Source organism: Hyperolius riggenbachi, chromosome 3 (assembly GCF_040937935.1).
Source record: "Hyperolius riggenbachi isolate aHypRig1 chromosome 3, aHypRig1.pri, whole genome shotgun sequence".
In the NCBI taxonomy this organism is placed as follows: domain Eukaryota; kingdom Metazoa; phylum Chordata; class Amphibia; order Anura; family Hyperoliidae; genus Hyperolius; species Hyperolius riggenbachi.
Window position 1 is genome coordinate 85448449 of NC_090648.1, and position 52729 is coordinate 85501177.

Below are 52729 nucleotides of genomic sequence, written 5' to 3' on the forward strand. Positions count from 1 at the left end.
TTTCTGATGGGGAGTTCAGCTCCATAGAAAAGACTGTGTAGAGTATGGCTCTTATACTACAGGAAGGGTGGTAAGATTGGTCTGTGATCTTTCATTTTCCAAAGACTATGGTCTGATGTCTGTATGTGGCCTTAAACCTCTGTGTTTAACCCTTCCAATGCTGGTCTAGTAAAAAAAAAAAATGCTTTTTGCATATAATATGCTGTAAATAATATTTTAGAGCAAAGTTGAAATGCAGGGTTATATTCCGCTTTAAGAAGTGAGTTTTGAGTGCTTTTTTGAAGGTGGGAGCGAGCCTGATGGGCAGTGGAAGCAGGGCCGGCCCTAGACTTTTTGCCGCCTGAGGCAAATTTTGAAAAAAATTATTGCTGCCGTCCCCGCCCCTCCCCCCTCCCCATGGGTGTGGAGGGCCGCCACCGCCGAGCTGGAGGGGTAGCGGGCAGGACGGGGGTATTGGGCCTAGCGGAGGGGAGGGGGGTCGGACCCCCCCCCCTCCCTCGCCTGGGTCCCCCGTCCTCCGCTCCCCTCCTGCTTTAAAGAGTTACGTCGCTGGCTGCATTGTAAGAGGCAACGGGCGGGATCACTCACCTCTTCCTCGTTAAGCGTGCGCTCCACTGACGACACTTCCTGCGGCGTAGCAGGAAGTGACGTCAGTGGAGCGCACGCTGGAACGAGGAAGAGGTGAGTGATCCCGCCCACTCGGGCGGCACCCCCACACCCACGGGGCGGGTGCCGCCCCGCCAGAAGTGCCGCCTGAGGCAAAGGTTTCACCCCGCCTCATGGGCAGGCCGGCCCTGAGTGGAAGAGAGTTCCACAGGATGGGGGCAGCTCTAGTGAAGTCCTGCAGTCGCCCGAGCAGGATCAATCAGGCAGCCTTTGTACACAGACTCACTTGTTGGCTTAAATTACGTTATCGACTGTTTCGACTCACAATTATTGCATGTGTTCATGTACCTCAAGCCTAAAGGTGGCCACACATGTTACAAAAGTTCTGTTCAATTTTACAGCAATTCACTGAAAACAATTGGTTGTACAGAAACATTTAAAGTTTTTTTTTCCATCTCTTGTTTTTCTCAATTTTCTTAAGATTGAACGAGTTGGAAAATTCAGACCAGCTTCACCAAGAATTGCATTGTGTGTGATAGATTGTCACTGTATGTAACTATTCAGTACATAACAAAATGTATTTATTGTTTGTATAAACAAAAAGAATGACATTATGAAAGAGTGTGTACATATGTATATTAAAAAAGATGGAAATTGTATGGTATGTAATGTGAAAATAATATACTGTATATTGAAAAGTGATTTTTAGGTATAATAAAATGTAGCTGTACTATATTGCACTTGATTTATTTTAATAAACAGAAATCAATAAGTTAGTGCCGGTAAAAAAAAAAGTGTGTTAACAAGTTGACTATTGTGTGAAATGTTTTTTAATCCAGCCTGCTTTTTCACCATAGATGCTATTTTTGAATCTGAAGTGAAAGTGGATCTGAGATAAACTTTTACTCATTGCATAATTGTGTTCCTTTCTTATAGTTTATGGGGCATTCCTCAAGCCAAATACTTTTTTTGTTTTAAAACTCTAATTCCCTATAAACTAAACAAGCCTTGCTCATAGCTTCTCCAGAGTGCTTTGGCACTCTGAACCTTAGTAGCAAGGGATTATGGGAGCTCAGTTTGGGCAGGAGGAGGAGGAGGTGTTACTATTCAGAGATTTCAGAGGCAGAGGGGAGGAGGAGAGGGGAGTGAAGTTTTCACAGGCTGAGGGGTGGAGATGCAGGCAAGCTTGCCTGTGTAATGTGACAAGCAGAGCATGGCTACTCTTATTGTATCACAGGAAGAAATAATCATATTCTGTTGAAGCTGTTTGCAGCTAGATTTGCTGTGTAAACTATCTAAACTTTAGATAAGCTATTTAGACAAGTTACTTGTTATAGTTAGTTTTTCATCTCGGATCCGCTAAAAAGAAAAACCAGATACTCACCTAAGGAGAGGGAAGGCTCTAGGTCCTGAACCTTCCAATTCTCCTGTCGGTCTCCTTGTTCCCCCGCAGGTTTCACCGTTTAAGGCCGGGAACACACTTAGCAGAAACGCCAGCGTTGCGTAAAATGCAGCGTTTATGCATGCAATGTTAGTCAATGGGCCACATCAAAAAACGCATATAAAAACAGATATGCATTTTGTATGCCTTTTATAATATGCGTTTTTAAAAACGCTGATTTTGTTGCATATTTTTCAAAAAGGCATCAAAAACACAAATAATGAAAGTCAACGGTGACGCAATGTAATGCGTTTTGTATGCGTTTTTCATGCGTTTTTATATGGGTTTTAAAAAAACAAACAACAAACACAATGTTTTCGGATGTATTTCCACTTCCTGTTGTCTTCCTAGTGATTGGCATAAAACGCAATGGAAATACCCGTGGTTAAATGCATAAAAAAAATGCAAAAAAGCATGAGCAGAAACCAAGACACAAACGCATGGAACACGCAATTCAAACGCATATGCATAAAAACGCTGCGTATCCTGCACTGCTAAGTGTGCACCCAGCCTACCTCCCACCACGGGGGACTTCGGCAATCTTTGAAAGCACTCGGGCTTCCTGAAAACCGGTGGCTCTGTACTGTGCACGCGAGAGAGCAGGGGCGTCTCACCCACCAGGCAAGTATAGGCGGTTGCCTGGGGCGCCATGAGGTGGTGAGGCGCCATGAGGTGGTGAGGCGCATTCCCCCACCGCTGCTACTGTGACCATGTTTTTTTTTTTTATATTATATTACCTCCCGACTCAGTCCCCGGTGCTCGGCACGCTAGCATGTGCTCAGCATTGCCTCCATCTCCACTTCTCCCCAGCCAATAGAGCAATCAATACTGCTCTTCTCTGCCAGGCTCCTTCTTTAAAGCCGTGCCCCTTCTTCTCAGTAGCCACACAGGTAAAGTGTTTATCCCATGTGGCCCAGCCTTTAACTCCGCCCCACGCCAGTCAAACCAGGAGCCAGCGGCCAGCCAGCTTATGCCCCCGACAGTCTGACCCCCCACCTGTGTCACTGGCTGCACACAGACACTGGAGTGAGACAGCCATGGGACAAATGCAGTCACAGAGAGAAGAATGTGATGTGTCCGTGTTGGAGCCCCGCACAAGACAGCAACACAGCCTGGGAGAAGGGAAGTTTCTGCTCCAGAGTAGTGATGGGAATTCCGGCTCTTTTCAGAGAATCGACTCTTCTGAATCGGCTCCCATTAAAGAGCCGGCTCTTACGGCTCTGAATCGGCTCTTCATTAAATATCACTAAACACCACTCAGAATCTGAGTAAAAGCCCCGCCCCCGTCTCCATGACAATTCCAGACTGCTTCTCTGACTGGGGCAATCCCTCCTGCTACTGCTCTGCTCCACCCCATACACTCCTACAAGCTGCAAGAGGAGGACTACATCTCCCAACATGCCTCAGCGCCCTTTATTGCAGAGCAAAGCAGAGCTCTGTGGGGCGGCTGAGGCATCGGCTCTTTCAAAACTGAGAACCGGCTCTTGCCGTTCGCAGCAAAGAGCCGGCTCTTAGAGCCGGCTCGTTCGCGAACGACCCATCACTACTCCAGAGATGATAAGCTGCATGCACAGGCAGAAGAGAAGGTATGCAGGCAGGCTGCTAAGAACACTTCCTGTCCTGAGTGCAGACTCCCAGGACTGTTATAACTGCTAGAATGTGCCCTGCTCTTTTGATACTAGAGTTTTCTTTGAAAGCTGGTTAGGCTGTAGGCTGGTAAAGCTGTAAACCTGTGCTTTAGTGCTGTGCTGTCTCTCCCTCTCCCCTCTCTGTTCCTCTGCCCCCTCTTCCATCTTATGCTGTCTCTACCCCTCTCTGTTCCTCTGCACTCTCTTCCATCTTATGCTGTCTCTCCCTCTCCCCTCTGTTTCTCTGCACCCTCTTCCATCTTATGCTGTCTATCCCTCCCCCTCTCTGTTCCTCTACCCCCCTCTTACATCTTATGCTGCCTCTCCCTCTCTTCTCTTTCCCTCTGCTCGGATTACGTGTATTTTCTGGTGAAACGCTTCCACATTACGATTATTTTCTGACAACGCTGCCCCATTACGATTATTTTCTGGTGAAACGCTGCTGCCCTATGATTAATTTCTGGTGAAATGCTGCTGCAATAAGTGTATTTTCTGGTGAAACGCTGCCACCTTACGAATATTTTCTGGTGAACTGCTGCTGCAATAGGTGTATTGTCTGCTGAAACACTGCCACATTACGATTATTTTCTGGTGAATTACGATTCTGAATTACGATAATTACTATTATTTTCTGATGAAACACTGCCGCATTATGATTATTTTCTGGTGAAACGATGCTGCATTACAATTATTTTCCTGGGGGGAGGGGCTTGGGGGGGGGCACAGGTTTTCTCGCCTGGAGTGACAAAATGACTAGAGGCACCCCTGCGAGAGAGGGCCCTAGCACATGCGCAGTATGGAGCGACCCGTCTTCTGAAGCCTGAGTGCTTCCAAAGCCTACTAAAGTCTACCCAATCCAGAAGAGAGCAGTCCACAACCAAATTGGTTTTGGCAGGGGCGTAGCAATAGGGGTTGCAGAGGTTGCGACCGCATCGGGGCCCTTGGGCCAGAGGGGCCCCGAAGGGCCCTCCCTCAACTGCATTATTAGCTCTCTTTTGGTGCTGTGCTCATAATAATGACTTCTATAGATACTTTGAATAGTGGTAATCATAAACCAACTGTTCCCCTTCCCCTTCTTGCAACTCTGACACTGTAGTTGCCATTGGCAGGTTTTGGTGCGCCGTATCAATTGTTATGTATAGAGTGCTTGGGGGGCCCCATTGTAAAACTTGCATCGGGGCCCACAGCTCCTTAGCTACGCCACTGGGTTTTGGGCTTCTAACAGGGAGCCTGCGGGGAACATGGACACCGGTAGAAGGACGGAAAGGCTCTACAGGACCCAGAGCCTTCCCTCTCCTTATGCGAGTATCTGTTATCTCTTTCAGATTTCACTTCCGACTCTCTTTAAAGAGACTCTGTAACAAAATGTTCAGCCTTATTTCTTCTATGTTCCTATACATGTTCTAATGTGGTCTGTCTTACTGCAGCCTTTCCTAGTTGCACAGTGGCTCTATTATCTCTGTTTTATAATCTAATCTTCTTTCTTCTGACGGCTGTGTCGGGCTCAGGCACTCAGGCAAGAATGTGCCGCTCTGCTCGTTATAGGCAGAAGCTATACACACCCTCTCCATGCCCCCTGCAGGCTCTGTATGAGTCACAGACTGAGCTCCTCTCAGCCTATCACATGCCATGTATTTTGTTTGTAAACACTGCCTAAAACTGGCAATTACAAGCCAGGATTGCAGCAGGGAGTGGCAGAAACAGCACAGAGGGGCCCAGGAGAACATAATGAATAGACTGGTATGCTTTTTATTGTACGAATTTTAGAGTACAGATTCTCTTTAACAAATTCACGGCAATCTTGAATATACGTGTGGTACGTCAAATAACTTCCTCAAAATTTTCAACCAACTGAAAAATTGGATCAGTTAAGTCAAACTGGAAAAAAATTGTAACGTGTGACCGCCTTGAAGCCTGGTACACACTTTCAATTATGATTGGACAATCACTGAGAAATGTTACCACCTCCATGTAGTATGAGGGTTTACCCACACAGTCTACTTATAGTATTCAATATCTGTTGACCTGGATACTATATGGAGGTGGTCAGCAATTGGCCAATCATAATTAAAAGTGAGTACTAGGCTTAAAGTAAACCAGAGACCTTGTAAAGTAAAGCTTTGATACTTACCCGGGGCTTCCTCCCGCCCCATAAACATGTCTGAGTCCCTCGACGTCCTCCCGCGGTCTGCCATTCAGCCCCAGTAACTGGTTCAGTCGGGTCAGTCTGGGTTTACTGCGCATGCGTGGGAGGTCCGCAGAAGATCCAGACTGAACCAGTTACCGGGGCTGATCGCGGCTGAACGGCAGACTGCAGGAGGACAGCGTGGGACTCACACGTTTATGGGACGAGAAGAAGCCCCGGGTAAGAATCAAATCTTTACCAGGTCTCTGGTACACTTTAAGGATGTGTGCACATATAATTATGATTGGCCAATTTTATGACTTCTATGTAGTATGAGGGCCAACAGATTTTGAATACCATGAACAGAATTGGTTGGTACAGTAAGCTCTCGTACTAAACAGAGGTGGTAAAATCGGCAAAACGATGGCCAATCAAAATTGGATATGTGTACACGCACTAAGCTATCAGTAGTTATTGGCTATCCTAAAGGTGGCCATACATCAGGCGACTTGGCAGCCGATTGACCATCCAATTCGATTATTACAATCAAATTCGATGAAAATCTGTGCCGCCAGGTGCATTCCCGACCTACAAAGCGACCAATTTCGGGACGAAAATTGGTGGCATTGTTGTTCGCACATGCTGCAAGATGTCAGGCTGAAGTTGTTTAGTCTGTGTGCAGCGGTATAGCGGCCAATTTCTGAACAAACGACGAATCGACGAAACTCCCACCCCTGTAATGTATAAATGTGCCCCCCCTTGTGTGTGCATTTATACATTACCTGTCCTGTAGCAGCCTCCGCGGGGTAATCGTCCATCTCTCCAAGTTCAAACAGCTGCATACACACTGGTGGCGCATAGCGTCTGACGTCAGATGGTATGCGCTGCAAGCATGTATGCAGCTGTTTGAACCCGAGAGATGGACGGACACCGTTGAAGGCTGCCACAGGACAGGTAGTGTATAAATGCACACACTGGAGTGGGCACATTTATACTTTGGGGGGCAGCGACAAGGCGGACATGGCGGGCTCTGCCGATTCCCTGAAAATTTCATGCTGAAATCAGATTCGATTCGAGATAAATTTGTCTCTTTGTCGAATCTGCTCATAATCTATCCAGTCCAGAATTAGATTCAAGATACCGTGTCTGACTTACAAATCTGTCCACAAAATCTGTCCAACCTAAATTTCTGATCTTACTCAGAGGTAAAAACCTAAGCGCTCACTCCGCTCTTCCAATGAACTTCGCCTGACCGTCCCCCGCATCACCCAGTCCCATGCACGCCTCCAAGACTTCTCAAGAGCTGCTCCAACATTATGGATCTTCCTACCTCCACCCATTAGGGCAGCCCCCTCCTTCAACATCTTCAAGAAGGCCCTCAAAATTTCCCTTTTCACTCTGGCCTACCACCCCTCACAAGTGCTCTAAACCCCCAGCTGAACTCTGATTCCTACCTTTCGCGTCCCTACCTCTCCCTCTTGATTGTAAGCCTTTGGGCTGGGTCCTCCTCCTTTTGTGTCCTATCTGATCATGCACCTGCATTACCGTGAACCCATGCTATGCATTTGAGTGAACTCAACTTGCCTAATCTCCATGCTCCCATCTAGTGAATAAGGCCTAGTGCACACCGAGCGGTTTTGGTAGCGTTTTTAGAACCACTTGCGGATGTGGAAACGCTTGGGTAATGTATTTCAATGGGCTGGTGCACACCAGAACGGTAGGCGGTTTGCAGAAACGCATACTCCCGGGCTGCAGCATTTTTTGGATTTCGGAGGTGTTTCTGCCTTCAATGTTAAGTATAGGAAAACCGCAAAACGCTTGATAAAACGCCAGATCAGAGCGGTTTTCCAGGCGTTTTTGTTACAGTAGCTGTTCAGTAACAGCTTTGCTGTAACAATCTCTGTAATCTGCTACACAAAAAAACGCTGCACAAAACCGCAAAACGCTTCATAAAAAGAAGAAAAAAATGGTTCAAAAACCGCTAGCGTTTTGCGGATCTGCTAGCGGTTTTTGGTGTGCACCAGGCCTGACTAAGCATTACTAAGCATACTGTGCTGTGTGATCTGGTCTTTCTTGTATTCCTGTATTGTCATATTGCTGTTTGTCACCCCTAAATATTGCCTGTAACCTAAATTAATGTCCAGCGCTGCGTAATATGTTGGCGCTGTATAAATACAATAAATAAATAATCTTCAGGTGTATGGCTACTTTAAGGGCTGGTTCACACAGACGGCAGGCGACTTTAAGTCGGCCGGAAGCCGCGTTGTCCTGTGAAGTCTCGTTCGGGGGCAGCGGTACGGCGATCGTCTGCTTACACGGCGGCTAAGCGACCCTAGAAGCCGCTAGGGCTGGCTGAAACAACGTGTTAAATCGGGATCGGAATGCCGCATTTGCGTAATCGCGCGATGCTAAACGCTCCCATTCACTTGAATGGGAGCATTTAGCCGAAGAGTCCGGAACGCTCGGCGGTAAATGCCGCCAAGCGTCCGTGTGAACCAGCCCGTACAGTTTGCAGATGTTCCGTATCTGTTGCTGTTTTGTTAAAGCGGTATCGTCACCATAAAAATCAAATTTCACCAGCAACTGGTCTGAGTGTATTAGAGGATACCCCAACTGAAATGTGACATAATAAGATAGACATGGGTATGTACAGTGCCTAGCACACAGATAACTATGCTGTGTTCCTTTTTTTCTTTCTCTGCCTGAAAGAGTTAAATATCAGGTATGTAAGTGGCTGACTCAGTCCTGACTCAGACAGGAAGTGACTACACTGTGACCCTCACTGATAAGAAATTCCCCTCTATCTCATCATGTCACATTTCAGTTGAGGTATCCTTTAAGTGATAAAGATGCTAAGCCTGCATTCAAAACTTTCAAAACGTTTTCTGCTGTTATGATTTGGAGTTATCATATACCTTAGGAGCACTGGCTCTTTAGTAGTTGGTGCCAAAGAATTGCATGCTGGGGGTTCTTTTTATCTATAATATATTCCTCCTCTTCCCTTTATTTCCCTGTCTGCTGCTTATTATCTGAACCTGATCCCCTACTCACTTGTGTTTACAAGCAAGGCTGAGGTGACTCAGTGATTGGAGGAGACAAGAAAAAAAGTAAAGGGCAGAAATGACATCACGAGTTAGCGTTTCCTGTGGGCAAAAGACATGGCCCCCACCACTAACAGAATTCTTGTCATTTACTATATAACATTCACTGAAATCAAAACGTGGACAGTACAATACATGTTTTATGTAAGTAGATCAAGTATTTATCTACTTATATATGTGGTTTTTTTTTCCTGGGATAGTATGGCTGATCCTACTACTTTAAAGGACAGCTCCTCCCAAAACATCCATTGTACCTAGTTGCTGGCATGCTGGACTCATCAATCATTCAGAATGTTATCTGTCTAGATATAGTCACATAAATTGCAATCCACCAGGACAATGCACCCTTCTGAGGATCAAGGTGCCCATACACTCGTCAGATTGGCAGAAGATAGATAAGAAATGCATCTGATGATCTATCTGATGCGTTTTTAGAACATTTTTTACCAGGATAGAATTCCAATAGATTTCAGTTTGAAATCTGTTGAAATTCGATCTGATGGCATTTTTTTGCCATCAGATTTCCATTAAGGCCAATGCAAACTGATAAGCAATCTCATCAGATCGACCTAAATTTTCCACCCTGCAAGTTCGATGGAAATCCATCGAAATCGATCGAAATCGGCCGTCGATCGGTCGATTGGCCAACCGATTTGCGATCGATCGATCGGTCGGCCAGAAAATCGGCTGAGTGTATGGGCTGCTTAAGGCAGGAACTCTGGACAGAGAAAACAACTCACCATTTATTTCTACATACCTGGAAAGGGAGGAGGCCAGTTATTGTCTTTCATCAACACACAATGCTTTTATTATCTACCTCCAGCCAGGAGATATAAAAGGTTTACTTATATCAGTTAACAACTTCACTACTGACAGTGCCCATACATAAGATGATGCCTGGACAGATCAACAAAGAGATAAATCTCTCTCTGATTGAGGCCGATTCTTGTTCAATTTCAGCATGAAATATTTTGTAAACCGGCATCATGATGCCGCCTTGTTGCCTTGCCGTCCCTCCTAATGTACATGTACCCTTGACCCCCCCCCCCCCCGGCCGGGTGCCCCGCGCAGTTAAACTTTACCAGCCACCGTCCGCCGCTGTCTCTGCTCTCCTTCCAGATTTGTCCCCCATGTGGTTACCGGCGCACTGAGTCACATACATGCCCTTTGTGCTATAACGCAATGCAACTGCAAACAGGAATCTGAAAGGATTGCGGAGATAGCGGAGGACAGTGGAAAGTAAGGTATAACTGCACAGGGCACATTTTACACTAGGGGGGGGCTAGCGAGCAGGGGTTTCTGCCGCGTTCATCGTTTGCGATAATTGCATGTTAACCTGACATCTTGTAGCGTATCCGATCAATACATGTGACCAATTTCAGCCTGAAATTGATCACATAATCGATCGGGAGTGATTTTGACAACACCAATTTTCATCCGAATCCTACCTAATAAAACCCCTGTGTCTTTGCGTCCCATATCCATGTGTGTGTGTCTGTGTGTTTGCACTACTGCGCATGTGCCGCAGAGACAGCCGTTGCTCTGAAGGGGCAGGACAGCCAGGGGCCGGGCGGGTGTGTGCGCACGCTGAGCAGGGCGTGTGACTGGTGGAGGTGGTGACAGACCTAGAGCCCGTTATTAAACGCACTAAGGTCCCTAGTTGATCATAATCATCTAATCAGATAGTGGATTGGCCGCCAAGGAGTCGGACCCGTTTCCACTAAGTGCGAAATTGCAATGTGATTATTCACATTGAAACTGAAACCAATGCATGTCAATGGAGTCCTTTCCACTGAATGCGAATTTCCAAATGTGATTCAGAAAAGTTATGGATTGCATGCAGCAGATTTCTGCGCCACGCATCCGTGTCCAATGTAATGATTGATAGCCGTATACAAAAAATAGCGATAACATTTGTGGAAAAATGCGGAAATCCGCATACAGAAGGGGGCTCTCTGCCCACTCCCCATCTACTCCCCGCCTCCCTCCAGCCCTCCTATCCTCATCCTCGATAAAGTACCTACTTTCAGTGTACTTTTTCCCCCCCAGGATCCAATGCTCCACGTATGTCATTTGGCCCTACAAGTTCACCATTGAGTTAGTTCAGCGTCCACTTATGGTTAATAGTTTTGGCAACAAAATGTACCCACCCATAATAGGCTACACATGCACCACAGGAAACCCCAGGTGGCACAAAAACTGTATTTGTCCCTTGAAAAATCTAGCTACACCTCTGCTACACTGGTGCTGTTGACTACAACTAGTGGTTAAGGGGCCATACACTGGTCGATTTTAGCCATCGATCGACAGCTGATTCGACCGGTCTGAACGAGCCGGCTAGAAATCAGTTCAGCAGAATGCACGATCGATCAAAAAATCTACCGATTTCCAGATGATTTTGATTGATTTGCTCGATCGGTCCGGATGGAAAATCTGGGTCGATCGGCTGCTGGCAGCAGATTGATGGCCCATAGAGTTGCATTGGATCTAATGGTGCAGTAATGCATTTAGATTGATTTTCAATAGATTTCATTCTGAACTCTATTGGAAATCTGTTCCTAATGTGTGGCACACATGAGATAGAGTCCTGTCAGATTCGACCTGACAGGCATCTGACAGAAATCTATCTGAAGGTCGAATCTGCTGCAAGATTCGACCATGGCAGTGTATGGCCAGCTTTAGTGTGAGCTCTCTCAGAATGTGAAATTGAAGTGACGATTGGATTGGTCTTCACCAGAGCATCCAATAAGGATCGCTGGGTCAGAGAGTTGGAGATGAGCCCAGTTCTGGAATGGTGGACGGTAGCGTAGTGGAAACATTGGCTGAGAACACAACTGATAGCAGACAGACGTAATCGTGACAGGCAGATGACAGGAGTAATTGAGAGCACAGGCTGAGGTCAGTCAAGAAGCAGACAGAATAGCAAGCCAAGGTCAGAACTGGCAATAGACAACATGGTCAGGGTCATAATTTGAGGTCAGTAACAAGGAGCACAGATCAGAGAGGAGTTGAGCAGTCCAGGGCATGCTGAAGATGGGAACTGTAACTGGCTGGCTGGTGCAATTTGCTCACCAAGCAGACATATTGTTCATTACTGGGGTAGGGGATACTTGATCTCTTGGTGCATACCTTGAAGCTGCACAGTCCTGGGGGTGTGAACTTGTTGGGGGTGGTGTCAGCCCCCCCCCAGGTTACCTTTGCCACAGGGCCCCATTGTGGCTAGGACTAGTCCTGCCTAGATAACTGCCAGGTTCTTGGTCGAGGGAGTCTTTATTGGCCGCCTCGGACAAGTTGAATCTAGCATGTGTAAGGAGCTTTTATTATTTAGTATTTATATAGCGCTAACATCTTCCTCAGCGCTGTACAGAGTATATTGTCCTGTCATTTAACTGTCCCTCAGAAGGGCTTACAATTAGTGATGGCAATGCTTAGGAGAACTCATGGAGAAGCATGTGATCAGTATGATCAGCTGATAGATTTGTAAGGCTCTGATTTGCTGGTCATGATCATGTGTTAAACCAGGAAGTCATCACAGCAAAATCATCAGTCTTCAGCTGATCAAACTGTTCACATGCTTCTCTGTGAGTTCTCCTAAGCAGTGCCATCTCTACTTACAATATTCCTATGTATGTGTTGTGTAATGTATGTATCATAGTCTAGGGCCAATTTAGGGGGAAGCAGTGGCATAGCTAAGGAGCTGTGGGCCCCGATGCATTCTACAATGGGGCCCCCCAAGCACTCCATACATAACAATTGATACGGCGCAACTAAATGGCAACTAAAGGGTCAGAGGTTCAAGAAGGGAATAGGGAGCAGTTTGTTAATGATTACCACTATTCATAGTATATACAGAAGTCATTATTATGAGCACAGGACCAATAGAGAGTTAATACTGTTGTTGAGGTAGGGCCCTTCGGGGCCCCTCTGGCCCAAGGGCCCCGATGCAGTCGCAACCTCTGCAACCCCTATTGCTACGCCCCTGGTGGGAAGCCAATTACATTATCTGTATGTTTTTGGTACGTGGGAGGAAAACGGAGTGCCTGGAGGAAACCCACAGACACAGGGAGAACATTCAAACTCCTTACAGATAGTGCCCTGGGCTGAGATTTGAACCAGGGACTCAGCGCTGCCAGGCTACACTGCACTATGCTTAATCATATGACATTTTTTGTTAGTACAAATAAAAAGCACCACCTTTTTCTGATGCTACAAGTGCTCAGACCTTTTATTTATCAGGAAACCTCTATAAACACTGGTGAGTGCTGCCAGCAAGTAGCTGCAAATTGTGCAAATGCAAACAAGCAAAGGTCTTTATAAATAGACCCCAGGCAGCGTATCTCTGCTTTACTTGTCACATCATTCCACCTGTAGCTGTGATACCTCCCCGGCCAGTCGTGAGCAGCTGGTGCCATGAATCAGTGAGAGGGACAGGATGGCGTCTCCGTCCCCTGCAAGCTGATAGGGGGCCAGTCTGACGTGTGCGCTGCTGCGGGTCGACTTAGCATAGCATTAGCAATAAGCCGATTCCAGTTACTTTATTACATGCAGTTTACACTTTCAACAAGATGTTATTTGGAAATGTTATCTTCATGTTTGAAATTTGTTACACTGCTCAATAGGATAACCTGCTCTGGTACTGAAATATTATTACTTTTGGAAGGCAATGGCAGAGCCCTCTGAATGGGCAGGAAATTTAAGATTATTATTATTATTATTATTATTATTATTGGAATCTTTAATTGCCTGAAAGCATAGCTCCCAATTGTCCCTCTTTTGGAGGGACAGTGCCTCTTTCGGAGCCATGTCCCTTGTCCCTCTTTTCTCCTCATTTGTCCCTCTTTCAGGACTTTGTCCCTCTTTCTATATAAATATATATATTCCTCTGTTAAAAATGGGTTTGATTGACTCTAAACGTTATTCCCATCCTTTAAATTGATATATTACTAATTTTAAAAATGTTAATATGAAGGTAAATAAAGGCTAGGCATCGAGAAGTAGGCATCGTGTGGGAGTAAGGTTAGGTTAGGCTACAGTAAAATATTGTTAAAGGTTACCAATATTCTACTATCAGAATTATTCATCTGATTCACAGTAGAATATAGGTAATTCATTGATATTCTACTAGTGTATCTCCAGTGCCCAAATTATCCCAGTGCCCTTTTTAAATGTACACATCTAGCGTATATACAGACCCTCCCCTATACTTGGACCAGAGATCAGGAAAGCCTGAGCCCTGGTCGATGCCATTGTTATCCCTTCTCACCCATCCCACTCCGTTGTGAGCCGCCCCTCCTCCCCATCTATAGCAACACAACACGCTAGCCCCTCTGCTAGTGTCTATCCAGTATGAGGCCACAAACTGTAACTGAATGTGTGTTTCTAGCTTTAGAAATGTACCCAAAGTCTCTGGATGCTGGTTAAATTTATTAAACACATTAAACTGGTTAAACACACATTTTAAACACATTTTTTATTTCTTCTTTGTTATACTTCCTAGCTTCTAATTAGTACTGCTGTCATGTGTATTTATGGCCACTTGTCACTAGGAGGCAGTGTGAGGACTTCTACTTTCAGTTTCTACTGTATTTCTAAAGCTAAGTACCCACGGGGGTACAATTGTAGCTGTCGCCGCACACGGGAGCGTGTGCGCGACAGTTCGGCGGCAGTTCGGCGACAGCTCGTCGCCAAATCCCTCTGCATCCACACGGCAGCAGAGGGATTAGCGATGCGGCGGAAGCTGTCGCCGAGTTTCCTCCCCCCCGCCGGAAGCTCCGTGTGGTGTGCGTGGGTAGCTGTCGCTAGCCCGCATACACATGCGGGGCTAGCGACAGTTCCGGCGAGGTTGCGGCGACGACTGTAGCCGGCGATTGAATATGTCAATCGCCTGGCGACAGCTCTGACGGGCGACGGTTCGGGGCGCGCGCATCATACACACGGGGGAACTGTCGCCGCAACACGCGCGTGCGGCGACGGCCGTCCCCCGTGAGTATGGGCCTTTAGTTCTCTACTTGGAGAGAAAGATCAAAGCAAGCCAAGAATTGCCAACGCCACACGTGGTTGCTGGCGTAATGTGGAAGAGGAGTCCAGCGGATGGTGGAGAGGTAAAGTATTAATGCAGGGCCACCGGGGAAAGGTAGGGGGGGGAGGGGAGGGAAGGGTACATGTATACTAGAGGCACAAAGGGTACATGTATACTAGGGGGCACAGCGGCCAGGGATTTCTATTGAGTTCATTGTTCATTATTGCATGCCGTTAACGTGGCACACCCGATAGAGCATGTCGGCCCAACATATTGCAGCATATTCAATTTCGGGCCAAAATTGTTTGCATTGTCAATCGAGCATGCTTTTGGTGGCACCGATTTGATAATAATTATCAAATCTGATGGTTGATTGCCCATGTAGCCATGGACTCTGAACAAGCATGCAAATCAGACTTTTGACTTAAAGGGAGCCTTAACTGAGAGTAACATGGATGTTTTCCTTTTAAACAATACCAGTTGCTTGGCAGTCCTGCTGATCTCTTTCGCATCAGTAGTGGCTGAATCACACACCTGAAACAAGCATGCAGCTAATCCAGTCTGACTTCAGTCAGAGCACCTGATCTGCATGCTTGTTCAAGGGCTGTGGCTAAATGTATTAGAGAGACAGGTCAGCAGGAGAGTCAGGCAACTGGTATTATTTTAAAAGGAAAAATCCACATCCTTCTCAGTTTAGGTTCCCTTTAAGTTTGACTGAATTTGCAGCATGCTTGTTTCAGGTGTGTGATTCAAGCACTACTGATGTATGAAAGATTCCATGGAAGGATTTCCGTTCCATGAAAGATTTCTGTCAGAGCCTGAGGGAAGGATCCATCTGAAAATGGCGCCTGCGAATAATGGTGCACGGTGTTGCGCCGCTAATCCTTTTGCCGCTTATCGCTATTTAACGATAAAGCCTTATTGTTATTTAACGTTAAAGCCTTATTGTTATTTAGCGTTAACACACAGAACCCTCTCTGTACCTATCCCTAACCCCTAAACCCCCCCTGGTGGTGCCTATGCCTAACCCTAACCACCCCCGTGGTGGTGCCTAACCCTATGACCCCCCTGGTGGTGCCTAACCCTAAGACCCCCTGGTGGTGTCTAACCCTAACCACCCCCCTGGTGGTGCCTAACCCTAACCACCCCCCCCCCCCCGGTGGTGCCTAACCCTAGCCACCCCCATGGTGGTGCCTAACCCTAACCACCCCCCTGGTGGTGCCTAACCCTAACCACCCCCCTGGTGGTGCCTGACCCTAACCACCCCCCTGGTGGTGCCTGACCCTAACCACCCCCCTGGTGGTGCCTGACCCTAACCACCCCCCTGGTGGTGCCTAACTCTAACCTTGACAGTGCTACATTAAATCCATTCACCGTTTTGCAGTTAAATAACGTCTGCAGTTTGGCTTATGTAGGGCGCTATTGATAAATAACGTTAGTGTGTGCCACTATTGATAAATAACGTTAGTGTGTGCCACTATTGATAAATAACGTTACTGTGTGCCATTTTTCTTCTTTTTTCCCTGTGCGCCATGATTATGCAGTACTAACGATAAATAGTGATAAGCGTATCTTTTTAATGCGGCGCCATTTTTATGCATAGGCGCTGTGCGCTATTATTCACTGATCCGTGAGGGGAAGCTTGAACTGCACCTGCAAAGGAGAGCAGATTGTAAATATTGTCGTGCACTGCAGCCCCTACTGCTCCTGTGTGCAACGCAACAAGCTTGTCGGCGAATTCTTGCGGCTGCCAGCTCTGAATCCCAGAGGCTGAAGATGACAGAAGAAGCCTCATTATAATCCAGCGGCGTCTCCCTTCCAAGGTAAGTACCCCCCGAGATTAAAGTCCCTCGCTGTCCTCCTTGGCCCCTACGTTCTGACGCTACCTGGCCCAGTAATCTGGCCAGTCGTGCCCCTTCAGCCTATGCACGGCACCGCCATGTGCGTGTTCCCGTCATGCTCCCGGGCCTGGGAACTTTCTGCGCCTGCTAACTAAATGCTGACAACACCGAGACTCTTTTCATCGCTTATAGGTCAGCGCTCGGCAGCAAAGCAGCTCCAGTCTCAGCAAGCACCACTGAGGATAGGGAGTTCAGACCTGAACAACTCAGACTTTGTGCACAGCCTGGGTGTACAGATTTAGGGGAATTAAGCTTCAGGAATCAAATCTCAGCTGTTGTGAAAACATTCCTGTTTTCACCTAAGGAACATTGCAAGGACTAAATAACTCATACCTCCAGCTGATCTTTTGACCCTAGTTCATGCCTTGATCACATCATGGTTGGACTACTGCAATGTTCTCTATACAGGTCTTCCAAAACAAAGACCTGTGCTGCCTGCAATTAGTGTTAACTGTAGTCGATAAATACATCTCCGTGGTGCTGCTGATATCTATTCTTTCCGCCTGCAATTAGTACAGAATGCCACTGCAAGACTGTTAACAAGCCAACCCCGCCATTGCCACATAACCCCAACCCTTTGTTCTCTCCACTGGCTACCAGTAAAATGGAGAATGCTGTTTAAAGGGGCCCATACACTTACCGATTTTCCCGCTGATACACAGTCTATTCGATCAATGTGATCGAATCGGCTGTGATATCGTCGCGCAAACGCTAACCGAACAATCGATTTCCATCCAAAATCGATCGTTCCCGTCGATTCCTGTCGTTCCTGTCCGTGCAGAAGATTTTGCTCGATCGCCGGCGGGTTGGGAGTGCGTCGATAGCGGCGTTCCAATGCCTGACGACCAGCGCAATACAGCGACAATACATTACCTGCTCCGGACGGCGCAAGTCCCCTGGTCACCGCTGCTCCGTCCCCGCGCTGGGCTCCGAGTCCGGCAGGCTTCACTTCTTCCTGTCCCAGCAGGAAGTTTAAACAGTAGAGCACAGCGGCTGCTCCACAGATGGTGAATCGATTTTATGCTGAAATAGATTCACAATCTGTTTGCAGTAAAGGCAGCCATACGATCCCTCTCTGATCAGATTGGATCAGAGAGGAATCTATCTGCTGGTCGATCTGATGGCAAATCGACCAGTGTATGGCTACCTTAAGATGGGCTTATTGACATTCAAATCCTTGCACAATCTGGGCCCTGGATACCTGAAGGATTTATTGCAACTGCATCACCCCCCCTTCCCCACAATCTTAGATCAAAATTATCTAATAACTTGAATAAATTGATCTTTATTCCTATCCTTTAAATTGATATATTTTTCTTCAAATGTTAATATGAAGGAAAATGAACCAGGATAGAAAGGTCCAGTGTGGTTTGCATTATAAAACAACACATTTTTTAGGAAATCTCTTTTATATTATACAGAATGCGTGACTAGAGGTGTGTCAGCTGTGTAGTTAGAGGTGTGGCTTCAGTGTCCCACTTTCTGATCTCAGAAAGTTAGGAGGTATGCCTATCTATTACAGCGCTGCTTAATATGTTAATGATTTATAAATAAAGTTTAATAACAATAAACACGGAACCTAAGAGCCACATAAACACATTTTCAACAGATAAATGCTTACATTTACAAAGATTTGTGCCAGGGCCGGATTTACCATAAGGCACTATAGGCATGTGCTTGCAGGAAAGGCGGCTTACTCCCTCCCCGATAGCCTTTCTCTCTTCTTCCCTACGCAGAGTCCACTGATGAGATCTCCCCTGAGTTGGTGGTACCTGTAGCTACTTAAAGGATACGCCCAGGGAAAATAAAAAACAAAAATCCACTTACCTGGGGCTTCTCCGCTGCAGAAGCCGACCTCGCCACGTCGGCTTCTGGGTCAGCTTCTTCTGCGCTCCACCGCTGACGTCATCAGGACTGTACTGCACAGGCGCAGTAGATGACGTCAGCGGCGTAGCAGTGGAGCGCAGGAAAAGCCGACCCGGAAGCCAACCTGGCGAGGTCGGCTTCTGCAGCGGAGAAGACCAGGAGCCACCGGAGCTGCGGCGAGGGCACAGGATGGCTGCCAGGGGCTGGAGGAAGCCCCAGCCCCCAGGTAAGTGGATTGTTTTTTATTTTCCCTAGACGTATACCTTTAACACTGAGTGTACCTCTGGCCATCTAATACTAAGGGACACCTGTAGTAACCTATGATGAGCAAGGGAAGTAAGGGAGAAGTGACAGCTGGTATAGCCACTTGCAGTGCAGTTCGGTGGAAGTTTTCAGGTTCATGGAGGGCGAAGTCTAGGGTGCCAGGACATCTATGCCTACAGGCTCCTGTGATGTAAATCCGGGCCTGATCTGTGCATTAAAGCAGACCTGAAGAGATTTAAATAAGAGTTTCACTTACCTGGGGCTTCTGCCAGCCCCCTGCAGCCGACCTGTGCCCGTGATGTTACCAAACGATTCTCTGTTCCCCCTCCGCGGCTCACCTTCACTTCGGGAAGTTGCCGTCCACTGTGCCTGGGCAGCCCTGGCTGCGCGCATCCTCGTTCAAGCTCACGTCGCCGGGAGAATTCCTCACAGGCGCAGTAGAGATTTTATCGTACTGCGTGTGAGCAGGATGCTCCTGGCTACGGGAACACATAAGAAGATGTGTGCGGCCAGGGCCGTGCAGGTGCAGTAGACGTCAACTTACAAGTCGGAGGATCGTTGGAGGAGACCGTGGGCACAGGACGGCTGCAGGGGGCTGGCAGGCATACATATAAAAATGGCGCCGATAGACTTGGACGCAGGATACAGCTGTTATATGGCTGATCCTGCTTCTGCACAAGTCCGAGCCATGTTAATTACTATTCCCACTACAGGCCGCCACGGATAGTGGGGAAACGATATAATTCGTCTTCCAGCGATTGCTCGAGGCCGAATTAAGGGGCCCATACACCTAACGATTTTCCCGCCGATATGCAGCCATTTCGATCACAGTGATCGAAACGGCTGTGAAATCGGTGCGCACACCGCTGACAGAATGATCGATTTCCGTCCGAAATCGATCGTTCCCGTCGACCCATCCGTGCGGATTTTTTTCGGTCGCCAGCGGGTCGGGAGTGCGTCGTTAGTGGCGTTCAAATGCCGGACGACCGACGCAATAGAGCGGTAATACATTACCTGCTCCAGGCGGCGCGAGTCCCCTGGTCTACTTCTCCGCTTCGGGCTCCAGAGCTACACAGAACTTCCTGTCCCGGCAGGAAGTTTAAACAGTAGAGTGCCCTCTACTGTTTAAACTTCCCCTGGAAAGGAAGTTCAGTAGCCGGAGCAGAGAAGGCAGCAGGGTCTCGCGGCGGCCGGATCAGGTAATGTTTGCGGCGGGGGGGGGGGGGGGGGGTCAGCAGCTCCACAGATTGTGATCGGTTTCAGGCTGAAATCGATTCACAATCTGTTTGCAGTAAAGGTGGCCATACGATCCCTCTCTGATCAGATTCGATCAGAGAGGGATCTATCTGTTGGTCGAATCTGATGTCAAATCGACAGTGTATGGCCACCTTTATTGTGTTTTTTAAGCAACTTGGCTCTGTCTTCTGACGGCGCCGACGTTACTCACTAAGCGCCGCTATACAGACTGATTCCCATTATAGTCTATGGCAGCGCTGGCTGCGCCCAAATCTTGTAGCACTGAAAAGCACTGCTCCGGCTGGCAGAAGCCCCTAGGTACGAAGCAAAGAGGAATAGAGCTCATTGCTTTTTTTTTTTTTAAAGAGGCACAGTTAAGAGCTCATTCCTCACAACTACAACAAATAAGAAGGCTAAGAAGGAAGAGGGTAGATTATTCTGACACCACAGATGCCAGCGCAGGTGAGGGCAAGCAACCCTCATCCAACATGGCAGCCAGCTAACAAGCACATCTGATGATGCTTTCCTTCTTCTGCTTCCTCATTCGTCAAAGTTTTCTCAACAATCTTTTGCTAACCAATAAGCTGCTAGAGGAGCGTCACACCCCCCCGGAAGTCAAACATTGGCGGAGAATGCTCTGAACGGATTGGTAGTGTTTCTCCTCTCTCTCCGATTGGGTGACGCTCGTTTCCCGAGGGCAGTGATTGGCGGGGATGAAGAGCCAGCTCACGCAGCTTCTGGAGTGCGGAAGAAAGATCTGGAAGGTTCTGGAGGTGGAGCTGCTCGCATAGAAGAGTCAGGCTGTTACTGGACTCCAGCAGTGTTGTCACACGGAGGCTGAACGCAGGTATGTATGCTGGGATCTGATCAGCTGTGTATACAGGGGGGCTTCTCATTGTCACAGGGGAGGTATGCCCACTGTATGTGGCACAGGAAGTCAGGGCAGACTGGGCTCTGATCAGGTGTGTATACAGGGGGGCTTCTTATTGTCACAGGGAGACATGCCCACTGTATGTGGCACAGGGAGTCAGGGCAGACTGGGCTCTGATCAGCTGGGTATACAGGGGGCTTCTCATTGTCACAGGGGAGGTATGCCCACTGTATGTGGCACAGGGAGTCAGGGCAGACTGGGCTCTGATCAGCTGTATGTATGGGGGGCTTCTCATTGTCACAGGTGAGGCATGCCCACTATATGTGGCACAGGGAGTCAGGGAAGACTGGGCTCTGATCAGCTGTGTATACAGGGGGCTTCTCATAGTCACAGGGGAGACATGCCCACTGTATGTGGCACAGGGAGTCAGGGCAGACTGGGCTCTGATCAGCTGTGTATACAGGGGGGCTTCTCATTGTCACAGGGGAGGCATGCCCACTGTATGGGGCGCAGGAAGTCAGGGCAGACTGGGCTCTGATCAGCTGTGTATACAGGGGGGCTTCTTATTGTCACAGGGGAGACATGCCCACTGTATGTGGCACAGGGAGTCAGGACAGACTGGGCTCCGAATCAGCTGTGTATACAGGGGGGCTTCTCATTGTCACAGGGGAGGCATGCCCACTGTATGTGGCGCAGGGAGTCAGGGCAGACTGGGCTCTGATCAGCTGGGTATACAGGGGGGCTTCTCATTGTCACAGGGGAGGCATGCCCACTGTATGTGGCGCAGGGAGTCAGGACAGACTGGGCTCCGATCAGCTGGGTATACAGGGGGGCTTCTCATTGTCACAGGGGAGGTATGCCCACTGTATGTGGCGCAGGGAGTCAGGGCAGACTGGGCTCTGATCAGCTGGGTATACAGGGGGGCTTCTCATTGTCACAGGGGAGACATGCCCACTGTATGTGGCACAGGGAGTCAGGACAGACTGGGCTCCGATCAGCTGTGTATACAGGGGGGCTTCTCATTGTCACAGGGGAGGTATGCCCACTGTATGTGGCGCAGGGAGTCAGGGCAGACTGGGCTCTGATCAGCTGGGTATACAGGGGGGCTTCTCATTGTCACAGGGGAGGTATGCCCACTGTATGTGGCGCAGGAAGTCAGGGCAGACTGGGCTCTGATCAGCTGTGTATACAGGGGGGCTTCTTATTGTCACAGGGGAGGCATGCCCACTGTATGTGGCACAGGGAGTCAGGACAGACTGGGCTCCGATCAGCTGTATATACAGGGGGCTTCTCATTGTCTCAGGGGAGGCTTTCTGCTGCTGTACATGTAGGCATGCCCCCCACTGTACCTTATGTGGCACAGGGGCTCTGGGGAGGCTGTGTATAGGGAATGGGGGTCTCTTCAGCACAGGCAGCAGCAGCACTGCTATTTAGGGACATACCTGCCAGTAACCTGTCACATTGCTGCTTAGTGAGGTAAAGCTTCAGCTGAGTAAAGCTAAGTATGTGTGTCTCTGCATCTGTCTTCTCACTTTCAATCAATGTTTTTCTATCTCTCTCTCACATTCTGTGTGTTTGTATACTGAAGTGAGAATGATATGGTGGCTGCCATATTTATCTCCTTTTAAACAATACCAGTTGCCTGGCAGCCCTGCTTATCTATTTGGCTATTATAGTGTCTGAATCGCACCAGAAACAAGCATGCAGCTATTTTTGTCAGATTTGACAATCATGTCAGAAACATCTGATCTGCTGCATGCTTGTTCAGGGTCTATGGCTAAAAGTATTAGAGGCAGAGGATCAGCAGGATAGCCAGGCAACTGGTATTGCATAAAAATAAATAAATATGGCAGCCTCCATATCCCTCTCACTTCGATTGCCCTTTAAAGAGAACCTGAGATGGGGTGAAAAAAATGTATGCATACCTGGGGGTTCCTCTGGTCTGATCGCTTACTCACCGCTGTCCTCCGCTGCTGGCAGTCTTTGCAAATTGCGAAGTCCTCCAGTTTGAGGCATACTGCGCATGCCTAGCTGTGCGTGCCCCTGACACGCTCCTGTCGCTGGGAGCTTTCTGTGTCTGCACAGTACACTCCTGTCCACGGGAGCGTGACAGGCGAGTGCGTACAGCCGTACTGTGCCGACTGTCCCCAACTGGATGAATTACTGGGGCCAGTTCTGAAGGCTGCAGGCAGCAGAGGATGGCGGCGAGGGAGCGATGAGGGGGATGGAGGAAGCCCCAGGTATATATAAAAAAAATTTATTTTGCCCCATCTCATGTACACTTTAAAGTTTTAATACCCTGAGACAGGTAGTTTGGTTGTACCTGGTTATTTTGGTGCCCCATAGACCATAATGTTAATATCGTAATCACCGGCGCCAGCGGTGTAATTATGATGCATGGTACTTAACCACTTCGTCCACAGGTCAGTAGATATACGTCCTCTGGGACTTCATCTAAGCCACAGGTCAGTAGATATACGTCTTGTAGCAGAAGCAGTGCTGTGCAGGATTGGGCTTGCTCCTGTGCACATTTCTGGCACTATCTGATGCAGCACTAATTGGTGAACGGGAATATAAGTTTCCTGAGCTAATGAGATTGATTTATACTATTAAAAATACTTGTATTTTCTCATTTCATAGTGAAAAATACACTCTGTAGCATTATTTCAGAATCAAATATCTTCACCATAAATTGTGACCGGAACATAATCTAAGTTTTGTGATAAGCAGTAAGAATAGCCAAACAAAATTTGTGTTTTTTATCTACAGTAGCACTTTTTATTTTTAAACTGGAATTGGTAAAACTGAAAAATACATGTTTTTTTCTATTTTTTTTTCTTTGTTTTCCCATTAAAATTCATAGAAAACAAAATAGTTTGAGGGAAAAAATGGCATACAATGAAAGGCTAGTTTGTCTTGAAAAAAACAATATATATTTCATTTCTGTTTCATAAGTAGGGATAAAGTTATTTCTGATTAAATAGGGACATAGCTAAACTGTCAAAACTGCTCTGGTCAATAAGTACAAAACAAGGTCTGGATGCGAAGTGGTTAATGGCTAGATTTATCAGTAGACTGAATTAGCGGTTTCAGTGATGATTAGGGGCGGAGCTTAGTGTTAGGCGTAGGTAGCGGAAAGATGATGTGATTTAGATTGCGATAGGTGATAGTAGAATATTGGTAACGTTGCTTATATTCTACTACATTCAGCAGATAAAATTACATTTTGGCTTTACCATGTGCCAGAGCTTTCAAGTGCTGTTTCTACATGTACAGTACATTCCACGTCTTTGCTCTGAAAGCCTTAATCCAAAATGTCATATGCTAGGTTCTGTTTTTGTGTATCTGATTTTTTTGGGGGGGGGATTTTGTGTTCAGTGCTGTCCCTTTATTACGTCTCTGTGAAATAAATAATACCTTTCCTCTCCTCTAGTATTCCCTTTTCTGCTTCTAGACAGGCAGCAAAGTGTAGACTAGGGTAGAAAGTGAGAATATTGAGGAATAGTATTGTAGGATTTTGCCACTGTTTACCCACTAGAAAAATCACATTACCTCTTCTACCCATCTCTCACCTAAAATACATATGAGGATGCACTCATGATGAGAATATCTGTTTCTTGTTATATCCCACAATCTCCGCTGATTGCATAACTGCTTTAGGCTGCTTCCTGTGGAATCTGGGCCTCCATGTAATTGGGCAGTGCCCAGGAGTCTAGCACAACCTAGAGAAGCTTCCTATGATTCACATTGGATCTGTAACTAATGTGCAGAATTGAGCAAGTTATATTTTGTTGTACTTTATCTCCAGGATTGGATTTAGCTGGGATAATAAGGTATTTCTAAATGATTTTTTTTTTTTCTATACTACAATAGTAGCTGGGTTTAGTTTTATGTTTACAAACCTACCTGAAAATGCGTATTGCTGTGCGATGGCATTGCAGAAGTGTGAACAGTCATATGGAGGACAATGAATGATATCCGTTCTTTACAGATCGTTCGATTTGTGGCTTGCTATAACATGCTGTACTTGCTGCACATAATGGGCTCTATTCACAATGCAATATAATAATCCAATTGCGGTACATTCCCGACTGAAATAAGACCATGTTGACATTCACAGAGTTTTCCGCATGCAGAAAAAGTTTACAAATGCCTTCAGAGCAGACTTGGGAATACTCAGTAGTATTCATGTTTTGTGATTGGTATAAAATTACCATGGTAATCTGATTTTTGGGGAGAAAAATTCTGCATTCTACAATTGGTCCAATGCTCACAAGTTCTATGATTGGGCTAAAAGTACCGAGTTGCTGTAATGTGGTATTTCTGCGGAAATCCGATTTTTCCGATTGGATTATAGCTTTCACTTTCTAGTGGTGTCACCAGAACACAATTGCTATATCATTCCTGCTGGTGCCTGGGCTGAACATCAAGGTGGTAGAGCAGAGAAACAACTAATAGGGAGATATCGTGCTGGGAATACACCATAAGTGTTTTTTTTTTTCAGATAGATTGTTCGATAGATAATTTCTGACATGTCCAATCTTATTTTCGATTGTTTTTCTGATCGATTTCTTATAGAAGTGAATGGAAATAGAGAACCGAGTGTTAATCGACAGGAAAATCTAACTGAAAATTGATCGGATGGGAAATAGACCAAAACAAACGCATGGTTTGTACCCAGCATCAGTCTTTCCCCTAGTCTAGGGTATAGGCAGGGCTCCTGCATGCCATCAGCTGAGTAATATCTGGGGGAAAGGTGATTGTGAAACCTTGGAACTTTCTCTTGCATACAATTGCTTCCTTCTGATAAGCTGGCATCAGTGGTTAATTGTGCACAACTACACTCTTTATCCACAGAATAGCAGTTAAAAGTTCTCAGAGTGGTCAGACCTTGCTTTCATTGTCTGATAGTGGATGTTTTGTTTTTATGCAGCTGTATATACTAGTCTGGCAGGCCTGGGGGCGGCGAGGCAGACGTTGGCGGCTCTACAATTTTCATTCTATTTCATACTGAAGTTGATTCAAAGTCTTTGTGTGGGCAGCAAATTGAATCTGATCAGAGAGGAATCTATCAGAGATCGATCTAACGGACAGTCCATCTGGTGGCCATCTATAAGTGTATGGCCACGTTTCGGTTCCACCCATATCTCCAATTCTCAGTGATATCTTAGTGGTGTTTGTAACGATTCACTACTAAGAAATGTAGTGCTTAAACCTTTTGGGGACTGCTGCATGTACATCCTACACCGCACTTGTGGCTGTCTAAGCCTGATGCGGCGTAGGATTTACGCCACCTGCCGTTTGCGCACCCGGTGCGATCGTGCGCACACTAGAGGGGAGATTAACCTGTCATATGGCTCAGTGGTCAGGCTTCTGATCACTACGATCGCCGGCGTATCGTAGTGATCACTGTAAGAGTTGTGGCAGTAGGGGGAAAAGAAGAGGATCCACTCACCTTGCTGACGTTCCCCTGGCGATCGTCTCTCCCCTCCACCCTGGCCAGCGTCCCCGCTCGCTCTGACGCAAGTGTCTGGTCCTGGCTTGATGACCCGGATCTTAATGTCAGTGCGAACAAGGATGCTGGCGAGACTCTGTCCATTGCACCTGTGCGGCCCTGGCTGTGTGCGTCCTTGTTTGCGCTCCCCTCGTCGGTAGCGTCCTGCACAGTATGAGGTTTTCTTGTATTGCTTCTGTGCAGGACGTTCCTGGCGAGGGTAGCGAGGATGCCGGCGACCAGGGCCAAACAGGTGCAGTGGCTGTTGACTTGGAAGTCAGTGGTAACGGACCTGTGCTGCGGCGAGAGAGTGGAGGATCGTTCAGAGACGGCGAGGACACAGGGAGGCTAGCAGAAGCCCCCTTTTTTGGGGGGACATTAAGCCCTTGTTAAAGTGGAGCTGAACTCTTGCACAGGACCGAAGCAGTGCTGTGGAGTCAGTACAAAAATCCTCTTACTCCAACTCCTCTGTTTATGAAACCTCCGACTCCAGGTACCCAAAATTACCTTGACTCTGGAAAGAAGGAAAACTGAGAGAAATGCACCCTGTATGTATTTAGAGAGTTTAGCCTGTCTGATTCTTTTTCATCTGTGGATAATCACAAGGTGTAATTTGATCCCTCAGCTGTGTCACCTGACTGCCACGGCATAGAGCCTAATTTACAACAATTGCGCTTATGGAATCAACACAATTATAATTTATCTATATGCGTAGTGCGTGCTTAATACCATCTGATGTAAGATAGTCACAGTCAAGTTCCCAAATACAGCAGCGCTCCAGACCTATCTAGCTTGGAGTTGGACCTGATTAATGTCCACAAAAAGGTACATAAGAGTCCTTATATATCCGCCTATGCCAGCTCCGCCCGAGGGTTACACTATTGGCTCTTGTCTTTTTCTTTTCTATATGACATGTTGGCCTTGTGTGGAGTTCTATGGAGAGGAGCCTGGGGATCTACTGTGGTGCATATAGAAGGACTCTTGTGTGCCTTTTTTTTTTTTTTTTTTTTTTTTTTTTTTTTTTTTTTGTACATTAAAGAGACTCCGTAACAAAAATTGCATCCTGTTTTTTATCATCCTACAAGTTCCAAAAGCTATTCTAATGTGTTCTGGCTTACTGCAGCACGTTCTACTATCACCATCTCTGTAATAAATCAACCTATCTCTCTCTTGTCAGACTTGTCAGCCTGTGTCTGGAAGGCTGCCAAGTTCTTCAGTGTTGTGGTTCTGTGATGCATCTCCCCCCTCCAGGCCCCTCTCTGCACACTGCCTGTGTGTTATTTAGATTAGGACAGCTTCTCTCTTCTCTCTTATCTTTTACAAGCTGGATAAATCCTCCTCTGAGCTGGCTGGGCTTTCACATACTGAGGAATTACATACAGGCAGAGCTGTCTGCACTCTGCAGGAAGAAACAGCCTGACACTTCAGTGGAAGATAGCTGCAGGGGGAAAGAAACACACAAATGATCTCTTGAGATTAAAAAGGAAGGGTGTATACAGCCTGCTTGTGTATGGATGTATTTTCTATGTGTGGACATACTGTACATCAACCTACTTCCTGTTTTGGTGGCCATTTTGTTTGTTTATAAACAAACTTTTTAAAACTGTTTTTAACCACTTTTAATGCGGCGAGGAGCGGCGAAATTGTGACAGAGGGTAATAGGAGATGTCCCCTAACGCACTGGTATGTTTATTTTTGTGCGATTTTAAAGAGAATCTGTATTGTTAAAATCGCACAAAAGTAAACATACCAGTGCGTTCGGGGACATCTCCTTTTACTCTCTGTCACAATTTCACCGCTCCTCGCCGCATTAAAAGTGGTTAAAACAGTTTTAAAAAGTTTGTTTATAAACAAACAAAATGGCCACCAAAACAGGAAGTAGGTTGATGTACAGTATGCCCACACATAGAAAATACATCCATACACAAGCAGGCTGTATACACCCTTCCTTTTGAATCTCAAGAGATCAATTGTGTGTTTCTTTCCCCCTGCAGCGATCTTCCACTGAAGTGTCTGGCTGTTTCTTCCTGCAGAGTGCAGACAGCTCTGCCTGTATGTAATTCCTCAGTATGTGAAAGCCCAGCCAGCTCAGAGGAGGATTTATCCAGCTTGTTAAAGATAAGAGAGAAGAGAGAAGCTGTCCTAATCTAAATAATACACAGGCAGTGTGCAGAGAGGGGCCTGGAGGGGGGAGATGCATCACAGAACCACAACACTGAAGAACTTGGCAGCCTTCCAGACACAGGCTGACAAGTCTGACAAGAGAGAGATAAGTTGATTTATTACAGAGATGGTGATAGTAGAATGTGCTGCAGTAAGCCAGAACACATTAGAATAGCTTTTGGAACTTGTAGGATGCTAAAAAACAGGATGCAATTTTTGTTACGGAGTCTCTTTAATCATGTCTGACGCCAAGCTAGATAGGTCTGGAGCGCTGCTGTATTTGGGAACTAGAGAGCCTAATTGGAAAGCACCAGATGCTAACAATATGTCTGCTTCCATGGGAGCAGGAAGTGGATACACTGCAGATTTCTTGCAGGATTTATATCGCTGTAACAAAAAACAAAAAAAGTGCACGTTTCTGAGCTGCATCTTTCAAAAGGAATGAAGGTAGGAATTGATGTCAGCTATGGAGAGACAGAATATTTGTACAGCAATCTGAGGATAAAAATGTCATATAGGCTATACTTGCATCATCTCCAGTAATAGGCTATTGGATGTCAGCCAGGCCTAATGGAAAACAGTGCTGTCCAGACCAGAGATATGCCTTTATAATCCAATAAAGTTAATTTTATTTAGTGAATGTGAAAGCCTTGCACATCTGCTTCAGTACAAATGACCTCATTGTGTTGCTGTGATGACTTCTCATTCTTAGACAGGACTGATGCACTTTATTTGGCTCATACATAAAGCGGAACTATAGTGAAAATAACGTAATTATTATTTTTTTTATTGAGCAATATTCATTTATAAATTAGTCAGTGTTTGCCAATTTACCGCAGGTGGCAGCATTGTTAGCTCTGTCAGGTGATCTCTGCTGAATGTTTGTTTGCTGAGCTATCCAAAGCCAGTACAAAATATACCCGGTCTCCCAGAATGCCTGGGAGAATTCCACATAGTTAAAAAGCCTAGGCTAAGTGTCATTGGAAGGGTGAAGCTATGGAAACTCACCTAAGGAGAGGCAAGGCTCTGGGTCCTATGGAGCTTTCCTGCTCTTTTCACGGATCCCTCGTTGCAGCTATGTCACCTCCGTTAGAATCACTGGTCGCTGGAGGCTTCGGAAGTACAAGTGCTCCTGAAGACCGGCGGCTCTGTACTGCACATGTGTGAGTGCTAGTGCAGGCTCCAGAACACTTCCGAAGCCTCCAGCGGCAGAGCGCAGTATTCCACCGATCGGTCGGTTACTGCTGCCGGGGGTGACAGCGCTGGAGCGAGGACACCGCCGGGAGATCGGGAAGGCTCTATAGGCCCCAGAGCCTCCCCTCTCCTTAGGCAAGTATCTGGTTGATTTTTTTTTTTTTTTCATTTTTTTTTCGGTTCACACTAGCTTTTAAAGGAGTTATCAGGGGAAAAATGAATAAAATAAGTGCTACTTACCGGCGGCTTCCTCCAGCCCCAAGCTCCCAGCATGTCCTTCGCCGCAGCTCTCCCCGCAGCCATTCGCCGCAGCTCCGTCCCGGTCCCTGGCGATGACGTCAGGGCGACCTCCAGGTCGGCCTGTACTGTGCCTGCGCGAGCGGCGTTGTCCATCACCGCCACGTGGGCCAGAGCGGACTGCGGAGGTGCAGTAGTTCTGCGCCTGCGCAGTCCGCTCCGGCCCACGTGGCGGCGATTGACAGTGCCGCTCGCGCAGGCACTGTACAGGCCGGACGTTATCGTCGGGAGCGGGACGGACCTGCGGCGAACGGCTGACTGCAGAGCTGCGGTGAGGGGCATGCTGGGAGCTTGGGGCTGGAGGAAGCCCCCGGTAAGTAGCACTTATTTTATTCATTTTTCCCCTGATAACTCGAAGTACGTTAAATACCGGTATACAGAAATATAGATACAGGAAGTGTTTTTGATGCTAAAACCAGGAAACTGTCCATAAAAGTGGGTATCCTGAATAATTTACTGCATTCTACTACAGTGTCACTACAGTGCCTCAGTTCTGTTCTGTACAGATCAACTGAATAGTTAAATGTGTGTTTTGTGTCCACAGTTGTTTCTGCATTGGTATTCCTGTTACTTGTGAAGATTCCCCAGAAACATGGGCAAGGATTACTACAAGATCCTGGGAATAGCAAAAGGAGCGTCAGAGGAGGATATCAAGAAGGCCTACAGGAAACAGGCGCTGAAGTATCATCCTGACAAGAACAAGGACCCGGGAGCTGAGGAGCGCTTCAAAGAGATCGCTGAAGCCTATGATGTCCTGAGTGACCCCAAGAAGAGGGAGATATTTGATAAATATGGGGAGGAAGGTGAGTGAGGGTATGGTCTGTGCGCCGCGTATGGAGAGACCGGGCCTGTGCGCCGCGTATGGAGAGACCGGGCCTGTGCGCCGCGTATGGAGAGACCGGGCCTGTGCGCCGCGTATGGAGAGACCGGGCCTGTGCGCCGCGTATGGAGAGACCGGGCCTGTGCGCCGCGTATGGAGAGACCGGGCCTGTGCGCCGCGTATGGAGAGACCGGGCCTGTGCGCCGCGTATGGAGAGACCGGGCCTGTGCGCCGCGTATGGAGAGACCGGGCCTGTGCGCCGCGTATGGAGAGACCGGGCCTGTGCGCCGCGTATGGAGAGACCGGGCCTGTGCGCCGCGTATGGAGAGACCGGGCCTGTGCGCCGCGTATGGAGAGACCGGGCCTGTGCGCCGCGTATGGAGAGACCGGGCCTGTGCGCCGCGTATGGAGAGACCGGGCCTGTGCGCCGCGTATGGAGAGACCGGGCCTGTGCGCCGCGTATGGAGAGACCGGGCCTGTGCGCCGCGTATGGAGAGACCGGGCCTGTGCGCCGCGTATGGAGAGACCGGGCCTGTGCGCCGCGTATGGAGAGACCGGGCCTGTGCGCCGCGTATGGAGAGACCGGGCCTGTGCGCCGCGTATGGAGAGACCGGGCCTGTGCGCCGCGTATGGAGAGACCGGGCCTGTGCGCCGCGTATGGAGAGACCGGGCCTGTGCGCCGCGTATGGAGAGACCGGGCCTGTGCGCCGCGTATGGAGAGACCGGGCCTGCGGCCACTGGGCAGGAAGTTTGCATGTAACATTTGCAACAGTTACCGGGATCCTAATCCTTCTCTAAACAGGTAGCTGAGGAGAAGGCAAGCTGGATCAGGAATAGAGGGGGGAATAGAAGCAGATAAAGCCACTGGCTGAGCTAAAGCCATAATCTACCCAGGGCTAACTCCAAGAACCCATACTCTTTGAAAAATTATTTGTTAATTTTTTTTTTTAACGTGTGTAAGGATTACACAGTTGGACACAATTCTGGTAGGTTGGCGAGAGAAACAGCGGATTCTCTGACAGTCTGCGTAACCCTTCTCTTTTTTTAAATGTATTATTAGTCAGGAAATATTAAAAAAAACCTGTATTAAGAAAACGTGGGTGGCACTTACCTCGGGGAGGGGAAAGCCTCTGGATCCTAACAAAGGCTTCCCCTATCCTCCGGTGTCCTGGCATTCTCCTTCTGCAGCCCCCTGAAGTGCGGTGATGTAAATTTTTACCTTCTGCGATCCTGCACAGGTACACTGGCCTTCTCTTCCTTCTGGTTAATGCGGAAATAGCCGAACCTGATCGATCTGCTCTACTGCGCAGATGCGAGTCCTTTTGTGCCTGCGCAGTAGAGCGGATACAATTGGGCTCTGCTATTTCCGCCTTGCCCAAACAAAGAACTGCTACTGCCCCTGTGCTGGATCCCGGCGAGGTAAATAAATCAAACCTTGTTAGACTTGTCACGGTAGGAGTGTGGGGGGATTCGAGTGAGCCAGCGCTGGATTCCCTGCAGCTACTGGGATGCGGTAGCCTCATTGGGACCCTGAAGATTACCCCAAACCAATCCCAGGAAGAGGATCCTGGAGGGGGGAAAGGTTTTTTTTGTTTTGTTTTTTAACATTTTAGTCCGGTTGCTACGGTGATTCTCTGTCTTTCTGAATTGTTGCCCCTGATTGAGTCTGCAGGTTAGGTGGTTCCCGCTGCATCCTTGTTTTAAATATGGAGAGCCTGAAGTGAGTGGGATATGGTGGCTGACATTTTTATTTCCTTTTAACCTCCCTGGCGTTCTATTAAGATCGCCAGGGCGGCTGCGGGAGGGTTTTTTGTTAAGTAAAAAAAAACTATTACATGCAGCCAACTAAAAGTTGGTTGCATGAAAGCCCACTAGAGGGCACTCCGGATGCGTTCTTCTGATCGCCTCCGGCGATCAGAAGTAACGCGGAAGGCCGCAATGAGCAGCCTTCCTTGTTTCGCTTACCTCGTCGCCATGGTGACGAGCAGAGTGACGTGATCGACGTCAGCCGACGTCCTGACGTCAGCCGCCTCCGATCCAGCCCTTAGCGCTGGCCCGGAACTGTTTGTTCCGGCTACGCTGGGCTCGAGCGGCTGGGGGGACCCTCTTTCGCCGCTGCACGCGGCGATCAGGTAGCACACGCGGCTGGCAAAGTGCCGGCTGCGTGTGCTCCTTTTTATTTCATCAAAATCGGCCCAGCAGGGCCTGAGCTACACCCTCCGGCGGTAATGGACGAGCTGAGCTCGTCCAGACCGCTAAGGAGGTTAAACAATACCAGTTGCCTGGTATTGCTGCTGATCTCTTTGGCTGCAGTAGTGTCTGAATCACACACTTCAAGCATGCAGTTTGTTTCGCCTGATCTGCATGCTTGTTCAGGGTCTGTGGCTGAAAGTATTTAGGGCTGATTCACGCTTTAAAGTGCAAGTGATTTGAAAAGTGCTTGCTAATGTAATGCTATCCCATCCCTCAAGTGAGAACACGGACTATAGTAATAGTGCTACAAGGGTTATGAATTTAGTGCATGAAGAGTGAAGGTGATGCAGATTAGACTCTCACGGTGAACAGGACCACATTCACTTCACACAGGAAGCTGGGCTGGAGGGACTTGTGTGTAGCTCATATAGTTGATTAGTTATGGCAGATCCACAAGTGCTGACTGCAGTAGGCTCAGTCTGGTTTCAGGTGTGGTGTCAGCATTATATAATGTGCTGCATACAATTTTATATGGCACACAGAAATAGCATCACGCCATTTACTAGACCGGTGAGGACTTGTTCTGCTGGTTAGAGTGACTGGGAATACTCTGTTCCCAAGAGCGTGCAGTTTGGCAAGTTCATCAGATGACCTCTTCAAAATGCAGTTGCTTTGGCTGACAGCACCACGGCTGCATCGTCCTTCCCAAAGTTAAGCCAGTTTTAAAAGTAGAAAATGTTTATCATTCTTAACTTTGAGGCCTGAAACCCACTAGGAATCGCTGCAGCGCTGTTAAATCACAGCAGTGCTGTCTGCAGTGATTCCTAGGGCGATTGCGTTCGCAATTTCCCGATGCTTTGGAGTGCTATACAGCACTTCCAATTAGCGATATTTTATTTTTATTTTATTTTTAATTAAGTTTATGCTTACCAGACGTCCTCCTCCTTCTGTCCATAGCCCTGTCCCCTAAAGGAAGAGGTCATAGGTGCTTCTCTAGGACTAATCAGAGAAGCACCTGTTACATCTTCCTTTAAGGTAGCCATACACTGGTCGATTTGCCATTAGATCGACCAACTGATAGATCCCTATCTGATCGAATCTGATCAGAGAGGGATCGTATGGCTGCCTTTACTGCAAACAGATTGTGAATCGGTTTCAGCCTGAAACCAATCACAATCTGTTGTCTGTTGAGCTGCTCCTGCTGCCTGTCTCCCCCCCCCATATCCCCCCCCCCCCCCCTGGTGGCTCCAGGTCCTCTTCTCTGCACTGCACGCATCCCAGCATCCTGCACCGCATCCCAGCGTACACTGTGTCACTCCGTGACCAGGAAGTTCAAATAGAGCGCCCTCTGGAGTGACACAGGAAGTTAATGTACGCCGGGATGGAGCAGGAACAGAGCGGTGCAGCGCGGGGAAGATGCCCGGGAGCCAGCACAGGTGATGTATACCTGGATCGGCCGCCGCTAGCGACGCGCTCCCTACCCGCGGGCGATCGATGGTAATTTCCCGCACGGCGCGATTGACGAACCAATCCGGTTTCAGGAGGAAATCGGATCGGCGGGTGCGTTTAGCGCGAACGATTGGCAGCAGATTCGATCCCAGTGATCGAATCTGCTGTCGAAACGGCGGCAAATCTGGCCAGTGTATTTAAAGTGCAATCGCTCGCCCTCCCCCAAGTGCTGCATAATTGCTTTGATGAGCGATTGATGCAGCACTTATATACTTTGCATTGAGCGTAAGCTCGCTCAAAATGCTACATGTCCTGCAAATGCGATTACCCCTAATTGCAATAACACTAATAGGTTCCCCCTCACTCAGTTTCATTGGCAAAGTGTTTTCGGGAGTCGCTGGCAATCCAAAAACGCTGCCAAAAATGTCCTAGTGGGTTGCTACCCTCAGGTTTACACTATACCACTGCGGTGATCCCCTGCCGCACATTCACCTCACAAAACCTTCTTCAGAAGACCCTGTGGCAGAGTGCGCCGCCCCCCCCAGTGACTTGCGCTCTGCAGGGCAGGAAGTACGTCTCTGGGATTCCAGTTGGTCCACACATGCGTGCTCAGATACATTATGCTCCATCGTTCACACATACAGCGGTGCCCATAGACCATTACCCCAAGCACCGTGTTAAGAGGGCTGTTTGCGGTAACACGCTGCAGGCTGTGCGGAAGGATGGACACTTCTGAAGCAACAAGTGTAAAAGGCCCCATTGACTTGCATTGCCTTTGCATTACCCTGCGGTAAAACCAGGGCTGTGGAGTTGGAGTCGGGACAATTTTGGGTGTCTGGAGTCGGAGTCTGGAAAAAATGCACCGACTCTGACTCCTAATAATTTTAAACTGTAATTAAAATAGAAAATATGATAAAATGTTCTATTTCTCAGATAATAATCCTAAATAATTTATACATACAGTAATAGCTGTGCTTAGTCCACAAAAATGAAATAAACCAATCAAAATTAGTTACTTGAGCTGCTTCAATAAAGCAGTCCCCGAATTTTTAAGGTCAGATATACACATCTGATTGTGACTGTATATATGATGTGTACACAGGAATCTCTTATATATACTAAATAACATCTATGCTGTAAGTATAAAGCCTGATGTGTAGCCGTGTCACTAATAGAGATGGTCAATGAGATGGAAATAATTCTGTGCTGATTCTGATTTATGCAAATGCACTCTTTGCTCATGAAATCAAATAATTTGATATTGTTAAACTTTGGTTTGGTGACTACAAATTAAATGGTACCTGAGAAGGATGAAAAGAAAAGTGTTATACATACCTGGGGCTTCCTCCAGCCCCCTTCAGGCCAATCAGTCCCTCGCTGTCCACCTCCACCACCTGGATCTTCTGCTATGAGTCCTGGTAATTCAGCCAGTCAGCGCAGTCCGGCTGCATACCGCTTCCACAGCCAGCAGCGTTCTGCACCTGCGCAATAGTGCTGCGCAGGTGTAGTATGCTCTCGGCGGCGGAGTGTGTGCATGCGCACTACGCCTGACTGGCTCAAGTACCTGGACCCATAGCAGAAGATCCAGGTGGGGGAGGAGGACAGCGAGGGACTGATTTAGCCTGAAGGGGACTGGAGGAAGCCCCAGATATGTATAAAACTTTAATTTCATCTGTCTCAGGTTTACTTTGTTACACAGTAGTACTATACTCTACATATGCACTCTCCACAGAGCTGCAGGGAATCCACTGAGAATGCTGTGCACATTGAACACAGAGGTGTTGTCTATCACCCATAAACCTGGTTCAGATTGTGCATCAAGAATGTGTAATAGATGAAGAATCCCCTCATTCCCCTGCAGAGTACCTGCACATCACTCTTACATGTACCCACAGTTACATTGCCTAGGACCTGATAGATGTTCTTTGTTCCAGCCTGTACCTTTTACAAGTACTCTTACCAAGGACTAGTTTTAGTCTATGACTAAAGGGAATAAATATGGCAGTCTCCATATCCTTCTCACTTCAGTTGTCTTTTAAAATTCCTAAGCATTGGTGTAACGATTGTGGAACTTTCTCCACGGCGGAAATCCTCCACAAGCGTGTAATTGCAGGCACCCAGCAAAAGGTGCTACGCACCTGTAGAGTGAAATTCCTGTCGGCAGATGGCGCTGGGGAGTGCAGAGGAACCAATCCTCTGTACCTCCACAAATGCCAGACAGGAATTGTACGAAGCGCAGAACGCAATCGCAAGAGAGGCGATTGCAAATGAAAATGAGCAAAGGGACAGGTTGTATGTGTGTGCGCCAATCCAGTCGCCACCCCGCGACCGCGCACACACAACAGCAGATATGAAATAGGATCGCGAGAGGTGCGATCGCCAGACGTGACACAAGGCAGATCAGAATAGAATACGAGGGTAGCAAAGGCACAGCAAATAAAACAATGAGGAGATACGGAAAATAAACGCTAGCTAACCGCGAACACCGCACTCATTCGCAACAGTGCACGCGGTTATGCGCGGTCTCAACGTGATAAGCACAATAGAGACAAGCACGCCTAACTAACCATTAACAGACAAACATGAAACAGAGGACGCGAGCGCTTGCTTAACGGTTACCTCACCGAGCCTCCAGCAAGCGTAGCAGACAAGACAGACACACGAAAATAGGGACAAGCGAGAGATAGGATCCACAGCACTAGCGAAAAGTGGCTAGCGCGATCCAGGTACAGAGTAGCAGAACAGAAGGATCCCCAGCGCTAGCGAAAAGTGGCCAGCGCGATCCCAGGAGACAGAACAGAAGGATCCCCAGCGCTAGCGAAAAGTAGCTAGCGCGATCCCAGGAGACAGAACAGAAGAGATAGCTGGTAGCAACCGCTGCACCAGCTATACTCCAAGAACAGAGATCAGAACCATTTCCTGTCGACCACCATTGGGACAGGACAATGGCAACAGGCAAGACAAGACAGAACAGGCAATACAGATAATACAATTCTAACTGCACTAGGGAAATCTGCCAAGCGCAGATTCAGGAATTACTCTAAGCTGATGTTAAAACAGAGAGCAAGGCTGACACCCCACCAGGAGTGTTACATAGGACGTAATCCTTATGACCAGCCAAGCATTGTGGGAAAGACATAGTACTTATAGTACACGCCTCCAATGAATGTGGCCAGGCAATTTGCATAACAACGTATGCTAATTCCTCAGCAAGCACAAGCTGCAAAACTGACAGAAGCTCTTCTTTCCAGAGTCCTGCAGCATGCAAACCTACACAATGGTCAAAGGGCTGCCTGCCTGCACAGGCAGCTGAGCAAATCATCACAGTTGGCAGTTAAGAGACGATTTTCATGTTACATACTTTCAATCAACAAGATTGTAATATGCAAATTAGAGGAGTCGAGGAGTCTGAGTCGGTGGAATCCTAAACTGAGGAGTCCGAGTCGGTGGCTTTTTGTACCGACTCCACAGCCCTGGGTAAAACAGGGTAATGCAATGCTAGTGTAAAAGGGGTCTGAATTAAAACCGGTAGGACTCCAACCAACTCTAAAGCAAACTCGAGACAAAGCTCAAAATCTGCTGCGTACTATTTAGAGAGGGAAGCCTCAGGATCCTAGTGAGGCTTCCCCCGGTTGTAACAAGCCCCCAGTTGCTAAGCACGGCTCCTCTTCATTGTTTAAGTGCACGCAATGTCCGCAAGCCTACCTACGCATGTGCAGTAGCGTGGAGCCCGCAGCTCCGTGTTACTGCGCATGTATGAGCGGGCTCAGTCGGCTATTAAGAATAGCTCAATATAAGACTTAGCTCAAATATCCCTTTTTCTCTAAATATTAAGACTTCCCCTGAATATAAGCCCTAGCACACTTTTGAAACAAAAATTAATATGACCGTGTCTTATTTTCTGGGAAACATGGTATCTTTAAACATTGATTGGTACATCTGGATGCAGAATGAGTATCCTTTTTTTTATGTATTCTGTAGGATATCATATCCGTAGCATTACTTTTATTAGGACACCGCATAGAATGTATTAGTAATAAAATCTATTTTATTACAGTGAATCTTGCCAGAATTTCCTTCCTAGTATTTCTTGAACATGTCTGACCGGCAACCTGTGCAGGGAGTGAACTGTGCAAGTTCTGACCTGTAGCCGAGTTTGGTATTTCTACAAATCAGAGCATGCCCTGCACACTTTTATGCTGTGTCACTTCGCTGTATCTTCTTCTTTTTTTTTTTTTTCTCCATGTTACTTGCCTCCATCTACCAACTCCCATTCCCTTCCTATCTCCCCCCCCCCCCCTTATTTCTTGCCCTCATAAGTCTTATTCAGCATGCATAATGAAATTATGAGGTCCAGAGATAAATGGTTCAACTATCTGGATTCAAAAATCTCCAACATACTTGAAGCAGGACTAAAGTGTGAAACTGCGTGTAGCTGTTACAAAGCAGGGCCAAAATATCTTAATCAATAATGCAAGATGTCTGCATTATGGAATTAGGAGCCATTTATAGGAATGACCATATCAGCACTACAGTGGCAATGTAAAATCCAGATCCCAGCTAGGCATATCCCATTAACTCTGCAGTGCAGATATGCTACTAGTAGTTAAAGTGTACCGGAGACGAGAAGCGCAGGATGCGAAGGAGCAATCAGCCTGGAGAAAACCAATTGGACAATTGTATGCATAAATATGGACACTGGTACAAAATACAGATTTGGTAATTACAATGACAAGTGTAACATGGGACGTAAAATTTATAACAGATTGCAAGATACAAAATGAACAATAAATTCCAGGACCCAAACGGGGTACGAGAGCCCTGTGCTTGGGAGCTTGCAATCTAGAGGATATATGTGAGGATAAATAACATAATCGGAAGTAAGGCAAGGCAGCCCCACCTTTGCTCACCGGCAGATGTAAAGGCACAACCTGAGGCTATAGCTGGAGCAAAGCAAGCTGGATATTGCAAGAAAATAAACTTACATGCAGAAAATGGGACATTTCAGTTTATGTATTTTAATACAACAGTAAAAAAAGCATCAGTTTTATTACTAACTCGTCACATTGGTGAGAAGCGATGGCCATGTCTAGGAGAACTCCTACAGAAACATGTGATTTGTTTGATCAGCTGATAATTTGCAAAGCTCTGATTTGCTGTGACCACATCCTGCTTTAGCACATGATCATGACTAGCAAATCAGAGACTTGCATATCTATCACCTGACCAAACTGAATCTATTGAAATTCCATCGAAATGCAGTGTTGCACCATTTGATCCAATGCAACCCTATGGGCCGACCCAGATTTTCAGTCCGGACCGATCGATCAAAATCGGACGGAAATCGATCGATCAGCCAATCGATCATGATTTCTGCTGCATCGTTTTCTAGGTGATTTGATCAAAACGGTTGAATCGGCCGTCGATCGATGGCTAAAATCAACCAGTGTATGGGCCCCTTTAAACTAGCCCTTGGTAAGAGTACTTGTAGAAGGTACAGACAGGAACAAAGAACAACTGTGGGTACATGTAAGAGTGATGTGCAGGTACTCTGCAGGGGAATGAGGGGATTCCTCCTCTATTACACATTCTTCATGCACAGTCTGAACATGGATCAGGCCCTAGGCAATATAACTGTGGGTACATGTAAGAATGATGTGCAGGTACTCTGCAGGAGAATGAGGGGATTCTTCCTCTATCGCACATTCTTCATGTACAATCTGAACCAGGTTTATGGGTGATAGACAACACCTCTGTGTTCAGTGTGTACAACATTCTCAGTGGATTCCCTACAACTCTGTGGGGAGTGCATATGTAGAGTATAGTACTACTGTGTAACAAAGTAAACCTGAGACAGATGAAATTGAAGTCTTATACATACCTTGGGCTTCCTCCAGCCCCCTTCAGGCTAATTAGTTCCTCGCTGTCCTGCTCCGCCACCAAGATCTACTATGAGTGCAGGTACTTGAGCCTGTTGGGTGTAGTGCGCATATAAACACACTATCTATCTATCTATCTATCTATCTATCTATCTATCTATCTATCTATCTATCTATCTATCTATCTATATATATATATATATATATATATATATACAGTGATGTGAATAACTGTTTGCCCCCTTACTGATTCCTTATTATTTTGCATGTTTGTCACACTTAAATGTTTCTGCTCATCAAAAACATTAGTCAAAGATAACATAATTGAACACAAAATGCAGTTTTAAATGATGGTTTTTATTATTTGGTGAGGAAAAAAACTCAAAACCTACATGGCCCTCTGTGAAAAAGTGATTGCCCCCCTTGTTAAAAAATAACTTAACTGTGGTTTATCACACCTGAGTTCAATTTCTGTAGTCACCCCCATGCCTGATTACTGCCACACCTGTTTCAATCAAGAAATAACTTAAATAGGAGCTATCCGACACAGAAGTAGACCAAAAGCACCTCAAAAGCTAGACATCATGCCAATATCCAAAGAGATTCAGGAACAAATGAGAACAAAAGTAATTGAGATCTATCAGTCTGGTAAAGGTTATAAAGCCATTTCTAAAGCTTTTGGGACTCCAGCGAACCACAGTGAGAGCCATTATCCACAAATGGCAAAAACATGGAACAGTGATGAACCTTCCCAGGAGTGGCCGGCCGACCAAAATTACCCCAAGAGCAGAGAAAACTCATCCGAGAGGCCACAAAAGACCCCAGGACAACATCTAAAGAACTGCAGGCCTCACTTGCCTCAGTTAAGGTCAGTGTGCACGACTCCACCATAAGAAAGAGACTGGGCAAAAAACGGCCTGCATGGCAGATATCCAAGGCGCACACCACTTTTAAGCAAAAAGAACATTAAGGCTCGTCTCAATTTTGCTAAAAAACATCTCAATGATTGCCAAGACATTTGGGAAAATACCTTGTGGACCGACGAGACAAAAGTTGAACTTTTTGGAAGGTGCGTGTCCCGTTACATCTGGCGTAGAAGTAACACAGCATTTCAGCAAAAGAACATCATACCAACAGTAAAATATGGTGGTGGTGGTAGTGTGATGGTCTGGGGTTGTTTTGCTGCTTCAGGACCTGGAAAGCTTGCTGTGATAGATGGAACCATGAATTCTACTGTCTATCAAAAAATCCTGAAGGAGAATGTCCGGCCATCTGTTCGTCAACTCAAGCTGAAGCGATCTTGGGTGCTGCAGCAGGACAATGACCCAAAACACACCAGCAAATCCACCTCTGAATGGCTGAAGAAAAACAAAATGAAGACTTTGGAGTGGCCTAGTCAAAAGTCCTGACCTGAATCCTATTGAGATGTTGTGGCATGACCTTAAAAAGGCAGTTCATGCTAGAAAACCCTTAAATAAAGCTGAATTACAACAATTCTGCAAAGATGAGTGGGCCAAAATTCCTCCAGAGCGCTGTAAAAGACTCATTGCAAGTTATCGCAAACGCTTTATTGCAGTAATTGCTGCTAAGGGTGGCCCAACCAGTTATTAGGTTCAGGGGGCAATTTCTTTTTCACATAGGGCTATGTAGGTTTTGAGTTTATTTTCTCACTAAATAATAAAAACCATCATTTAAAACTGCATTTTGTGTTGAATTATGTTATCTTTGACTAATAGTTAACGTTTTTTGATGAACAGAAACATTTAAGTGTGACAAACATGCAAAATAATAAGAAATCAGTAAGGGGGCAAATAGTTTTTCACATCACTGTATATGGGTATAATATATATATATATATATATATATATATATATATATATATATATATATATATATATATATATATATATATATATATATATATATATATATATATATATATATATATATATATATATATATATATATATATATATATATATATATATATATATATATATATATATATATATATATAATATTTTTTACATGCGCACTACACCCAACAGGCTCAGGTACCTGCACCCATAGTTGAAGATCTATATTTATATAGACGCATTTGCTGGGACCTGACTGAGTTTACTATATCCAGAGGGCAAGTTCTAGAACCTTTGCAGTGGTGTTGTGATACATTGAACTCAAACCCCTTGTACATTTAATAATTTCCATTTTTTTTTCTTTTAGGCCTAAAGGGTACCCCTGGTGGTGGAGGAGGAGGAAGCGGTCCTAATGGTCCATCTTTCAGTTACTCTTTCCATGGAGATCCACATGCCATGTTCTCAGAGTTCTTTGGGGGTCGCAACCCGTTTGACACTTTTTTTGCGCGAAACGATGAAGACATGGACACCGATGATCCTTTCTCAGGCTTTGGCATGGGGGGCATGGGAGGCTTTGGCCATTTAGGCGGATTTCCGAGGGCTGGTCCAGGTCGACCTCAGCCAATGTCAAGGAAGCAAGACCCACCAGTGATCAGGGAGCTTCCGGTCTCTCTTGAGGACGTTTTCAGTGGCTGCACCAAGAAAATGAAGATTTCTCACAAACGTCTGGGCCCCGATGGGAGAAGTGTTCACACAGAGGACAAGATTCTCACTATTCAAGTAAAGAAAGGGTGGAAGGAAGGCACAAAGATCACATTCCCCAAAGAAGGCGATGAAACCCCAACTAACATCCCTGCAGATATTGTGTTTGTGCTAAAAGACAAGCCTCACACGATGTTCAAGAGAGATTCATCTAATCTGGTGTACACAGCCAAAATCAGCCTGAGAGAGGTAAGCAAACGTGTCATGTTGTGGCTGTCTTTGGACTATGCCTGTAAGTTCATATTTTGTGTAGACTAACGTTTGTGAGGCATGCTGGGTTAAGCCACTTTTGCCTTCCCAGCCTTTTAGCTAGTAAGGATGCCCGCCATCCAGCATTCTATAAAACAAGGTTAGGGCTCATCCACTTAAAGAGAACCTGTAACAAAAAAAAGTTCCCCTGGGGGGTACTGACCTCGGAAGAGGAAAGCCTCAGGGTCCCAATGAGGCTTCTCCCTCCCCTCTAGCTGCAGGCAGTCCAGTGCTGGCTCCCCCGAAGTGTCCCAGAATCCTCCCTTGACAAGCGCTGATTTATTTACCTTTCCTGGCTCCAGTGGGGGAGCTGTTGCGGCTCTCCGCACGGAGATAGGCGAAAATAGCCGATCTCAGTCGGGACAGCGATCGGCTATTTCCGCCTATCTCAAGCGGAGAATAGATACTGCGCCTGTGACTGGAAGGTAAATATTTACATCCCCCCTGTTCGTCGAGCTTTATCTCCGCCGACGTGGGACCGAGGAGGAAGGGGGAAGCCTCAATAGGATCTGGAGGCTTCCCCCACTCCAGGTGAGTACACCATCCCCCCAACCTCCTCCAGACCACCACTGCTGCCCAGGATCCTTTTTAAAAGTTTGAAGTTGTCCTCCTGTCTGTGAAAGAGAGCTTGGCTGGTCTGCACGATAAGGGCTGTGGAGTCGGTACAAAAATACTGCAACTCCTTAGTTTATGAAACTCCGACTCCAGATACCCAAAAAATGACTCCCGACTCCACAGCCCTGGCCGCGTTGACGATCTGCACGGTGGAATAAGCCAGCGGCTTTGTTTCTGTGCAGGCTCGGGGCTGTCTTATCTAAAGTTTAGATAGTTTACTTAGCAAATCTAGCTGCAAACTGTGATACAATGACAGCAGCCATGTTCAGCTTGCCTGTGTGTAATGAGACAAACAGAACTGTATCTCCCACTCCCCTCTTCCTCCCTCCTCCCCTCTGCCTCTGAAATCTCTGGATAGTAACCACCTCCTGCCCAGACTGATCTCCCATAAGCCCTTGCTACTAAGGCTGAAAGTGCCAAGGCTCTCAAGTAGGCTGTGGGCGAGGCTTGTTTAGTTTATAGGGATTTAGAGTATTAAAACAAAACAAAAACAAGTATTTGGCTTGAGGAATGCCCTATAAACTATATGAAAGGAACAAAATTATGCAATGAGTCAAAGTTTATCTCAGATCCACTTTAAAGGGAACCTGAGGTGAGAGTGATATGGAGGGTGCCATATTTGCTTCCTGATCCTTTGTCTCTAAGGGTCCGTTTCCACTTGAGACGTGCGGCGTCCATTCCTGGTGTGCGGGCACGCAGACAAATCCCATTAGCTGTGCCATGCACGGCTATGGGAATCGCAGCCTCCCGTGCCATTTCGGATGACAATGTCGGCCAAATCGCTAGTGCAAGCAATTCGGCCGGAAGCGCTATTGTACCCTATGGCAGAGTTTCCCCGCGTGATTTGCCTGTGGGGAAACTCTGCCGATTCGGCCAGTGGAAACTGCGCCAGTGGAAACGGGCCCTGATACTTTTAGCCATAAACCCTAAACAAGCATGTGCAGATAAGGTACTCTGACTCAGCTGACTCAGGTTTTACTGGATTAGCCATATGCTTGATCCAGGTTTTTGACTCTCACTTTTTGACTTTGAACTTTTCACCTTTTTACTTTTGCGTTTACTGTTGTTCTTGTATCTTATGATTACTGTTTTCGATTTATCAGGCTCTCTGCGGCTGCTCCGTCAACGTCCCCACCTTGGACGGACGCACTCTTCCCGTCGTTATCAGAGACATCGTCAGTCCAGGGACCAAGCGGAGAATCCACGGAGAAGGACTTCCCCTGCCCAAGTCACCGGATCAGAGGGGCGATCTGATAGTAGAGTTTGATATCCGCTTCCCTGACCGTCTCCCCACTGTTGCCCGCGAGACATTAGAGAGGGTCTTACCTAAATAGTAACTGTACATCTCCCTAACGCACCATAGACCAAAGCGGTATTGAAGGTTCCATGAAACGCCTTCAGTGCAGTAAGGCTGGGTTCACAGTGGTCAGTTGCATAACACACGCGTTATAATGTGTGTGAATTGCCATGGAGACTGGGCAAAGACTTAAAGAGGAACTCCAGTGAAAATAATGTAAGAAAAAAAGTGCTTCATTTTTACAATAATTATGTATAAATGATTTAGTCAGTGTTTGGCCATTGTAAAATCTTTCCTCTGCCTGATTTACATTCTGACATTTATGACCTGGAGACCTTTTTTACTTCTGGCAGGTGATGTCACTGGAAGAGTATATGCTGTTTTCTTTTTGGCAGTTGGACCAACCTGTAAACAGCTGTTATGTCCCATAATGCAATGAGGTTCACAGACAGGAAACTGTCAGGACCATGGTCCTGACATGACACTGTGGGAGGGGTTTAACCACAATATCAGCCATACAGAGCCCCCTGGTGGTCCGTTTGTGAAAAGGAATAGATTTCTCATGGGAAAGGGTATCAACTACTGATTGGGATGAAGTTAAATTCTTGGTTTCTCTTTAAATGCAACGCCTGCATGCAGGGACTTAGAACAGCCTTTCTCAACCTTTTTTTACCCTAGAGGAACCCTACAAATCATTTTGCGATCTCAAGGAACGTCTGCAAATAATTTGGGGATCTCGAGGAACCCCTGCATTTATTTGGCAGGAGGCATGGTCTTTAAAAATGATGTGGCTGTTTATAGAACTACCCCCTATTACAATGTCTCCTTATTCTAGTGCTTTTTATTAATGTGCTCATTATTCTGACCCCCAATCTAGTGCTTCTTTTTTACAGAACCCACTATTATAACGTGCTGTATTATATATCACCCAGGATGGGGGAAAATACCAAGGAACCCTGGTTGGGAAAGCTTGACTTAGAATAACACGATCCATTACAATGCAGTACTGTGAACAGACCCATAGGATTGTATGGGCAGTGAGCTGACATGCAGTTATTCTGCGAGACAACTGACCACTGTGAACTAGCCCTCAAGCTGGAAAAAAGGGGTCTGTGTTCATTTACAGGACATAAAGTGAGCCCAAATAGTCATGTTTTTCTCAACTCTTTGTCTATTCTCAACAAAGTCTTAAAGGACAGGTCCTGTGTCCCCCCCCCCCCCCCCACTTTCATAAATGAGTTGTGTTCAGTTATAGCTCTCGCACTGTGTTTGAGAGATGCTTTGACAGTGTCTACTCTGTATCTGACATTAGTAGATCCTGGTGAGCTCCTCATAGTGCTCGTAATACAAGATCGCTGCAATTGCTCTATCATCCTGTCGGCAGCAAAGTAAGAGTAACATTTCTTTACACCTTTTAGACCTTTTGTCTACCTGGTTGCTTAGGATCTGCCCTGTGCCACTGGTCAAGAGAATCCTGAGGCTTGCCTCTCTGAACTGGGATGGTACCTAAAGTCCAGATGTGCCCTGCCTGCCTGTGACTATATTAAAGGGAACCTAAACTGAGAAGGATATGGATTTTTCCTTTTAAAATAATACCAGTCCCCTGACTCTCCTGCTGATCCTGTGTCTCTAATACTTTCAGCCACAGCCCCTCAACAAGCATGCAGATCAGGTGCTCTGACTGAAGTCAGACTGGATTAGCTGCATGCTTGTTTCAGGTGTGTATTTCAGCCACTACTGCATCTAAAGAGATCAGCAGGGCTGCCAGGCAACAGGTATGGTTTAAAAGGAAACATTCATACCCCTCTCAGTTAAGGTTCCCTTTAAGGGCCCTCCCATAGTGTTGCCTGAGTGAAAATGAACCAAGGCGCTATATCTGAAGTGCCACCTGCTGTTTAAAGGTGATATTGCAGCAGACCCAGGGGTCTGTTGTAGCTGCGCTGCTGGATGTGGGAAACCTGTGTTCGTTACAAGCAGATGATGACTATGTTTACACTGACCAGGGCCTCTAAAACAGAGTTCCCCCAACCCTGTCCTCCAGGCCCACCAACAGTACATGTTTTGTAGAAAACCACACACATGCACAGGTGAGGTAATTAGTGTCTCAGCCAATCTGATTACCTACGTCTGCGGCTTTCCACAAAACATGCTTTGTTGGTGGGCCTTAAGGACAGGGTTGGGGAACACTGCTTAAGCCCCCTCTGCACCACTCAATTCCAGGCGTGATTGATCGAATTCGGTTAGATCGATTAAATCCGACATTCGATCAATCGTGTGATCAATTTTGGCTAGTTTTCAATGCAAATCGATCACACGATTGATCTAATGCCGATCGGACATGTCTGATTTAATCGATCTAATCGAATTCGATCCAATTGAATTCAATCGATCTTGCCTGGAATTGAATGGTGTAGAGGGGGCTTAAAACACTAGAGGGTTTAGACTGACAAGCACTGTTTTATAAGCATCTCTGTCAGATTGACAGGATTTTAGTTTAAAGTAAACCTGAGATGTCACAATAAAACGATTTGATACTTACCCGGGGCTTGCACTAGCTCTATGAGCAGCGAGGCATCCTTCGTCGTCCTCCCGAGTGCCTCCGTTCAGCTGTAAGCAGTCCCGGTAATCGGGGTCAGTCGCGCCAGTCGGCTCTTCTACGCATGTTTGGAGGGGTCGCGCATGCACAGAAGAGCCGACTGACGCGACTGAGCCAGATTGCCGTGACTGATTGTGTCTGAACGGAGGCACTCAGGAGGACGGCGAGGGACACATCAGTGCTCATGGCGCTGGAGGAAGCCCTGGGTAAGTATCAAATCTTTTTATTGTGACATCACACTTTAACCTGGCATCTTAAAGTGGCCACTAACTGTCCAATATATAGCAAAAAATCGTTTGAGCGATCAGAAATTCTGATCAGATTGGTTGAAAATAATCTCAGTTGATGGGCACAATCGATTATGAATGATTATAAAAAAAATCGTCCGACTGTATTTTTGTCAAACCAAAATTTGGATTTTCTTGTTTGGTTGTGATACATTGGAAGCAAAGATTGGTTCATTGATGGTGTAGTGAATGCTTTTTCTTCCAATCAGGATTTCTGATCGCTCAAACGATTTTTTGCTAGAAATTGGACCATTAGTGGCCACCTTCACACATAATGTAACCCCTTTATTTCAGTATTGGTGTGTTTTATACATGTGCAACGTCTTTATACTAGGAATACATTTTGTTATAAAAGGCTTCTTTTCCTCATCTCACGACGCACAATTTAACTGGAGTGTTATTTGTTCTGTTGATCCAGCAACATTTTGAAATGTAATCTCACTGGATGGGGACACGCCCCTTATTTTTATTTTTTCTTCCCTCAGATTAACAGTTGTAATGACTGGACTAGGCCACTAGCTGGCACCCTAGTGATTTTGTTTTCTATTGTGAAAGTTTAGTAATGCACCTACAGATGAAATGAGGAAGGGAGTTCCTTGTTTAAATTGTGGCAATTACTGGCTCGCTCCAGTGTCCCCTAAATAAATACATTTGTATTTGTGGTGTAAATATTATATATATTTTTTATTTTAATCACATGGTTCTGTGTGTAAATAGTGTATTTGCAGATTGACCTATAAGCAGTGCTTTGGGGTAGGGGGCGCTGACTGATCTGTAAAGTGTGGCGACAGGATGCTGACGTTTGTTTTTGTGATGTTTTGTATCTGAATGAAACTTCATAGTGCTGCCTGACCACCGCCAACTCTTTGCGAGCCTAGAGTTGTACAGCGGCATTAACCAGAGATTCTAGGCAAGTGTAAACATCTCCAAGAGCTGGAAATATCTTCTCAAAATAAAATTCAATATTTTCAGTAAACGGTTTTGTGGTTCTTCCTCTTCTTTTTTTTTTTTTTTTTTTTTTTTTTTTTTTTTTTTTTTCGTGTGTATGTGTGTCTGCACAATGTTTAGGCTGGTTTTACACTTGCTTTTTGCGTTGTGGTGGGATTCAATGCTCCTGTTGCATCCCACCGTAATGCAAAAAATGACAATTGTATGACCCTGCAGCAGAGTGCGCTGATGCTGGACAGGAAGTACGGTATGTCACTGGGATTCCCGTCAATCCACGCTCCATCGTTTACACGTTTACACTTACTGTGTTGCCCGTAGACTTCCATTACCCCAAGCATCGTGCGTTTAAGTGGTCTGAACTCCAGCATTTCTGCTTTGCTCTAAAAGATTCCTCACAGCTTGAAAACTACTATACCAGAAAAAAATTCTAGCAGACCATCACTGAAATGGTTAAACAAGGCAATTTCCCCTGCTATTCAGCTTCAAATCCGCATCCAAACTGTTGATAACAGTATCTTTTTTTTTTTTACTTGTTAAACACAAATGTATCAACAATGGAATGTAAACAAACACTCTCTGAGAAACTCTCTGCTTCAGGCACACACAGTGTTCAGAATAGCTCATCGGAAGATTTTAATATATAAAAAAGCAGTTATAATAGAAAAAAAAATAAAATGCAATGCCAGCTTTCAGTGCAAGAAAAACTACACTTTTTGGAAACTTGTAATTTGTAAACAGACAATATTAGGTGTGCACAAAAGCAAATAATAACTGTATGAGTAATAAAAAGTAGGAAAACACATTTTTATTGAATGTTATGTCAGAGTTTCGGATCACTTTAAATGCCGTGCTGCTGCTGCCCTTGGTTCGGATTGGATACTTCCAGTGCACCGCAACAGGCCGCAATAAGTGTGAAGTTTCCCTAGACTTTCATTGTTTTTGCGGCCCCTTGCAGTAGCAAAGGCCAAAGCAACATTTTCATGCAAGTGTAAAAAGGACCTGAATGTATAGAGTCTCTGTATTTAGAGAAACTTCGACCAAGAATTGAACTTAATCCCAATCAGTAGCTGATACCCCCTTTTACATAAGAAATCTATTTCTTTTCACAAACAGACCATCAGGGGGCGCTGTATGACTGATATTGTGGTGAGACCCCTCCCACAAGAAGCTGTGAGTACCGAGGTACTTCTGGCAGTTTCCTGTCTGTAAACCTTGTTGCCTTGTGGGAAATAGCGGTTTACAGCTGTTTGCAACTGCCAAAACAGCATACAGCAGCTACATCACCTGCCAACAGTAAAAATGGCACCATGTGATAAATGTCAGAATATAAATCAGGGATTTTAAAGATTTTACAATGGGCAAACACTGACTAAATCATTTATACATCATTATTGTAAAAATAAAGCACTTTTTTTATTACATTATTTTCACTGGAGTTCCTCTTTAAAGGACAACTGTAATGAGAGGGATATGGAGGCTGCCATATTTTTTTTTTCCTTTTAAGCAATACCAGTTGCCTGGCTGTCCTGCTGATCCTCTGCTTCTAATACTTTTAGCCATAGACCCTGAACAAGCATGCAGCAGATCAGGTGTTTCTGACAATGTCAGACAAGATTATGTGCATGCTTGTTTCTAGTGTGATTCAGACACTACTGCATCCAAATAGACCAGCAGGGTTGCCAGGCAACTGGTTCAGTATCAGTTCTCTATAATATGTTGGCGCTTTATAAATAAAATAAATAATAAACTGATATAATAAACCTCTGGGTATAGTAAACTCAGTGCTCAGCTCCCAGCAAATGCATCTGTATAAATATACAATGTATGACCAATTCTGATATAAACTTCTGACATAGTAAACTACTTTTCCTAGTCCCTTGGCGTTTACTATAAAGGAATTCTACTGTATTGTTTGAAAAAGAAATACACATGACAGCCTCCATATACCTCTCACTTTAGTTGTCCTTTTAAAGCCAATGGGTACCGTATTAAAAAAGAAAAAGTCAGATACTCACCTCAGGAAACGGAAGGCTCGGTCCTAATGAGCCTTCCCTCTCCCGGTGTCCTCGGTGCTGCGCTGGCTCCCCCGTTCGCGTCCGCCGCAGCAGGGACTTCGGAAGTCTTCGGGAGCACTCAGGCTTCCGAAGACGGGCTGCTCCATACTACGTATGCGCGAGTGCGTCATAGAGGGCGCTCGGCATGCGTAGTATGGAGCGGCCGCGTCAGCGGGAGCCCGAGTGCTCCCGAAGGCTTCCGAAAGCTCCCGAAGGCATGCGGAAGTGGCAGTATTTGACCGAACTGGTCGAATACTGCCATGGGGGATCCTGCGCGGGAGAGGAGGGGGAAGGCTCATTAGGACCGAGCCTTCCCTCTCCTTAGGTGAGTATCTGACTTTTTCTTTTTTAATACGGTAAACATTCACTTTAAAGTAAAACTGAAAGTGGATCTGAGATAAACTTTTACTCATTGCATAATTGTGCCCCTTACATATAGTTTATGGGGCATTCCTCAAGCCAAATCCTTTTTTGTTTTAATATCCTAATTCCCTATAAACTAAACAAGCCTCGCCCACAGCTCCTCCAGTGCCTAGGCACTCTGAGACCCATGTAGCAAGGGCTTATGGGAGGAGCAGGTTACTAGCCAGAGCTTTCAGAGGCGGAGGAGAGGGGGGTGACGTTTTCACAGGCTGAGGACTGGAGATGCAGAGTAGCTTGCCTGTGTAATGATCACAAGCGGAACATGGCTGCTGTCCTATCACAGGAAGAAATAATCATAAACTATTGAAGCTGTTTGCAGATAGATATGCTGTGTAAACTATCTAAACTTTAGTTAAGATATATAGACGAGTTACTTGTTATAGTTGGTTTTTCATCTCCGATCCGCTTGAAGCTAGAAAGAAAAGTCAGATACTTACCTTTGGAGAAGTAAGGCTCTGCATCCTATAAAGCTTGCTCTATCCCCTTTGGTCTCTTCATTCCGGGGCTGTCACCCCAACTGGTTGAATATGCATTTGGGGAACCTCAGAAGGTTTGGGCATCACTGGGGTCTTTGAGTGCTCTTGGAGACATGCAGCTCTGTACTGTGCATGCGCAGTACGGAGCTGCCCTTCACAGGAGTACGCAGATGCTGGTGTTCCAGCAGCCTTCCCGGGCTTCCTGGAGGTGACAAATTTGAACGGGGGACAGCACTGGAACTAGGACCACAAGGGTCAAGGAAGGCCCTATAGAAGGGGTGTCAGAAATGACTTTTTAAGATATTCCAGTTTTATGTGGCGTTTTTTACTGTTAGTATGCCAGAGCTAAAATCTGTGAACCATTGACCCTTTTTATCTCTTTTCTGCTCTCAGAAGCCATTTTCTGCTAGAAAAGTGTTTTCTAGTTTGAATGTCTTATCAGTGAGGGTCACACTGTAGTCACTTCCTGTCAGTCAGGACTGAGTCAGCAACTTACATACCTGACATTTAACTCTTTCAGGCAGAGAAAGAAAAAAAGGAACACAGCATAGTTATTTGTGTGCTAGGCACTGTACACCATGTCTATCAGTTCATGTCACGTCACCTCGGGTAGCCTTTA

At 46.3% G+C, this 52729-nt stretch overlaps 1 protein-coding gene across 1 annotated transcript; it reads left to right on the plus strand.

Annotated features, from left to right (window-relative positions):
• Positions 1-20908: 20908 nt before the first annotated feature.
• On the plus strand, positions 20909-49185 carry LOC137562789 (dnaJ homolog subfamily B member 1-like). The gene is made up of 4 exons (XM_068274484.1): positions 20909-21034; positions 30751-31009; positions 42771-43354; positions 45133-49185. The coding sequence occupies exons 2-4, from the start codon at positions 30799-30801 to the stop codon at positions 45361-45363; spliced, it is 1026 nt and encodes a 341-aa protein (XP_068130585.1). The 5' UTR covers positions 20909-21034; positions 30751-30798; the 3' UTR covers positions 45364-49185.
• The last annotated feature ends 3544 nt before the right edge of the window (positions 49186-52729 follow it).

Bases quoted from the DNA above. Each gene is read 5' to 3' on its own strand.
- LOC137562789 (XM_068274484.1), top strand. From the start codon at position 30,799: ATGGGCAAGGATTACTACAAGATCCTGGGAATAGCAAAAGGAGCGTCA. The intron at 31,010-42,770 runs GTGAGTGAGGGT...TTTTTCTTTTAG, and splicing joins TGATAAATATGGGGAGGAAG to GCCTAAAGGGTACCCCTGGT. The intron at 43,355-45,132 runs GTAAGCAAACGT...TCGATTTATCAG, and splicing joins CCAAAATCAGCCTGAGAGAG to GCTCTCTGCGGCTGCTCCGT.